The 55,509-nt window shown below is 41.7% G+C and overlaps 3 protein-coding genes across 3 annotated transcripts; 2 read left to right on the top strand and 1 right to left on the bottom strand.

Annotated features, from left to right (window-relative positions):
- Nucleotides 1–4,668: 4,668 nt before the first annotated feature.
- On the top strand, nucleotides 4,669–16,127 carry fam131c (family with sequence similarity 131 member C). The gene is made up of 7 exons (XM_071916653.1): nucleotides 4,669–4,699; nucleotides 7,547–7,611; nucleotides 10,323–10,407; nucleotides 14,423–14,668; nucleotides 14,950–15,039; nucleotides 15,859–15,947; nucleotides 16,020–16,127. Exons 1-7 carry the CDS (start codon nucleotides 4,669–4,671, stop codon nucleotides 16,125–16,127), a joined length of 714 nt encoding a protein of 237 aa, XP_071772754.1.
- A 3,107-nt stretch (nucleotides 16,128–19,234) lies between these two features.
- On the bottom strand, nucleotides 19,235–35,815 carry clcnk (chloride channel K). The gene is made up of 19 exons (XM_071916699.1): nucleotides 35,668–35,815; nucleotides 34,879–35,010; nucleotides 34,636–34,764; nucleotides 32,076–32,215; nucleotides 31,862–31,939; nucleotides 30,664–30,739; nucleotides 29,803–29,928; nucleotides 28,903–28,987; nucleotides 28,476–28,577; nucleotides 27,144–27,228; nucleotides 26,881–27,039; nucleotides 26,377–26,446; nucleotides 26,040–26,135; nucleotides 25,487–25,703; nucleotides 22,071–22,204; nucleotides 21,170–21,240; nucleotides 20,184–20,264; nucleotides 20,010–20,096; nucleotides 19,235–19,273 (listed from the first exon to the last, which is right to left on the bottom strand). Exons 1-19 carry the CDS (start codon nucleotides 35,813–35,815, stop codon nucleotides 19,235–19,237), a joined length of 2,055 nt encoding a protein of 684 aa, XP_071772800.1.
- A 6,914-nt stretch (nucleotides 35,816–42,729) lies between these two features.
- On the top strand, nucleotides 42,730–51,055 carry hspb7 (heat shock protein family, member 7 (cardiovascular)). Its single transcript, XM_071916710.2, has 3 exons — nucleotides 42,730–43,133; nucleotides 49,781–49,905; nucleotides 50,766–51,055. The coding sequence occupies exons 1-3, from the start codon at nucleotides 42,965–42,967 to the stop codon at nucleotides 50,943–50,945; spliced, it is 474 nt and encodes a 157-aa protein (XP_071772811.1). The 5' UTR covers nucleotides 42,730–42,964; the 3' UTR covers nucleotides 50,946–51,055.
- Nucleotides 51,056–55,509: the final 4,454 nt, after the last annotated feature.

The following is a 55,509-nucleotide window of genomic DNA, read 5'->3' as shown; positions in this document are numbered from 1 at the left end:
GGCCTCCCACTCCTGTTCTTCCCTACCAGGACGGCCGAGGTGGTCCACTGAAACTCTGGCGGGGCCTTACAAAAAAAGAAGGGGGTGAATTACTTCAGCCCAGTTCTGGATTAATGCAATTTCCTGTCTGTGTAACCTTGGGGAGACCTTGCCAACTTTGCTGCAGGCTAAGTAACCATTGCCATTACCCACCAAAAATCCTCCCCCATTTTCAAATGCTTTTTTGAGGGGACGAAGCAGCCATTTAGGTTATCAAAACGTGCTTTGCCCACAACTAAAAGCTGCAGCGGCAGAATACAGAAAATGTGAAAAAGAGATCAGAAGTGGCAGGAAAGGGAGGGAGGAGAGTGGCCGATCTGCAGACAGTGGTTTTCAACGTTTTCAGTCCATCATGCGATTCTTGAGCTAATATTATGGTTCCATTGTGCCTAACACAGTGGGAGTCCTGGCACGGCGATGCTGTAACACATGATATACACAACAGCAATTATTTAGCTATTGAGACAAATGGCACTAAGCTCTCCAGTCACCGTCCACATGACGAGGAAAGCCACAAAAAGTCCCTCGCACTTCCTCAGAAAGTCTCATATGGTTAGCCATGTTGGACGACACACTGTCCTCTGTTGTTTCGGCGAGGTATTTCCCAGCATTCATCATGTTGTACTTGGCCTGGGTGCTGGTGAACTCTGCAATGAGAGCAGAAGTGGAAGCCAGCAAAGAACAAGGAGCTCCATACAGGTTTTCTCCGGTGGCTTATGGATTATATGTACAACTGAAATGAGGCCAGAGCACATAAACAAAGGGAAATATATCAAATCATGCAAGTTGAAGGTAAAATCAGGCCTATGCATGAGACGTGCACAGATTACAACCCAAATGGGCCTTGAACCAGCACTTTTGTCCATGTGTTATTGGTGCACTGGTTGCTTAGAAGTGAGAGAAGCAGAATTGTGACCGGAAGGTTCAAATCCCCAGACCATGTCCTTAAGGGGTTGAACCCGTTAGGTGCCTCCTACACCAGGTGACAGCAATTGCTTTTTAACATAATGGCGTCTGATTGGTTGTTGTTGACTACGCACGTGATCCTGTATTGCAGCTGAAACACAGTGTTTTCTAATATTAAAGCTTTTCACCAAGAGCAGCTGAATTCCTTTCAGCTCCCAGTGTCTGACAGCAGAAGGATGTGGTTGTACTGGGCAGCTCCCAGTGTGAATGTGTGGAAATGAATGTCAAGCAGGGTGGGGCTGTAAAGTTGACTTCATCTGAATAAATAAAGGTTTAAAAATATATTCGTACATATTTGCTCACCATCATCTTTTACTTAGAACAAGGCAGGAAACTCCCACATAGAACAAGGCACCTTGCCCTCTAACAAAAAAGGTCTGGGCTCCACTCTGTTTCTTGTAGTCTGTCTCTTTCCTGAATTGCAATTACAGAATCAAAGTGATCACAGCTGTATTCCTTCATGACTTGTCAGCTTAAAATAAAAACGCTATTCCCTGTGTGGCTGCACAGGGGGGAAAAAATGACAATATTTGAAAAGCATCCAGTATTTGAAGGGCTTCCAACTCCCAATCCGACTCGAGGGACCACAAAACTTATTTTTGCTAAATGTCTGCGGTTTCACAATCAGGAGCATCACGATGTATGTATATGCAGACTTTACATTTTCCTCTTGATCCCTGTGCTCTTTTCAACTACCCGGGCAAAAAAACCCACACTCTCATCTAATCAAATCCCGGATTTGCTTTGGGTCAAATGCGGAATTGTTTGCGTCTTGTTCAGTGATGAAAAGTCTAAACAGACAGTAGCAGACGTGGATGAGAACTCGTGCTTGTCTCCGCTCCCTGGGATGAGGTTTACGCATGAAATGGAGTCGAGACAGGTTGAGCGACTGTAGGGCGGAGATGTGGATTGTTGAGAACCAAGGAGTTTACTTTTATGAGAGGCTGTGAAGGATGCTTGTGGGATTAGGCAAGACTTTATCCTGCTGGATTCTCAAAGATGAATTATTGATGAATACTAGGATCCCTTTCCAAAGCACTTTCTCTGGTTCCAATCTGCAGTGACCATGCCACGGCTTTGGTCTTGGGTTTTCCCCTCTTTTGTGTTCCTAATGTGGTTTAACATTACATTTTCAAGCAGTTAACAGAAACTCATCTGTAATGGAGTACATTTTGAATGTAATCCCACTCCTTTCAAAGATATAGAAGGTATATTTGCACAACGTAAATGCTGCACTTTTCCCTTAGTACCACAAGAGGTCAGGCTGCTCCTAACCACCCCATCTTCCCCTCTGTCATTTAGACCAGTGGATCTCAAAGTGGAGTTCAGGGACCTCCAGGGGTCAATGAGGGAATTCAAGGGGAAGCTTAAGGGTTTTCAAGGGGTTCTTGCAGGGGTTGAAATGGTCCTTGAAGGGGTTCCAGGAGTCCCTGTGGGGGTTCCAGAGGTCTTTGAAGGGGTTCCAGGAGTCTTCGAAAGGGTTCCAGGGGTCCCTAAGGGAGTTCCAGAGGTCCTTGAGGGGGTTCCAGAGGTCCTTGAGGTGGTTCAAGGGATACATTTGGGGGTTGAAATGGCCCTTGAAGGGGTTCCAGAGGTCCTTGGAGGGGTTCCAGGGGTCCCTGAGGGGGTTCCAGAGGTCCCTGAGGGGGCCCAGAGGTCCTTCAAGGGGCTCCAGGGGTCCTTGAGGGGGTTTGAAAGGGTCTTTGAAGGGGTTCCAGAGGTCCTTGAGGGGGTTCCAGATGTCCCTGAGGGGCTTCCAGGGGTCATTGAAGGGGTTCCAGAGGTCCTTGAGGGGGTTCCAGGGGTCCGTGAAGGCAGTCCAGGGGTCCTTGAGGGGATTCCAGGGGTCTGTGAAGGCATTCCAGGGGTCCTTCAGGGGGTTCCAGGGATCCTTGAGGGGGTTGAAAGGGTCTTTGAAGGGGTTCCAGAGGTCCTTGAGGGGGTTCCAGAGGTCCCTGAGGGGCTTCCAGGGGTCAATGAGGGGGTTCTAGAGGTCCTTGAGGGGGTTCCAGGGGTCCCTGAGGAGGTTCCAGAGTCCCTTGAGGGGGTTCCAGGGGTCCGTGAAAGCAGTCCAGGGGTCCTTGAGAGGGTTCCAGGGGTCTGTGAAGGCATTCCAGGGGTCCTTGAAGGGGTTCCAGGCGTTCTTGAGGGGGTTCAGGGGGTCTCAAGCAAAACAAGAAGTAGTTTAATTTCATTATCATTTCCCTCCCAGGATAGTGGCCCAATCAGAGAAAGTAGGATTCAGGATTCAGTTTAACACCTTTTTAGCGTGACATAAATCTATATCAGAGTACACATTATAGAAAGTAGTGTCAAACTGATGGAAATTATATGAGGATAGGGTCTTTTAAAGGGAAAACAAGTATAAATCAACACTTCAAAAATCAAATAGATTTTTGTTTATATGGGTGGTTGTTTGCCAACCAATCACCAACTGGAGGTCATAGTTTGATTAAATGGGATTTCTTTAAATGTGTCGGTCAATGTCTAGTGATTTGCCAACTTTATCAGGACCATCCTTCCCTGTCCATCATCCAATACGTTCCCGTCTCTCCTGTCTCGGGCCGATTAGTGCAGGAAAATAAAGCTTCAAAAGTGTGGAGCGGCGTGGTTGCCATGGCAACAGGATTTTCCCGGCAACGGAGGCGGGGCTCTGTTGCCGGGGATGATGTCAGCGGAGCCCCAGTTACATTATCACAACGTTTGCCTCAAGAGGAAAGTGAGACAAACAGAGACAACAGGGCCACAAAAGGAATATTGATAAAAGTCAGACTGTAATTACAGGTGTGAGTGTGTGTGTGTGTGAGAGAGAGAGCTAATGAGGAAGCAGGAGAGAGAGAGGGCTGTGTGTAAAGGTGTGAAAGTGTGTGTGATCGAGTCAGTGTGCCTTGATATAATTGAATCTGAATCAGTGAAGACTAGAAATTCATATGACGAAACTCGAAATTTCAGCCTAGATTAGTGAAATTAACAACAAAATTCATTTCACACATGGAAATAACTGTATGGTAAAACACCACAACAGATCAAAACATACAAACCAGAATCATATTTTTCTTATTTATCTCATCCATGCAGTAAGGCACATTCTTAACCTTGGGATTCTTTCTTGAAAAACCTGAAAAAAGCAGAAATACACTTAAGGGCCATTTGTATTTGTACAATCACCCTGTGACCTTTTCACCATAAAGGTGAACAAGTGTGTTATTGTACACACAGCACAGTCATCAAGCCCTCAACTGACAATAAGGGTCTCCTATATGAGTGAGAGAGAGAGAGAAAGAGAGAGAGAGAGAGAAGAATAGAAGGGGAGGAGAATATAAGGAGTGGAGGGGAGGGGATACACGAAATCGTCAGCAAACAGGCATTCATGCTTTCTCCCCCGTTTTCCTCTCTCTCTCTCTCCCTCTCTCTCTCCCCCTCCCCACACTTTCTCTGTGTCGTTCTCTCACCTCTCTCCTCCTATACAGACAAGTCAGGCAATGCATCAGTGTGGCAAAGGGCTCGTCGGGCATCTTCTCTTACTTTCCCCGCCTCCGCTGACTTCTTCTTCTACTACTACTTCTCCTGCTCGCTCTCTTTCTCCTCCTTCCTCCTTCCCCTCCTCTATCTTTTTGCCATCATGGTGAACAGATAACCTGCCCCGCCGGCCGTCCCGACACCATGGGCGCCTGCCTCTGCAAAGGTCACAAAGGTCAGTGCCTGAGTCAACGTCTGTCCGTCCTTGCCTGTCCCATCCATCCGTCCATCCCTCCTCCATCCTGTTTGTCTATTCATCCATCCATCTGTCTGTCTGTCTGTCTGTGGCATTGGATTACCTGCAGGGAGCGTTGACAGGAGCCGCAATCACCAGGCAGAGATAAGAGTTGCATTGCCAGATGGAAAAAAACTGCTTCGGAAAAGTTGCATCACGCTGTTGAGGGATAATTGCGCGTGTGAGGATCGCTAAATGGAAAACTCATCTTGAGAAAATGATGATAAATGGGTTAAATTATCAATAGCTGACTGCAAATTAAACTCATTAAACTCAGCTGAGCCACCTTTTTTATGTTCAATTCATAGTAGAAAGCATAGGAAAGTGATGTAATTTATATGAGGATTGGCTCTTTTAAGAAGGGAATAGCATAAATGAATGCGTTTCTTGAAATAGAATTGCTTTCTGTTCATATTTGGTAGCTGTTTGCCTTATGCTCACCTTCTGCTTATTTACCATGACATCACCGCTCATCTGATGAGAGTTCAGCTCAGTTTCCTCTCTCATTAAACCAGAGCCACAGATTAAAAGTTATTGTGACCGGAAGGTCAAGTTATTTTTCATCTGCCCTCGGAGCTATCGCTGATCTCTGTGAATCAGTGCGAAGATTGGGTTTTGGAAACAAGGCTGGGGTCGGGGGGGTGGGGGGGGGTGCTTTATGCTTGGAAAACACTGATTTGGTTGTGTCTGAAAAGCTGTCTTTAGTTTGATTGTCTCTGACATTCTGTGTGATACATCAATAATTTCTACTTCATATTTGGCATCATATTACATTATTATAAACTATTTGAGACTAGAATCTTGGATAATGTCTGAGAATATTTTTCAAAACAAAGCCATTTTTTAGTCAGCCCAGCGCTTTCTAGCTGGGAAGAAAGAGGGGAGGTAGCTGAGGCTCCAGACAGAGAGATAAGAGAACAGCGGGAGTGTGTGTGTGTGTGTGTGTGTGTGTGTGTGTGTGGATGTGTGTGTGCGTGTGTGTGTGGAGAAAGGTGAGGACAGACAGTTAGGGGGAGATGGAGGGGGGGAGAGAGACATCAATAAGTGTTTACATACTTCCCACATCTGCCCACAGGGGCTCTCCACTACAAGAGGTGGCGCTGCGTGTGTGTGTGTGTGAGAGAGAGATGTGACCCCACAAGGACAGAGGATTAGCTCAGGAAACACAATATGGCTCCTTGACCTGCTAATAGAACCTGATGAGGACCAGAGACCAGATACAGCCTTGTACATCATACTGTGTGTGTATGCATGTGTGTGTGTGCGCACGTGCGTGAACGAGCGTGACTGAAGTAAATGGAAGGGGATCACTCGCCTTCTGTTGCTCTCACGTTTCCATAGCGACAGCCAATTGTCTTGACGACACCTCCCAGGGGAAACCCCAGCATGTGTTTGTGTTTGTGTTTCTGTGTGTGTGTGTGTGTGTGGCCACTGACCTTTTGGATGATGCTAATTCTCCATTGCAATGACCTGGACTCCATTTCCTCTTGTCAATCATATGAACCTCATCACCATCAATTAAAAAGCAAATAGGGAGTGTGCAGCCTAGAAAGAAAGTGAAATATGCCAAGAGGCTCCAGTTAAATGACTGTATGGGTGTTGCAAGGGGACACCCTTGCCCCCTTCCTCTTCATTATAGTCCTGGACTATGCACTTAGGCAAGCCATCAGTGGACGGGAGCAGGAACTCGGCCTCACTATTACACCTAGACGACTCCCTGCTGTAGTCCTAACAGACCTAGACTATGCGGATGACATCAGCCTGCTATCTGACCGTATGGAGCAGGCATAGGAGCTCTTGACCAGAGTGGAGACAGAGTGTGCCAAGGTTGGACTCAGGCTAAATGCCAAGAAAACCGAGGTTATCACCTACAACATCCTCCCGGACCATCCACCTCTAAAGACAACAGGAGGCACTGCTCTAAAAGAAGTCAATGACTTCAAATACTTGGACTCATGGGTCAAGTCGTCAGCGCAAGACCTTAAAGTGAGGAAGGTGTTCGCATGGAAGGCTCTGAACAGCATGGCCAGTGTGTGGAACTCCAACCTCTCCCGACATATCAAGCTCAGCTTCTTCTCTGCGACTACAGAGTCCGTTCTCCTATATGGCTGTGAATGCTGGACCCTGAAGCCCACCCTGCAGAAGTCCCTGGATGGGTGCTATACCAGAATGCTGCGAGCAGTACTAAACATCGACCAGAACGAGCACGTTACCAACAAGCATCTGTATGGGGGGTTACCAAGGTTGAGTGAGAAGATAGCATCCAGGAGAATGAGGCTAGCCGGTCACTGCCAGAGACACCGGGAGCTCCCAGCCAGCAAACTGGTGCTGTGGGAGCCAACACACGGGCATCGATCACGAGGGCGTCCCACACCAACGTACGTGGACGTACTAAAGAAAGATGCAGGGGCGGAAAGTACTGGTGAGCTAGCCAGATGCATGGAGGATCGAGATGACTGGAAACGCCGCTGGAGGACTCGTCCGAGGACGACCTAGAGAGATGAGGATTCAACACACTCTCTCTCTCTCTCCCTATCTCATCCATTATATATGAGCCTCGCTTGACCCTGGCCTTTAGAGACTGTTTTGGCTTCAGAGACTGGGACCCCTGCCCAGACACACACACACACACACACACACTCTCTCTCTCTCTCTCTCACAAACATGCACATATGCACACAGAAATACAGCGAAAACTTCTCACACATACAGTACACCAGGTATAACATTAGTGTGTGTGTGTGTGTGTGTGTGTGTGTGTGTGTGTGTGTGTGTGGTCCCCCGCAGAGCTCCACCACCCCATGACAGTGCTGCAGGGCCAGGCTGAGGAGGGTCAGCCGCCCGCTGCTAAGGTCAGTAATGGCCCTCACCTTCCTCTTCCTCCTCTTCATCTCTGTCGATACGAGTGTCTCATGATGGTCAAATTGCTGTTTCAGAGGCTTTTACACCCATTACAATTCTGGGGGAAACACTGAATAGGCTACTTGTAATTTTAAAGGATAAGGCTGGTGTTTTTTAATGCATTTCTTACCATCAACAAATCCTAAGAAAATAACAAAATCAGCAATTAATTTGTTTTGCTAACAAGTCTCGTTCATGTAGCCGATGCCCAACAAAGCCATGTCCCAGTAGCCATAGAACTCCACTGTATTAAAAAAAACGATTAAAAACACGTCACAGAGCCATGCCGTTGCTCTGGCAGCATATTTCATCATTGCGATGCACCGGGCCAGCCGACTTTTTCCTCAAACAACTTAATAAGCCGTCTGTAAACACGTTTTCCATCTCAGGAAAGTAGTTCCGTAGCACCGAAAATAGTCCCCGTCGTAATGAAGAATTTGTTCCCATTTGAATTTGATTTGGTAATAACTACAACAGCCTGACTTTTCATGGTAACAGTTAGCGATTTTTAAAATAGAAACTATGTCTTTGTGAGCTGTATTTAAAGGTTTTTAGCTTACAATTGGAGCCAATGACTTCCGGTTTGAAGGCTAAAAAGGGAACGTGGGAAGTCGTAAAGTAACGGGAGTAGAGCAAACGCAGTTGATTTTGTTATTTTCATAGGATCTGTTGATGGTAAGAAATGCATTAAAAAACACTGGCCTTATCCTTTAATAGTCAAATTTTGAAATTTTTGTTGAATATTGGCGCAAAATATTGGCAATTGGCAGTGTTTTTGTGTGTGGAAAAAGCGCTATCACGATAACGTTATTTGGCGTTAGCTGAATAGCTGGCTAGCTCACTAGCTAGCTGGTTAGCACTTCTAGCTGATAATACAGTGTTGAGCAACAAGCAAAGGCTTACCAGATATTACCAATACACCTCTAATATGATCCCACACTGCCTCTTTATGAATGCTGTTGTGGTACTATTTGAAGCTCCAGATATCCACTTACTTCAACGACTAATTTCTCCACTGGCACTTTGACTTTCTCCATCTTTGTTGCTGTTGTGGGAAACCCCGCCTCTCCTTCACCGTGATTGGCTGGCTGAGAAAAAAGCGGTTGACGTCACACACGCTTTTCTGAAAGATTGAACATTTCAAAAATTTTGAAAGCACTCCGCTCTGCCAAAAAAACACCAGGTGCAGCGCTTAGTCTTTTAACGTAAAAAAAAAAAGGCAGTGGCAGTTTTGAAAAAAAGCTATGTGTGAACACAGCCTAACTCTATCCTAGCGCACTGCTTTTCATTGTTTTCAACATAATGTGCCTTTGCTCATGCTTTTCTGTTTGTGCTTGCATCCTAAGTTTTTTTTAATAAAATCTAACAGTGAAATAAGCACAATAGTTCATGTAGGGCACTACTAGCTCACATTACCTGCTCTCTTCAAAACATCTTTTAACATAAGTCATGTGCCATAGAATTTAGCTTGTAAATTAGCTAATTATCTGGCAATGATTTCTTCATGGCACAAGCTAGCGGGATAAGTACAAGCTGCAGACAGGAGGATCTCTTCATCTGTTTCACGGTTAGTGATCCTTCGCAGCTTTTTCCATTAAATGAACACTTAACACATGTTCAGTCTGGTCCTCATCCAGGCTCCATCGCACTAAATCAAAGGTTTCTTGCTCTTAGCGAGATGAAAAATTAGCTGGGAGTGTAGTTTATATTGGTGCATTACGTATTTCACCAGCTGTTGTTACAATGAATGCCAGCACTCACAAATGCTCGAAGTCATGAATTACTCTCATTATTTTGGGTAGAATTTTGTGCATTTGTGCTTTTTTGACTAGTTTTTCAAGTCAGTAATTTTACTTTTACTCTGCTTTGCTACATTCAAAATCTCATCTGCTGTTAGTTTCATGTTTTATTTTTTAGCCCAGCATTTTTTTATAGTCGGGTTAGTAGGTTCGCTCACAGCCTCTGTTCATAATACAAAGGGATCTGTTCTTTGTAGTTTTATGACACTGCTTCCTGTGGAGCCATAAGGAATTCAAAAGTGGTTTTTGCACCAGGTATTTCCCGATGCCAAACAACAAATGGAGGCAGCAGTGATCGTCTCATTTTTTACAAGAATTACATCACCCATCAGTCTGTTGATGTGAAAATCAGAAGCTTAACAGCATTCATTTGACCAGAGGACGCTCAATTTTCACACTTTGCCGACTCTACACACAAATTACATTTATGTTGAATTTTACAGTCTGGGAAACTAACTTGGATTTGGATTATAACTTTAAATACGGAGCCATGTGCTGATTTGTAACGCCATTTTGCTGGCACTATCTTCTAAAAAGGCTGAAAAAGTTGAAGAATACTGAAGTTTATTTGAAATGCAGTTAATCCTTCTGCGTCGATTGTAGCTATTTGGGTTTAAACATCATAAGGGTTTGGGTTTAATATACCTTTCCTCTGATCACAGTTCATTCAGACGGAGTGTGAATGTTGCAGGATTCCCACCGCCTGCTATTGTAATTATCAGCCTTTTTTGAAAGGAGAAAGTGGGAACAATGTGTTGCGTCATCACACGAAGGATGTGATTGCCGGAGGATGTATGCAAGTATGTGTGTGTGTGTGTGTGTGAACAATTTACATTCTAATTCTTATGCATCATATATTGCAGGATGGCCAGAATCCCTCCAACGGCAGCATGGCAGATAAAACCAACCACTATGACATCGGGGAGCTGGCCACCTCCTCCCTGCTGGGTGAGACTGGACACACACACACACCCCCCCAAACACACAAACACAAACAGGCTAAGTTCATGTTGGGTTCCACTGTTACGACTGTGGCCGTACCCCCAGAAGATTCCCTAGTGTTTCCTTGTGTTTCCCCTTCCCTGTGTTCCCAGCAGTGCTCCCCTGTCTGACTCTCTCGCTGTCTATGTTTTGTTTGTGTGTGTATTGGCGTGGGCGTGGTCCCGGCTCTGCTCATCCTGCACACCTGTCTGCAATCGGCTCATCACCTCTCCCAGTCTGCTCACCTGCCTCTCATCAGCTCATCTACCTGCAGTATATCTACCCCGGCTCTTCAACCATTCTTGGCCAGATTGTTGTTTCAACCACAGTGGTAGTCACGCTTTAAGGCCAAATCTAGTGACTTTGTCTCTTTGTGTTTCCTGTTATTAACCAGCCTCTCTTGTACCCCAGGATCATCACCCGCCTGCCTGTCTTCCTGCTTGTCTCCCTGCCTGCCTGCCAGCAACCTCCTAGCCTCCAAGCTACCACTGCCTGCCACGCTTCCCCTCATCCCACGCTCACGCCAAGCCCCGCTCCTCCCTACCATCACTCACCCCTGCTGCCACCGGATTCCCATTCCCTGCCATCTGCCCCTCATCCAGATCCTCCCTTACAATAAAACCTTTTTTCTTACCAACGCCACTCTGTCCGTGTCCTGCATTTGGGTCTCACATGTGTTCATAACACACTGTGTGAGTCATACACACGAGACAGGGAAAAAGCCACGCTGGGAAATTACATTACAAACCATGGGAGGTTAGTAATGTAATTTCCCTCCACCTTGACTCACTCTCTCGAACACACACACGCACTCAATAACAACCCAGACATGGATAAACAAACAGCTACATACACATACGTACCCATTTCCTCCCATTTTATTTTCTTCCCCACCTTTGCCTCCCGCTCCCTCGCTCTTCACTTCCATCTCCCCATCCTGTGTCTGTCTGCCTCATCTCTACAGCTTCCCTCTCTCAGCAGTAGGTTAATTATCTCCGTTAATGTGTTATGCCTTGCTGAACTTTCCCCACTGAAAGCCTCCTTTATTATCCTGACAGTATAATTATGAAGGCCATGAAAAAGCCATGAATACGTTAGACAAATACAGACCTTCAGGCAGACTGCTGAAAGGCTGACACCTGCTTTGGGAGTGACAGAAAAAAAAAGAAGCCTTTTCATATTTACACAGACTTAATCGCATGTCAATCATCAGCTGGTTTGGCGAAGCTAGTTCTAGCAGGACAATCGCACAACCCAGCTGCTCAAATCAGATCAAACTGTGCAATCTCAAATATTATAGTACAAATATAATTACATTTTGGAGACAGACATTATTGCTGCTGTTTTCTTGCTGTAGGCCTATGTTGCGGTTGCTTCTAGGGTTAGACAGATATATCAGACAGATATTGGTCTTTTATTAAAAATCAGATCTGGTCCAGTCAGTGTCGTCCACCTCCGATATGATGCAGTTTGATTGATTACATATTTATTGCATTAATAAGTATGACACTGGTTGTCAATAGGAAGACTTTAACCTGAATTGATTCTAATTTTGATCAGATTCTACCTAGATATGCATGAATGTGTTGTCTCAGAGGCTTTTCCACCCTAATGGTGGAGGAATGTAATTTTCACATCACAATTCGTGTCCACAACTGTGTTTCAGACATTCACAAATTTTTATGAGATGATGTTGGAATAACAAAGCTCTGCGTACTGTTCATAATGCTCTGCATTTGTTTGTTCATACTGTATGTTCCCTCAAAACACGCAGCTGGAAGTAGAGCTGCGCGCTTCACTTTATGTAATAAATGTCTATTCTTATTAAGTGAGTGATTCCTAACTGCTTCTGGTTATTCTATTAAACTTGTAAGGCCGTGATCACATAAGGTGTGTTTTTTGATCGCACCTGCACCTTTTTTCTTGACTTGGTGCATTTTGGGGTAGCTACTGCCCTGGGATCCAAGGTGAACATGTCTCAACTTTAGCTGTGCTGCACACTGCATCAGTGTCAGAGAAAATACTCTGACACAAAACTCAGACTCCCCTTTCCTCTTCTTCAAGCACAAGCAGAACTATTGAGAACTTTCAGTCCTTTTTTATTTTCAATGTTATGCCCTTTTATACTTCAGGTTAGCTAGCTAACACTAAGACAGTTGCATGGTAATGAGAATGATATAATGTCCTTTGAGCTCTTGCTCTCTCTGTTACTAGCAACACTCACAGCTGCGCCTTTGTGTTTGAGCAGGAGAAAAACGCCTCATATGTGATCATGGCCTAACCCCGCGTTCACACTGTAGCAACATGCTCAACAAGTTACCAGAAGTCGCTTCATTTCCTATACAGCTGAGTGAGCAGGGAAACCTGGATGATGTGTGGACGCCTGGGAAGTCCAAAATGGAGGAGAAGTTGATGACAGCCATTCAAAGCTGCTCAGTCCTCTGCAACTTTTATTTGACGGACTACAGTAATAAACATCTCACAAATGATGCTTGGAGAAGCTCTGAAGTCATTTATTTTTGATTAATGCTATGTTCGCGCTTGCTAGCTAACTATGCTAACTCAAAATAATGTAACGTTATGAGAGGCAATACCAAAGCAGTGAAGAATACATGATTTGCCTTTTCAAAACTCTGTAGCTGCAGAAGCCTCTCACACCGCCAACAATCAGTCAGAATAGAAGTGAATAAAGTTGCTTGCAGTGTACATGGAGTGAGGTACCAGTGGGTGTTACAGTGCACCATGTAATACAGATAAGAGTCTCTTGGCGACGAGCTCAAATGATGATAAGACGTGATGTTTTTTTCTCCGTTTCAATTAGCTCAGGCCGCCAACACTCTTGGCTTCCTTCCTTATTTAATTGTATCCGTTTCTCACCTTGATATCTGCTCCCTCCCTCTTCTGCTCCTTGTTTTTCTCATCTCTACACTTTCCACCCTCTCCACTTCTGTCCTTCCTGGCCTTGATATTTTTATGCATTTTTTCTCTCTCCATAATTTCTTTCCTTAACCTTAACCTCAGGTGTTCGTTTTTTTGGTGCGTCGTACCCTTCTATCCTTGCCCTTCATTCTCGCTCCCCATAAACCTTTACCTTTCCAACCTTTCCTTTTCTTCTACATCCTTTCCCTATCTACCCCTGCGGTACAACATAGGTTTGCTGTCTCTTTCACTTCATCACAACTCTTCATTTCTTATGACTGTTATGCTCTTTTCTCTTGTCTTAAAAGGAAATTGTGACCGCCCACTGCGGATTCATACGTTACTTTTCTATTTGTGAACATGAACAACTCTTTCCCAAAGCTAGAAACCTATGGACAGTCAAAAGCATTGACAATAAATGGAAAATTGAATTTGTGAACTCGTACATTCCTCATCCAAGTGAGCTTCATATTATAGAAGTGCCTTCAGTATTGAACAAGGAGCTACATAATTCTCTCCAAAATCACCTAAGGTGCTGTTACACACTCTCATTTTCAATCATCTCCAATTTATTTTCCATGGAGCTGTACATCAGAAGGGGGCTGAAGAAAATTCTTGGTTCTGGTTATGCAAAACCAACCAACAAAGACTGAACTGTGCTAAAACATAGACATAACTCATTTGGAAGCTGAAATTCAGTTATATTACCTTTTAATCACATTATCTCAGTAGCTTTGCTGTTTTTTATCTCTTCATCCCTCATTCGCTGCTTCTCATTTTCTCATCTTTTCTTCTCAAGTATACCAATCTCACAATACTTCTCCCTCTGTCTATCCCTTCTACCCATTTCCACATCCTTGTTTCTTACTGTGGCATTTATACGCCCATCCCTTCCTTCATATCAGTGCCCCTACTGTATACCCTTTCATCTATGCTATCTCTTCATTTTCTCCTCAATTGATCTCCCTCTTTCCTTCTTCCCTTACTGTATATCCCATCTTGTTTTCAGCCTTCATACCCTTTATCTAATCTGCTTTATCCATATATATCCCTCTCCGTTTAGGTCTGGTGGCCACGATAAAGGAGCACATCACCAAGCCAACGGCGATGGCCCAGGGGCGAGTTGCCCACCTGATTGAGTGGAAGGGTTGGGGAGGAGGCGGCGAGGCCGGGGGAGGCGGGGCGGGTTGGACCGGGGCCTGGGGTAAAGGAGGAGGAGGCTGGGGAGGGATGGGGGCAGAACTGCAGGAGGATGAGCAATTCTACTCCCAAATGACCGACGAGATCAAGGAAGCTCGCTTCGCCGCAGGTGAGACAGAAGGATGACCTTAATTCGGGGGAAAAACAACGGGCGGTCCTCAGAGCTGAAGTGACATTTAGCTCCTTCTAGGCATCGTTTTTGTTCGATTGGCTTGTACAAGTCGAAAGAAAATCAATGGCCCTTAAGACGTCCTAAGACGGTGACTCAAATCTAGTGCACTTATTTGATTATCCCTTTGTCTCTGAAGGTGGTAGTCTTGAGAAAACAACAGGTGGTCGACTTCTGAGAAAAGCAGCATAAAATGTGCTCATGTGCCTTTTGTTTCTCAGGAGTGGCAGAGCAGTTTGCCCTCGCTGAGGCAGCCATGAATGTGTGGTCCATGAACGACGGCTTGGAACAGCCCTCCACCAGCTTGCAAGGTTGGTCATGCATAAGGATTACATCTGTGACCAGTGTCACTGCGATGGAGCTTTTGGTCTGAACTCTCTGATTAATTACTGACTTCACTAAGGGTTTTGTTTAAGGCTAAATATCTATAGACAAAGGGTTAAAAACCCTTATGAAAAAACCAACATGTTAATGCTGTAATAGCCTCTGTCAGGTTTTGGGTTTTGCTTACCCCAAAGGCCCTTTTCTGTGTTTTGGACTTCAGCATCACAAAGTGGGGCTGCAACAGAGAAGAGCGTCCGAACTCCCCTTAATGAGATGCCATAGATTCACCTTATTTGCTCAAGTTAAATTCTTGTAAGATAAGATAAGATAGCACTTTATTGATCCCCTTGGGGAAATTCGGGATTGTGTCAGGTATGGTCACATCTCTGTCCACAGTAAGTGAAATATTAAAGTGTCTCCTAAACATCAGCGAGTGAGCGCTCTTTCTCACTAACGTTAGATCTTTTGCCTCTCTTGTCCCTTTGGTATCTTTTGGTATAAAGCATCACAGACCAGGCCGGGTTGGTAAATATGAATAAACTGTGTGCAGTTTACTGATGTCACCTTACAGGATTTCTGGGTATTGATATTAAACCTTTTCAAATCTCTCAGTGTCATTTGGAGCCACCAGTGTTGCCTAGTTTCCTAGTCTAGCTTTAGCATTTCTGATAAATTACTTGTCTTGGCTTCTTAAAAACCTGAAGCAGAGGGAACTCCAGAGGGAATCTTTGTCCAGTTCAAGTTATTGTTTTAGTATTTTCAAGAGACATCCTTTTGACTGATACTCTGTCTTCCCTCCTTAGCAGCACAAAGCCACTTCCTTTCTCACTTCTTGCTGGACGGTGGAAGTGTTGGCGTTCCCCAGCATCTGTACAGCATCCACACCCAGACTTATGTCGATGACAGGACGGCCAACCTGGTTCCTCCGCCGCCGGCCTCCTCCATTTCCCCAACGTCCAACACTCAGCAGGACGGAGGTCATCCCTTAGAGGATGGACGCACTGTGACTGCAGAGACCGCCGTCCGCCACGTGGACAGCAGCTCACTATCTGAGGATGACGTTTTTTATAACTAGGGTTTCGGGAAAAAAACAAGCCAGCAATCTTCATGGCAATCTCTGAAAGGAGACCCAACAAGAGGACTTGGGTCTCATCCACCAGCAATGACTGATACAAAAGAAAAAAAACCCCAGACAATCTGGGAGCCATCTCAAGGGGCAATTCTCAAAATGGCTTCTCTGGAAAGGTTTAACGGCCTCATCTTCAGATACAAAGACTGATAGACTCCAAATTGTCTTTTCTCCTTGGTTGAGGCATATGATCTTGTCAAAGAATGTCGATAGTTCCACTGTTGAGTTACATTTTTTTATTTAATGTACATTCTAAAATTTCATATCATGTGTAGAATTGAACTGTGAGGAGCCAAATGATAATTGTGTAAATATCTTGGCATAAAACATCAATTTTGTTATATGTGCTGTACAAGGTGGTTCCAAAGCTGTCTGAACAGAGAAAATATTACATAGGAAATTGAAAATGTGTCTCCTTTGAGAGTTTTTGTCTGAAACTGGAGAGAGAGAGAGAGGGGAGAAGAAGTCTGGAGGAAAGAAAGCGTGCACCCAATTATCTGTCTGACTCCCAACCATGATTAGCCATTATTCACACTTTTCTGTCTGAGAGCGGCGGGCAGAAGGGAGCGGTGCAGAGAAAAGATGAGAGTAGAAAAAGAGAACGAGATGGAGCATGTCAGCAGGCACATGGTGTGTATGCGGACATGTATGTCAGCGTGCCTGTGCATGTGTATGCATGTATCAGCATGACTGTGTGTTCGAGAGTGAGAGATAATAGAAGAGGGGGGGGTTATCTGTCACAGTGTGCTTTTAATAGAAGTTTACTCAAAGTGAAGCTTCGCCGTGTGGCGCACTGTGGCTCCTTCCCCTATTGTTATCGCAGTGCAACTCTGAATAGTGTTCAATTAAAGCAGATAAGATAGAGAGAGAACAAAAGGCGATGCAGGGCTAATATGATCATATTCATCAAGGAGACAAAACCCCTCAGCAGAACAATCTGCTGATTGGAGTTTTAATTAGTCCTTCGCTGCAACAACAATGGCTGCAGTTGTTCTGCTGCGAGATGGAAATCCGACACAATAGAAGGGTGAGAAATACGGTGTGGCGAATGATAAGATTGTCAAACAAGAGAGCTACACTTTGATGCTGACGAGCTGGAAGTTGTAGTGTTGTGTCTGGGTGGTATTAAGGCTTGAGTTGTCAGAGAAATGGACCCATGAAAGCAGAAGTTCACAGAGAGTTCAGTTTGCATCTGCACACTGGCAGCCGTTCAGGACTTATTGCCTCATCAAAATCATCAAAAGTCTGGAAACACTGGGAAACTGACACCCAAACGAGGATCAAAGCTGCTTTTCATAAGTGGGATTCAAACCCACACATTTGGAGACCAGAAGCCCTGGTGATTCAGACCAATCAGCCATCCTGACAGTTAGGGTGTGTGTGGGGAAAACAAGTGCAACAAAAAATATATGGTGCTACTTAATCCTATCATTCCAGACTTTTCAGACACCCTGTGAATTTACCAATTTCACAATATTCCATCTTTGAAAATGGACTTTAATTTTAGAGAACAACAATATTCAGTTCATAGATACTAGGGTTCGACCGATACATCTAATATATCAGTGGCCTGTTAAATATCAGATATCGTCCACCTCTGATCTGACAGAAGTTCCTCCATGACCACAGCTACAGAGAAACTGTAAAATCTGCATTAAAAGTTGATTAACTTTGCATATTTTATCCATCTATTCTTCATTTAAAAGCAGTAATGTATCCCAGCTGCTAACCCAAAAAGAATTTCAATAGTTTTAGTGTAGAGTTTTAGTATCACATGATGAAGCTTTTCCACTCTGACAAGAATACAATTCTGGGGAAAAACACTGAATCTTGGCATAAAAATGGTCAAATGTAAATATATTGAATATCAGCACAAAATATCAGGTATCAGCAGCTTCAGTCCAAAAAAATCAGTATCGTTATCAAAAACCCATATCGGTGGACCCCTAACAGATACACATGGAGAAATGTGGTTAAAGGAATAGTTCACCCAAAAATTAAAATTTGGTCATTATCTACTCATTCTCATGCCAGTACAAACTCGGGTGAGTGTTTTTTCTTCATACAACTTACCTGGAGTTCTCCAGGCTCGCTGCTGGAGGAGCTTCTTCCAGTGAATGGGGAGCCGGACGTTCTGCTTCAAAAAGGGCAATAAATGTCCATAAAATTACTCCATAAAGCTCGTGAAGTATAATCAAAGTCTTCTGACGCCTGACGATCGCTCTATGAGTCGAAAAAAACGTAATTTGATCCATTATTTCATGAAAATCTAAGTCGATCGCCATTGCATGTACTTCCGCATTACCAAACCTCGCGAAGCCACCGTGGTCGCGCAAGGTTTGTGTGTGCGATAGTGCGCGACCTCCATCTTGTGAGGTATTAGGCTTTTTTGACTCTTAGAGCGATTGTCAGGCGTCAGAAGACTTTGATTATACTACACAAGCTTTGGAGTAATTTTATGGATATTTATTGCCCTTTTTGACACAGAACGTCCGGCTCCCCATTCACTTCCCATTCACTGGAAGAAGCTCCTCCAGCAGCGAGCCTGGAGAACTCCAGGTAAGTTGTATGAAGAAAAAACACTCACCCGAGTTTGTACTGGCATGAGAATGAGTAGATAATGACCGAATTTTAATTTTTGGGTGGGAAAATTCACGGCGGGGTTAGATTGTGTCAATTGGTCTGAATGCTGTTTCAGAAGCTTTTCTTTTCATCTTTCCTAGATATTATTTAGAGGAAAAACACTGGCACACAATAATGACTTTTAATATTGCTGTGTCATAAACTCCGGGTCAGCAAATGAGATGATGTTCTGCCTCCTCAGAGGATGAGATCCTGCTAATTACAATAATGGCCGAGCCAACGAGCTCTGATAGATGTTTATCAAAGGAGCCGCCGGCTAATGACAATGTTGTTTGTGCAGCAAACACGGTTATGGCTAGGGAATGAAGAAGTGATATCATTATTAGAGTCTGCCTGGTATTACACACTAATCAAGACAGAGATGCATTCATGTTTGGTTAAAAAAAGAAAGAAAAAGAAGGCCCGAGGGATTAGATTTCTTTGGCCAGGTCTTCTAATATTCTCTTCATCTGTAGGAGAAAAAGAGAAGAAGGGAAAGGAAGGACAGATGACTGCTTTGTATTCATAGGCAGCCATTTTGCCACCTCCACCCAACACAATGTTAATCCATAGAGTGTGAGGGGTGTTTACACTGCGCATATGGAGGAGGCAAACATGCCCGCAGACGAATATAACAGGACTATGCAGTGTCTCTCATGGGGCAGATATCAGAATCCCATTAAAGGGATAGTTCTCCCAAAAATTGAAATGATCATTAACCTCATGCCAGTACAAAATCTGACAAAAAACAAAATTTTATCAATTATTTAATGCAAATTGAGTCTTCCTCCATTGTATTCCGCTTGACTTCCGTGGCCGCGTGATCTTGTGCGGTTTGGTAATGCGGAAGCTGAATACAATGGAGGAAACAATTTCTGTTTTTTTTTTTCCACTCATAGAGCAATCGCATGGGGTCAGAAGACTTGGATTATGCTGCATAAACTGTATGAAGTACATTTATGGATTTATTTTTTTGCCCTTTTTGAAGTCTAAAGGACTGGCTTCCATTTACTGCAATTGTTTGGAAGACAGCTTCTCCGGCAGCGAGGCTGGAGAACCCCTGGTAAGTTGTATGAAGAAAAAACACTCATCCGAGAATCTTTATTTTTGGGTGAACTATTCCTTTAAGAACATATGAAAGTGTCTTTTTTTATTTGTATTTGTGAGTGTTGGCGAGTATATTCATACATCGGGAAGTTTCGTTACCTGCGGCCATGTGATGCGCCCGACTAGCCTCCCTCTGTCCGTCACGAACACAGTCTCGGCTCCCAGCAGGCCGAGGACGGCGTGGGCCTGAGAGGAAACACAGGATTTGAACCGACTGATCTGAAATGCACGGACACGTCTTATACTGATGAGATTTTCCAAAGTCTCTCTGACCTCCTGAACGGTGTTGTGAGCTGATAACAGGACAGATGTCGGACGGATACGGCAAGCCTCGTCCAAATGTTTGTCCGGAGCCTGAAGGAGCACACAAACAAATTTAGATTTGTGTTCGTATTTGTGATTGATAGGGGAAAAAATCCATCTATGGGAACACGGCATTCAGTTTACTTTGGGAAATTATCCTCTGCTGTTGTTTATTGTTGTGCATTATTGATATGATATCATGTGAGTAATAGACAATGTTAAAGGAATAGTTCACCCAAAAATGAAAATTCAGTCATTATCTACTCACCCGCATGCGGGTAGAAAATCGGGTGAAGTTTGTTAGTCCATACAACAGTCCCGGAGATCCCCGGAAAGAAGTACATTGAAGTACATTCTCCAAAACAACAACACTTCAGTCTTCAAAAAATAACGTAAAAAATAACCATAAAATGGCTCCATGCAGCTCTTACAGTATAATCCAAGTCTCTTGAAGGCAACAGATCCAAAAGTGACTTGAAAAGACATTTACATTTTATTTAGCTGAAATCGCCACTCTAGCTGTTGTATGGACTGTTGTATGGACTGACAAACTTTACCCGATTTTCTACTGCCATGGGGGTGAGTAGATGATGACTGAATTTTCATTTTTGGGTGAACTATTCCTTTAAACTGCAAAGATAGATAATCAAATCCCCCCCAAAACAGACTTCATCTTTTATATAATCTAACCTTGGAAGGATTTTCTCTTTCCCTGTTCCCTTTAAGCCTGGAATATGCTTTTAGATGGACAAGGAAAGTTGTCATGAATGGGCTTTCGAATCGGCCTGGAAACCCGAGTATGAGAGCTGCTACTCTCATACTCTGCTTTGCATCAACTTCAGTCAATATGAAATGGCTCGTAAGCACATGATCTGCCTTCCAAGCAGCACCGCACAGTTCAGTTATTGACCTTTTCCTGAACCCGCTCAACTCTCTGTCCGCATCAATCCCTTTACCTCGTTTTTACTGCGGCGCAGGAACGCAAGCAGGTCCGGCCGGCGCACGCGGCCCAGTAAAATCCTCGACTCTTAAAAAAAGAAGAGGAGAGCAGGTGATGGAAAGAGGGAGTCAATTTTCTTTTTTTGCCACAGTCCGTGCTACAGTTCAGAGTGTCTGCATCTCTCTGGTGGTCTGGTCACACCTCTCGGTCGCAAATGTACAAATTCATCCATGGGATTGTGCTGCTGCCGAAAGCCTCAGCTGGCTGGTGGACTATTTTCCTCACATTTCTCAGCTCCCCTTTAGCTCCTTTTTAATTTCCAGCTACGATACGGGCTACAGCTTTTTAAACAGTTAAAACACATATATATATTTTAAATTTTCTTACATTTTCTTAAATTTCCTCTTTCCTTTTCAGGGGCTCTATGTGGTGTCTAGGTCTTGACCAATATGGGTTTTTGAAGGCTGTTACAGATACAGATATTTTTGGATGAAAGCTATATTCAGTATCTTTAAATTTGACCATTTTCGTACCAAAACGTTACAAAGTTATTCAGTGTTTCCCCCAGATTTTCGTTCTTCTCAGGGTGGAAAAGCCTCTGAAACAGCATTTAGACCATCATGGGACACTAAAACTCTCCACTGAAAGCCAGACTAATGGAATTCTTTTAGGGTTAGCAGCTCTTTAAGGCAGGGTGAGGCAGGTTTCACTGCAGGTTTTACAGACTGCTGAGTAAAATCCTCCCACACCCACCACACTGGAATGATTTCTCCGGTCTGCTTGTGCTGAGAGTGCGAGTCAGTGTGTGCGGTAGGTCGGATGGTTTCCTGCTGTTTTGTGAGAAGACTGGGATGAAATGTGATTGTTGAGTCAGAAGACTGCGGTTAAAAAAATAAATCAAATATCCATCTACCCACCAAGTGAGTCCACCACAGGGATTTCTGCCTCAGTGCTGGTGTTGACAACATGCTGAACCTCCGCCGGCCCGCCAGCTGTGTGAAGCAGTGCTGCTTTCGCTCCTAGAAGCTTTCCTATTGGTGTAGAGGAAAGCCTGTAGGAAACATGGAGCATGTCACACCTGCACCAGAAGTAGCTGTGATTAAATTAAGTTATAAATATCAACTCAGATTTAGTGTGACCACAGTTGAAACACTCTATTTCATTTGATATTGATTCAATATTCAAATACCCCTCTCTTTGGACATCTCAAGGCATTTTCAAAGCAGTTGAAAAAATGTATATTAAAAAAAATAATAATAATCTGCTATTTCACAAAAAGGAGTTTCTTATATTTCTTGACAAATAATTAGAAAAAGCAGTCTATGGAGCATCTGTATCCAATACAGTCAATTGAGATGAAATTGAAATACCTTTTGAAATATAAATGAAATCTATTTTTTACAGAAGATAGCTGAGCTATTTCAAGAATAATTTATTTATAGTGAAGGGTGGTTGCAAAGCTGTATTCATCCTAGGTCTGGCTACACTGGGCACAATATTTCCCATTTATTTTCAAATTGACCTGCAAAAACATTTATTTGAATGTGGTTAATTTCAACAGTTTAACAGCCTCAAAAGTGGACACATCACCTGCAATAGATAAATCAAGTGGGTTTTGTTTTAGTATTCAGTGTCTCCAACTGAAAACCCTTTGATAGTAAAAAAAAATAAAAAATAAAAATGTTGGCGAAAAAGTGTGCTTGAAAGCTCACTCTTTTGAAGTTAAAGACTCTTCTGTCACTTCTTTGAGGTATTAAAACATAGAGGCATGGAAAGAAAGAAAGGAAATATTATCACAACAAATGTGTTCTTGGCATGAAAAATCTAAGTCCAAATCCAAGGCACTCGTGAGTTTTTAAAGTTAAAGTGGTAATCCGTGAGTTCCTAGTTTTTTTTTTTTTTTCTCGTCTCCATTTTTGGTGCTCATTGCTGTGGTGTTTCTGCACTAGATCACCTGTCAATCAAACATTGTGTCCAGTACTGTGACGTCTTTTTCCTTTTCTCACATGCAAACTACCAGGTTCTTCTTCTATTTATTCCAAGCAAACCAGAAACGTGAAACACATCACTTCCTGTTTGCCACAAATTTTTTTTTTCCAGTAAAGAGCTACCAGACACCAGGTGTTAAGAACAGCAAATGGAAAAGCTTTCATGAACTGGATATAGGTTGAATCACTATTGTGTTATATCAATCGACACTGAGTAGCAAAATAGACATTTATTTATATGAAAATGAAAATTATTACTTTTTAAAAAAGCCTTTAATTAGAGGGCTAAGACATTAAAAACATGTACACGCATCAGTGAGTGCCTTCATCAGGGTGTTTGCAATACACGGCATAGCTTGTCACTCTTAAACCTGCAATAAGCGATTTCAGACCCTATAACCAATGCTGAAACTAATGTGTGCTTTGTGGAGATTTCAATCCTGAGACGTAATTATATAAATAAATAGCCACACAGCAGCCAGCTGTGAAGCTCCTCCCAACCCATTCAGTAGCTTTTCATTTTTTTAAAACTAGCTTGTCTCCTCCCTCGCTGTTTGAAAGCAGCGCTCTCCCCCTCCCATCCCTGAAAAAAATTCTCGTAATGGCAGAATCGATGAAGCAAGTGAGTAAACTTGTTAAGCTAGTAAACTTGCTACCTACCTCTTCACTTGTCATTGTGGGACGTGTAACCTTCAGCGGGAGAAAGCCATTAGCCTTTATGCACGGTTTGTCCTTAAGGGCTTCCGTCACCCAGTAGTTTTGCTGTGTGTATTTACACGTGTTGCGGTTTCTGTCACCCTCTAGTGGTCGGAAAATTGCTTAGTGTAGCTTAAACATTGTAATGTAGCAAAAAGAATATACAGACATCAAATGGTTGGATATTATTATTAATGGTTATTAGAGAACAATATACAGGCTACTGTATGGCCATAGTGTTGCCAACATAGTGTGTGCCTGTTTATTTGCAGCCAGAAAATGACTGATGGGCTTACGTGTCCATGCCAGGCACAAATAGGAACAATGATGGGAACAAGTAACAGTAACAATGCAGTCCTCAGGTTGCTACAATATGTTATGTAGCCTAATACAAGTTACAGGCTCAGACAGTATTGTTCCTGTTCCTCAACACTATATTCAGGAGAGGGCCTTGCTTGTTGTTATTGCATCAAAGGAGCAGTGAAACTAGTTTTTTTCCAAGGAGACAGAGAAAACATTTTCAAGTCGTTTTTTAGGGGTGTCTGATTGACGATCAATTGCTCCACTGAGGAGTCTGAGTTTGCCAGAGGAATATTTGATGCTGTTTCAGTCTGGATGCTGTATAGGGAGCAGCTGAGGGTTGTGCCAATTTGATTTCTATCTCACAACAGCTCATTTGCATTGAAAGATAGTCTAGTGTGGTTTGACATAGGCGAGAAAACTCAATTACACAGGTAGGCTTTGCTAATAATCCACTATCACCAAAGGAGTAACAGCTTGAGGGACGTGTGTTTCTGTTCAAAATATTCAATTCATTTCATTCGAGGGGCACCTTGACATTTTGATTCTTGGTCTGTTATTTTTTTCACCAGGCACCTGTCACACTGCAAGAAGTCTCTAAATTGAACTGAAAACAGCTTTGTAACCATTCAACCCCAGTGGGAACTTCACTGTCAGCCATCACTGGTTTCAATATTTACTCATAATATGGCAAGTGCCCACCACCTAAAATAGTGTCTGCTAGTTCAAAACAGTACGCTATTTTTCTGACATATTTTGTGTAAATTTTACCATTCTGCTACACAAAACTGCCAGACTTAGTAATCATTTATGATTACTTACCATTTAACTTTAGACCTGCTACAAGTTCTAATTTTCTCACTTTTGAGATAATGCTTGTGGCCAGAAGACAGAACATTCCGCACTTGTTATTTCGGTGTCTTCCTCTGAACTTCAACTAGGATAATGCAGTGTCAATCCCTTCGCCTTTAGAATGGCTACCTGTGCCACCATTATTGACGTGAGCAGAGTCTTCAAGATGAAAGTTTTTGCCATTTTTACCGTTAGCGTAGCTAAACTAATAAAGGAAAATTGTTTCTACCTGGACAGAAAACAAAGCCAATCGAATGGCTGCCTCTGTCTCCGCAATGTCTTGTTATCCAACATTTTCTGACAAGAAGTTATCCTGTTAGTTTCACATGGAGGTCTGGCTACACAAGATTAGCTTGGAGCCTACTATCATTCAACATAGTGAATGCTAAAGTGTTAGCATGGAGACTAGTATGGAAGTTAACCAACAAGACAATCTCCCAAAAATTTGATGTATTCAGTTGTAAAAGTGTGACCCCCCCTAGCTTGTGTTTGTTTACCGAGGGCAGGCCTTCAGCAGAGAGGGTAGGTGTGGGAGCCTCTTACTGATGGACAGGGCATCGTAGAAGGACGGGCGATTCCCAGAGCGAGCCAGGGCGTTGGCCAGCAGGGTGGCGAGGAGGACGGGTGCTGCGTGGCCAAACTGGCCAGTTAACTCTAGAGCCAGGAGTGCTGGGGACAAGGTGTGTGTTACCGCCCCAGAGAACGCTGCTGCACCTACAGGACAGAACGGGAGGTCATGGTAAGGTACTGTAGCTAATTAAGTAATATAGACAAGTTGTGTTTGGTACTTAGGTACCTTGGTATTTATCAAACATCAGATATGGGCCAGCCAGTGTCGTCCACCTCTGTTATGATGGATATGATGCAGTTTATCTATGGTCTAAATGCTGCTTAAGAGACTTTTCCACTAGAGTCGAACCCTAGCTGGTACAACATTCAAAACAGGTTCAGGTACATGCAAGTAGGATATCAACATTGTAGATAAACAGGTTTGAGACTACATGTCATCACTATCTCAGCAACAAAAAGCTATTAACTAGGTTTATCTACCAGCCAGTGCGTAGCCCCCAGGATTTACAGAAGCCCACTGCTGGCCTGAATTCACATAAGCTAGTCCTTCCCCTACCAAACGGCCCATAGCTGCTCCTGGAAAACAGAAAGAAATACAGAACCAATACCAGGAAAAACCTCCAAGCAACATGGCCTCTTGTTTTTCACATTCTGGGGAGAGGAGATAGCATGAAAAAACTTGAACTTGTATTATAACTTGCATTTGTGCGATTTAAGGAATTATGCATGTCCACTGTGTAGTATAATGGAAAAAATGAACTGTATATCCAACCAAAGTGCTTTGTATTGTGGCACTGTGCCCTCTCCTCTCACTCACCATAGATAAAGACGGGCATGAAGTAGCCGGCCGGCAGAGGCAGAGTGCAGGCTAGGACCATCATCCACAGCTCAATATGAACAATGGAGACACAGACAGTCAAATGCTTATCTCTATTCAACACTACTAGTACATCTAGCACAGTAGTATGTGATAGCGGAAGAGTCATTGACAATCTGCAGTGCTCTCAAATCAATTTTTTGCACAAATGAATCTTGAAACAGGCCCACTTACATTTCACATTTGCTTGTGTTTGTGCGACAAAACTAATATAAGTGATTGCTATGGAAGGTCTGTTGAGCGGGCCCTGAAATCGTGAATTTGTCACACAGCTAATGCATTATAGCTGCTTTTTGATGGGTGTCAGAAACTATTCCTCATGCAGAAATGTCTTCATTAATGCACAGATACTATGCATGGATTCATTTTCTTGTTGATCCTACCCACTAAATAGTAAGTAAGGTTTTCCTGCATCAGAGGTCAAAGATTCCTTAATATCTGCACCTTCATAAGCAGAAAGAAGGCCAATGAGAGGTAGACAGGACTCCCTGATGAGCCCCACTCCAACCAAGGCTCTGGCTCCAGTCCCACAGAGGCATTGTGGGATTGAGAGCCCCACTGCCTGCTGTCCAATAGGGAGGTGAGGAGCTGCTTCATGGTGTGCTGTGGAAATATAACTAATAGATTACTGTCTGAATGCGAGAGAAGCTAGTATGCTGGGCAACAATGAAAACAAATGGTAGACGTTATACACTGCTCATTCCCACCTTAGAAGCCATATATTGACCAGCAGAGTGGGGAAATGTCAGAGATGCAAGGAGGAAGGCCACCATGCCTGAGTATAGAGCCTTCCTGGTGAGAGGCATTCACATGTTGATATATACAGGGGGTATTCTTATAATGTCACTTTCATTCAATTCATTTCAGCTGAAATTGAAAAAACTTTGAAAGGTCAGTTCTCATAGGTTATCTGCTTTCTGTGATCTCATCAGAATAAACATTAACACTAGACCTGCCCAGGTCGTTTCCCCTTTTTGTGTTGTCAAAGGTATATTATGTTGTTCAAATTAAGCCCCACTGCACAGATCGTCTATAAAAGTCAAAGAAATGTTGAGTAACTACACCTATTTTAGCCAAAATGTCTTACCCTCACCATAATTGGCATTTGAAAAACACTGATTAACCTTATGAATCTAAATTAAAAAAAAACTAAAACAAAACTCAACTTTATCTTACAAGATACAAACTAGAAACCAAATTTATGATGTTTTGGGGATTATAGATTAAATTACTGTCTAGAGAATTTTTTTGGGCCCAATGAAATTGGCCTCCTCTAGGCCCTGCACAATGATTTATCAAGTTGGTGAATAGTTTTTGTGCTATACATGATTCATAAATCAATAAAGGGGGATGATAGAGTCTGGGCTGTTCTAGTGTAAAGTGGATTATCCTTAAAGGAATACACCAAGTTTTGGGGAGATCGGCACGTTGTTCTACTTAGCCATGCATCTCCCTTCTTTGTCATGGCTCACGAGCCGGGTCATGACACCATTAAGTGATGAGAACACAGAATCACCCAAGTGTTCCTGGTAGATTGTTGGGTCTGGGGCTCCATGCTAACACTTTAGCATGATGACAGTAGGCAACTAGCATTATCTAAAAAGTGAGAAAATAAAATTGTAGCAGCTCTTAAGCTAAATGGTAAGTACTGTTATATGCCACAAATTCTAGCAGTTGTGTGGGAGAATGGTAAATTTTACAAATTTGTTCACCCGAAATAGTTCCAAAAATAAACCGGCTTCATCAGCCATATTGATTAAATGACATTTAATCAACTTTTCATTACTAAAAGGTCACTCTTTTTACTTTGGATAATGCTAGTGGCCTACTATCACTCAACATATTGAAATAAAGTGTTAGCATGGAGCATTGACCTAATGATCTACTGAGGACACATGGACGATTTCGGTGTCCAGGTTGACCAACAGACCAATCTCCCAAAAACTTGGTGCATTCATTTAAAGAAGCTGTTTTGCAATGCAGGTGACTCCTCACTGCATCCAAATTGGCATTTCAGAGTGTAAAGATTGAGCTCTCACTCTGTCGTCAACATCTTGATGAGGATTGGGTTTGTTTTGGTGAAGCGCAGGAACCACCGATGGCAGAAGAGGTAGGAGCAGCTAACGGCTCCACACAGCAGCCTATTTTCGGAGAAAAATCAAACCCAATCCACAGTCAGACACTACAGGCTTATTTATAACCCAGGCAGCAATAGGCTATCGGAAGTCATTAGATTGGGAGTGATGGAGTGATGGATGGAGGGGGCAAGGAAATGATTGGTATGAAAAAAACCCTCTGAATGCTAATTATCACAGAAGGAAAAACAGAAGTGGTGAAAGACTTTCTCCTGCCACTGATGTGAATATGAATAACTGCACAAATGTCAGTATGAATTAACAGGTTTACAGGTAAGATACAACCAAATAACTTGTTCAACGATGCAGATGTTGTCAAAAATAAACTTACCCCAGTGACGCAAATACCAGAATCTCCAGTGGGTAGAAAGGTAAGGCGTCGGAGAAACTGGTTTTGAACAACGGCTGAAGAGTCTCTGTGGACACAAAACTAATTGGAGTCGTCCTTCCAATTTCTCCCACGACCTTTCAGAATCAAATCATCTCCTATTTTATTGCATTGAGATTTTATTGCACTTTACAGTCTGTCCGCTTAGACGTCTCTGTTAATTTTCCCAAAACTTATGTCCCAAGTAATTGTCATGACAGATAATTAGATAGCTGTCAACATCGCTGACAGGCCGCGAAATGACCAAAGTATTAGATTTACGTTTACGTTTACTTAGCCAGAAAAGAAGCATATTTTCAGTCAGCCCCGATGTGTGATGTTCTCTCTGTTCCACCAAATTCCATTTAAAAATCTGGGATTTTACCTTGCTTATTGGCAAACATGCATACCTAATACAACATGACTGAAGACCTTTTACAGATTGTTAGGGTCTTCTGGTAAATTCAGCATATAGTTTCAATAAAATCTCAACTATTAGAATTGGTTCACACTGCTTGCTACCGCCATCCACATGTATTTTGGTCTAAGAAATTGCGGAAATAACAGGCAAACCAATTATAAAAGTTTAAACTATTTATTGAAATAAGTGCTGCTTTGTATATTGAATGTATGCTGAATTGAAGAATGGATCCTAGCAATTCATAAAAGATCTTAAGCCATGTTCTAACAGTTGTGTAGCTTTGCCGATAGGCAAGGTAACATTATGGAGCTTGGCTTGACTTGCTCTCCATACAAGAGCGAACTACATGTACGGGGTCTAGGTGTCAGCGGGTCTGAGCTGGGATGTTTGAACCTTCCCCTTGACAGCCATGAGGGGGCGAGTGTCGATCAGACGTCTTTTACCTCCGTCTCCGCTCCACACGGAGAACAGGCGGAAGGTCAGCGCCCCACAGGCCGCTGAGAAGAAACACGGGCAGTAATCCCTCAGGGCAAAGTGAGAACACATCACCTCCACGCTGAACAACACACCTACAGGAGAGGAGGAGGGGATGAAGGAATGGTAGAAATAAATAGAGGGGTGGGAAGTTGCTTAGACCTAGGTATTCTCAATTACAGGGAGCAGAACTCTTGGGACAAATGTCAAAAACGATGATTTCTACTGTCTAATGTCATGTAAACTGGAAAACACTGACTTGTCAGATTGTGTACACACAAATGGGTGTAATTACTGGAAAAAGATACATAACTTATGGAAAACAGCCGTCCTTTCTTTATGTTTTATTTTGACATTAATTATATCGTTATCGTATAAGTTATATCGTTATATCGATTCTCTTTACAAGAGCCCTTCCCATGTTTGTGTGATGCCTTTGTGCTTATTTATGCATAGTATAAGGATTGGTCCTCTGATATGTGTACCTATCATTCCAGCATGTGTATATTCAAAGTGGTAATCATAGGGGGGAGGAAAATGTCATGTAGAGAGGAGGTGATCAAAGGAGGAGGGGGTGAGGGAAAAGGATAAACATGATGGGGGAGAAAGAGTCGTTTCGGAGGTGTGAGGGAGGATGAAAGGGAAGAAGTGAAGATGTGAAGCTTGGAGGAAGAAAATGGAAGACAGAGAGGCATCAACCAGAATGGGCCAGCGCAAGCTCAATTTCACAAGTGTGAGATCGAGTCACCAGATACATAGAAATCAGGATTCTGAAATGGTGAAGCACTATGTTAGATGTGGTTTGTTGGTTTGTGGCTGGGCTCTCTCACCGCTGATTGGAGCTCCGAAGCAGCTGGCTACCCCCACTGCAGCAGCTACGACCAGCATTTCTCCAGCAGCTTTCTCCTAAAACAGAGATATGCCCTGCTTCATATTCATACTGTTCCACACATTCACAGTGGGAGCTGCCCAGTACAACCACGGTCTGCTACTGGTGGCCACTGAGCAGCTCCACTGGTGCAGTTGGGGGTTCAGTGCCTTGCTCAAGGGGACTATCACAGTAGCTTTTGAGGCAGGGGAGAGTGTCACTCTTTCACTTTCTACACCCACATTTTCAAGCCTGCCTGTGTAATCTCTAGGCTACCATCAGCTTTTCTGACTAAAACAACTGAAATGTGCTGTAGACTTCATAGCAGAGGTGTGACCAAGTCAACTTTGCTTGAGTCCCAAGTCAGTCTGAAGTCTTGAGCCACAAGTCTCAAGTCTAAATGTAGATTACCAAGTGAAGTCCATGTCATTAATATCATGTCTAAATGTAGAACCGCAAGTCAGAACAAATCAAGAGTATAGTATCAATTTAATATCTTAAAGAAAACTAAATATCTAGGACTTTTCAATGCAATATGATTTTAGGATAAAAACTTGGTAAGAACATCATGAGTTTGATTTCTATAAACAGTTTCAAGAATTTAAATTCAGTCGTCTGCTGGAACAAATCTCATCACTTTCAATCTAAGTCATTTACACAAACACAAGATCTCAAGTCCCTCTCACGTCAAGACTTTAGAAACCTTTTCAAGTCAAGGTACAAGTCAAGTCTCAAGTCTTCGCTTCATGCATCAAGTCAAGTCTCAAGCAGTTAAAATTGTGACTTGAGTCTGACTCGAGTCCAAGTTATGTGACTGTGAGTGAGTGAGTTGCCACCTCTGCTTCATAAGGACGTCACACAATAATACAAGGTTAATGAATTATTATGCTTAATTATCAGGAAATGATCATTGAGTTATTTCAATAACATGCGCAAATTTTCCGACATGCCTTCAACAACCACCAACAAACAACCACCAATATTTCCTTAAAAGACCCTATATTACATCAGTTTGACACCACTTACAATGATGCATGCTATGAATTTGCCTCATTAAGATGTATGTCAGACTAAAAAGGTGGTAAACTCTATTCTACAAATAAAAAGGTGGGTAAACTGAGGTTAGGTGGGTTTACCCTCTACTTCTTCCCTGCTTTTACCTCCTTGTTGCCTTGTATGAGAGCGCAGAGATGGCTCAGGTAGGTTCCCACCATGGTGGAGAGGTGCACAAACGGACCCTGGAATTGAGATAAAATCATAGAAAACTCGAAAAGAAACAGACAACAACATTGCCTACACATAATCTGAAAGCATAGTTGCCAATTGTGTATGGTAGGGAGGTATACAGAGATGTTGAGAGATGAAGTCTGGTACCACTTTGCCCAGGAAAACAGTGCTGCCGGCAGCCAACGTACAGATGAGGCCCAGGAACTTGGCAAACATGTTGGTAAGGGACAGGTAGTGAGGCATTTCAATACCGGCAAGCATGGTCCTCACCTCTGGTACCCCAGAGCCTGAAGAAGAACGAAACAAGGTGAGATGTTGAAACTGAAAAACACTGATGGGATGGGAGGGAGGGCAAGGGGGTGGCCAGGACCTCTGTGGGGGATCCAAGGACCATCAGCGCAAAACAGAGATTGAACGTTAAAAGTGAACCATAATGCAGTTAGGGCCTATATCTTATGATTGTTAAAGCTAAGTGAGTAAAGTAAATTCAAAGAATGCAAAGACCTCATAGTTAGATAATCCAGTCTGGTGATGTTTAATATGTTCCAACTTTCTTTGAACATTAAGAATTTTGACAAAATATCAAAAATGACTACCTTAAAGCCGCACTGTGTTAAAAATAACTCACAGAGCAATCATTTGAAAAAATCTTCGAATTCCTCTATCTCAGGTCATCACAAATAAAAAATAAATCTACTTGAGGCAATGGACACCAACTTTTAAACTTGAAGATGCTTCTTTGGGCAAACTGGTAACATAAAACAAACACATTTTCAATTTTAGCCAGTGTTTAGTTAGAGTTGAACAGCCAATGACAGGCAAGAAAATTTGGGGTGGCATCTAAGGCGGCCAATCAGATTTCAAGTGTAGCCAGTGCTTCTCTGCCCCTGAACAGGAAAACAGAAAAATAATCATGAGAGAGGTGACTTTAAGGTATAGGCCGGACACATATGATTGCATTAATAACACTAAATATTTGTATTGTGCTTTTCTAAAACAAAGGTCATAAATTGCCAATCAAAACAAATTGTTTGACATATTCCATACTCACCGTAAGGCTTTTTTTTTTTTTTGAGACTGATAAGATCACATTTGACTTTCTCATACCAGCTAGCTCTCACTTTAAATGCCACTCTGAAAGATAATATCACACTTGACTTTTTCTATATGCCATGAACTTTGGATAGGGAAGAATTTTTCCACAAGATCCTGAGGAAAAATCAAAATATCTTTCTCTGTTTTTCATCTTCTACAAATATTTATGTGGGACTGAAGGAGGAAAACCTCTTAAATCTGTTTGCAGGTTGGAGTTTTAATTCTACAAACATTTCTCAGAGGCAGAGCTGCTTTAGAGCCAGACATCATTTCAGTGGTTGAGTTCAACCTCAAAGGGCGGAGCCAAAGTCGATTATAGATTAAATCATAGGAAGCAACATTTGAGACTGCTGTGTATATGGCACAATGGTAAATCTAATGTGAGGAAGCCTAATATACCAGGGAAAGACAACAACCAACTATAACTTTTGTTTTCTACAGCAGCTACAAACAGTACTGACCTCCACCATGTTCTTGTCCTGAGAAAGTTGTTGTCCAATGATATCCTTTAATGTCCTTCCACATTGTATAAGTACTTTTATTGTACTTAAAGCAATATTCCAATATAAACTAATCACCAAGATCGGATGCAGCTGGACGAGTTTGTAGCGTTCAGATTTTTACTTCCCATTCACTTGAATGAGGCCACAAAAACAGACTGAAAACTGACATTTAACACGTTGGTGAACAGATTCAACAACAGATCCTGCTGCTGTGATTTTCAATTGACTGTGGGTCCAACATTTTAGAACATAATTTTGCCAAATAGCATTTCTATTAATAGAAGAGAACATAGCAGAGGAATACCATTTGGGAGAGATAGTTCCTGTTTGGGAGATCGGATCTACTTTTATTTTTAAATACTAATTTTAGTGTAAAGCAAGAACAGAAATGCAAAATGACGAAAGACCAAAGATTGCTTTATTGTCTTAAAAGCAGGATCTGTTGTTGAATTTGTTCACCAACGTGTTAAATGTCAGTTTTCAGTCTACTTTGTGGCCTCATTCAAATGAATGGGAAGTAAAAATCTGAACACTACAAACTCGTCCAGCTGCATCTGATCTCGGTGATTAGTTTATATTCTGGTTTTCATGGCAGTCAAGAGCCGAATAATCCCCATGTTAAAACTAAGTGGAATATTGCTTTAAGCCTTCTCTTGTATATTTTACAAATAGCATAACTTTGTCATCTTGTCATGTTATCTATGTTAGCTAGTTAGCCTAGCTGACCTTCCATGTTCAAACAGTCCATGTTTTACAGTCTATGGTTCAAGCTAGTCATACTAGCCTATAGCTAGCTAGCCTGCTGACCTTCCACCACCATGAATGCCATGGTCATGAATGAATGAAAAAAGTCAATGCCATTTATATTTTTTATTTCGATTTTGACCAGAGCTCCCTCTTTACCTTCATGCTTACCAATTACCTAACTTGCGCTCTGAGGTTTAACTCAATCATTAACATTATTTCTGTCGAAACGGCAGCTATACCTCTGAGAAATATTTGTATACCTAAAATTCAAAATTGGCATGATATATTACTGTTGCTGGGCAGATTGGTGATGTTCTATGAAATTCTCTGAAAGGCCGGTTTGATGCCGGCTCCCCACTGACCTGTGGAGAATGGACAGACATTGTGGGAGAAAGACGATGCGAGAGCACAAAGGGAGGCTGGGTAAAGAGTCCAGCAGAGGAACTGCAGCAGACAGTTGCCCTCCAGCCTCATGTAGAGCCATTGGTGAGCTACAAGTGGAGCGAGAGAGAATCATTAATCGTCTGTGTCCTTCGCTCACTCTTTTTGTATTGTGTAAATGTGTGTGTGTGAGCATGTGTGTGTGTGTGTGTGTGTGTGTTTACCTCTCAGCAGCTTTGTTACACTCAGGTCCATGAAGAAGCTGAGGATGGCGGTCAGGATGCCTAGAGCAGCGTAGCCGTACCACTCCATCCCACACACTGCTCCCAAAACACACCTCAGCTTCAGCAGACACTCTGCAGACAGAAAAGCATGGGTCACTCTTCCTTACGGATCAGTTGTACTCCAGACCCTTAAAGTAACTTATGGCAGAAAATAACTTTAATGATCGCCCTTTGGAAAGTGGGTGGTGGCAGAAGCAAAATAGTAATACGATTCAGCAAATAACAATAGGATAAGTAAATGGGGGGTATTTAAACATACCACAACCAGCGATTACAACAGTAAAATGTCCTATTAATTCTAAATATAACAATGAAAAGTATGAGATATATGAATTATCGCATGTGTGCAAAATAACAGTAGTACATCATACTGTGATAGGGTTACAGTAGGGTTAGGGTTAGGGAACTTAAACAAGTATTCGGTCTTGAGTGAATCATTCAAAATCTGACTCCCAGTCAGTGTTTAAGTAAAAGTACAGATTTTGACAGCATTACCGATTAAAGTCTTAGTGGGTGTCTCGCTTCAGCTTTGTGCATATTGATCAGGCTGTCCTAGACGACAAGCATAATCTATGATTTCTTCAATTGAATGGCACTCCCCATTAAGGAAAAATAAAACTCAAATACTCGAAGATATAATAGTGATGAAGATCGCCTCCAAAATAACTAGTCTTGTATCGATCGGCTCAGTATCGATCAGATTCTAATGATTTTCCACTTCAGCCTGACCTTTGACAAATGCACGGGACCGTTGGCATGGTTTCCATGGATCATCAAGGAGAGGGCTCTCATTATGGGATGTCTCCCATTGATTTTCTTGCTCCCGGTTCTTCACACCAATGGTTTCGCTCCCAGGAACCTCGTCCAGACTCTTCATTTTGCCTTGAAATGTTTGTGTTACCGTGTGATTAATAAAGTCTCAAACATTGTATGTGAAGAAAATAGCCAACGAAAAAGCCTGTTTGTCAATTCATCATAGATCACTGTGCATTACTAAACTATATCTCTTTAATTCAGAATGATGATTAACTTGATAATACAAGTAGGCTATTATTAATTCTATAATACAGCAGTTGTTGCTGTAACCATTATAAATAGGGCAGGTAGACTTACCTACCAGTTGCTTGCGGAGCGTGTCAGATCTCTCTGTATGGTTGCATGTGTGTGTGTGAGTGTGTGTAGGTGGGTTGGTAGCAGAACTGACCTCTAAAAAGGAATTAGCATGGAAGTTATGGACCGGTGATGGTTGGGAGGGGAGGTCATGTTAACTCTTTGAAGGAACATTAAATGCCCTTCATCTGCCTTTACTGCAGATATGGATCCATGTGAGAGAACAGTTTTCATGCTACTCAACATTTTAATAAATTGTTGGTGACATTATCAACCTAGCAATCCAACTATAGTGGAGAAAAATAGAAGAAATCACATGTTCTTCTGTGGCCTTTTTTCCCTGTAATTAACTTTTTTGGCATACCCACTTTCCCTCAACCTGCCTCATCTACTTCTACTTCAGTTTGTGACTTCCTACGTTTCCCAGAATGCCTTTCAGTGTCTGGGATCGTGGCATGTCTTGTGGCTGCATTGCAATTCTGGTTTAATGAGGCTACTGTTGGTCTCTCTGCCTCTTCTACGATGGATTGTTGAATGTCTCTGCAAAACAGCAGCTCTAGAAATAAACCCTTCCTCTTTGACTCTGAGGCACTGACACCAAAACCTGGTGTTTTAGATACTGTTAGTTGTTTTTTAACAGTGTTGTGCTTTGAGTGATTTTTCCCTTAAAAAAAAAAAGAAAGCCAGCGTCCAGTCTCTTTCTCTCTGTGTTTAAAGCAACTTAGAATTTGTTAGTGTGTAATTACACAATTCTAAAATAATTATGAAATCATGGAGTAATTATACAGTTTGTAGAAAAGAGGTTGTGAATTAAGTCTTATCATTATCTATCCTTCTCCATTATTACCATGGGGGCAGTGTACAGTGTGATCAGAATGTTGAGTCTATGGACATGAATAGATGTCATTGCTGTGACCTTCCGTAGGTCACTGATTCACTTCAAAGGCCGTCAAAAGCCTTGAAAAGCCCCTCAGAGCCACCAAAGGACATTCAACATGAAACAACACTCATGAATACCGTGAAAGTAGAGCACTTTGTAGAAAAATGAAGGTGTAGTTTCTGGTTTCCAGCTTTGAAAATCAGGATATATTATAATGGTAACCTCCTCAAGGTGAAGGTAATCATTGTTCTAATACATGAGCCCTCACACACACACACACACACACACACACACACACTTAAGAGTTAGTTAATGTTTATTTTCCTCATTCCACACTCAGTTACACCTCCCCCTTTAGGCTTTCAATTAGCACTTGTGTTATTTTAGGTTTTAAATCTGGCTGCTATGAGTGTCAACCACACACACACACACACACACTCTCACACACACACATATGCACGTACCCACGCACACATCTTCTGGTTTTCTCAATATAAAAACTTGTTTCCATGGAAACAGCACAACGAAATGAATAGAAACCTAGAGAGCAGGTTACTTTACTTCACTCTCATAAACAATCATCATTGTGTGCAGAGGACCTGAGAAATTTCTCTTCAAGTAAACAGAGCAAATCATGAATGCACTGAATGTAGAATGAGTTTCCAAGCCCAAAACTGAAGACGAATGTAGCAAGTAAATAAGCTTTATCTGAGAGAAGAAAGTTACTGTAGTCAAATGTCCTCTGGTTTTATTCAATGGATTCTATATGAGAAAACTATCTTCTCTGAACAAAATTTCAGTATACTGAGAATAAGCAATAATATAATTTCATGAGTTGTACTTTATCATTATATTCATTTGCCATTTTCAATAATCTTATGGCTTCTTCAAACAAACTGTGAGATTTACTTGAATTAATGGTTGCAACACAAAAAGTCTTCATCAATTGGCAGCAAGTAGGTAAAGCATGTGTTGCTCTGTTTTGTACTAAATTTCTAAATTTACTCTTGTAATATGTGTAAATGTATTGATAGTAGTAGTAGTAATTGCATAACTAGTAGTAGTAGTATCATTATACTACTACTACTTTACTAATTACTCAACAGGAGCAAAAATTTGTTATATTATTCGTTACATTACCTTTTGTTTTGTTGGCAGTAGAAGCTCCTTGTTTTTCCCTTAGTTTCACATTGCTGTGTTGTTTATTAGATGCTTTGATAAATTGGGTGTTGTGTTTTTTTGCTGTGGAAAGCATTTTGTTGCCACACAAAGTTTACAATGAACAATAATGTCCTTTGCATCCTTGACTGAGATCAATTCAAAGTAATGGGAAAACTTCCAGCTGCTGAAAGTCTCACTCTCACCGTCCATCTTTTGTTTTGCTTTTTTAGCTAATAGCCGATGTAAACCTGCCCGTGCATGTCCTTAAGATGCCTATGACAAAAGAAACAAGCAGGGATTTGGAAAAAAAAACGTTGAAAATTTCAAAATAGATAAAAGAAAACGTTGAAGGGGGGGTTAAGGTTGAAGTAACACAGTAACGAACTGTTACTGGGATTAGTAATTGTAATGTAATTACTGGATTTGAAATTGTAATCCCTTACACTACTCATTGATGAAAAAAGTAATCACATTAGCCCAACTGCTCACAGGTTTTGGTATATTGCTGAAGGAGTTTTATTCTGAAGGGCTACATAAACTGTGCATGCAGCAGCTTAGAATCAATGTCATCAGCGAGCTAGCATTAGCTTTAGCATTAGCTTCAGCAAGCTAGCATTATCTTTAGCACCATCTAGCGTCCCTTGGGCTAGACTTACAGTACAAAACCATTCACGACTTGCACTATAATCCCTTTCCACCTTGTAAAACATGATTGCCATGTGTGACACCTTCCCTCATAACCTTTAAAATACATTACATGCAAGCAGTGCGAGTGCAGCGTCTCTCTGAGTGCTATTTGTTTTGATTTTGTACCCTTATAATTGTATTATAATTTTTAGTAATTCATTAACCAATATACAGTATATAGGGAATCTTAGGGATTTTATATGCATGTCGTAAGTCCAAAGAAAGTAAAGGATTTTTTTTCCATGCAGCTCCCCAATGCCTAGGACTAAGGTTTATCCATGTTAGTGAAACCTGTCCTCAGCATAATGTTTGCACCTCCATAGTTCAGGAGCAGTCAATCCACGAAAATTGACACAGAATGAAACTAGGGTATATCCCCGAAATTCCCCAATCCTCGAAGGCCCCATTAAGTCAGCCAGAGCTGAAACGTGGAAGTTTGCATTAAGATTACTGTCAGTTTTGTCATATTAGGCTATTGAGCCATCAGGCCCCAAGCTATCAGCTAACAGCAAGTTAAAAGGTGTCAATATGCAACTTCGTATTTGCTTTATGTGTTTAGCTGTACACTCAAAATGCTGCTGTTGGGCAAAATCTGGTCGGATCTGTATGGAAATTGGTGTGCATGTTCCACATAAAGGTTGGAACATGATTGCCAAGTTTCATAGCGATTGGTGAAATTCTGTTTGAGTTATAAGCCAAAATGTCATAGGCCACGCCCACTTTCACTAATGACACCAAACTTCAGATTTTGACTAGGACATGATCCTAGAGCATGTGTAGCGAATTTCGTGCAATTTCACCTATTAGATTAGGAGATACAGTTTTCTGGCCTTTGTGGCGCCCCCTATTTGTAAATATTTGAATGGCTTTGCACACATGTTCATTCATTATATTTGAACATGTTGTCTAAGTTTCATGATGATTGGACCATCTATCACAAAGTTATAACAATTTAGCTAATTTGTCATACAATTGAAATGCATAAACCTTTCAAAATAGACCAAAATATTTTTTTGGGGGTGGAGAAGTACCACTTTTTACAGGAGGATTTCCATATGAAGGTCAGTGAATGGAGGTGTCTTCAGCTTGCAATATTGGTGGTGGACCACTCATCAATTCCTATAAAAACATATTTACATTAAAAGCAAGCTGCAAACATGAATCTACTTAAAAAAAAGTTGAGACAGGGAGTGTTTTGACCTTCCAACTCAGCCTCAGCCCTATCACGGTGGGATTTGCCCCTCTGTCTGGCAACATTATGTAACACACAGCAGCTGAGACGAACCCCCCCCCCCCCCCCACACACACACACACACACACACACACACACTGGGGTGACTCAATGTCACTGGTGAGACAACAGTGATTACCGACAACTTGATCAGATTCACTTTTAATGTTTGTTCCTCCCTCTCTGTTGCTGTTCTTATAATTCATGTATTCCTGTCCTGCTCCCTAATTCCCTTACATTATTATTAGCATTTAATTACATTTATTTATTTACAGTGGTAATCCTTATTGAGTTTCTCGTGTTTTTGATTGGTGCATAAGCGCTCATTGCTGTGGTGTTTCTGCACTGCGCTTCCCAGAGATCACCTGTCAATCAAACAGTGTGTCCAGTACTGTGAGTATCTTCTCATGACAGTGGGCATTCAGTGGGCTGTGTGCTTGTAGCAGAACTGTAACCACAGAAAGGTAAACAAATCCCGTAAGATTGCTATTCAACCTCTAACCAGCAATCAAAAGTTTCATGTTCTCCAAATAAATGTATTCAAATATAAATAAATAAATAAAATAGTAATATTGCAAACATTTTTCATGTTTCTGACCTTGGTTAACCGCGTGTTTGTCTGCAGTAACCAAAGATTAACTTAATTTTGCGACAAGGTGTAGCTAGTTCATTTGATTAGAAATCAACAAAATGGACCAGCCTTCTTGACTGTAGAGTGATATGATCAGAGGTGAAAAAGCAGTCTCTTATATGAGACAGCAGATTTTATTCTGAAATAACAGACCTCCGAACGCCTTCATTGGCCAATCAGAATTGGGTATTCAACAAAGCCATGTGTGTTATATCAATCAGCAAAAGAGAGTAGCAAAATAGACGTTAAATCCCGCCCCTCTGCCCCTCCCATCAAATAAAACTGCCTTTCTGCCTAACTGATATCCCATCATTGGTTTACACTTTTGAATGATCCCTCTGTGCATTATGTCCCGCCCCAACATCCTGTTTCGACAGGAAATACATCACATTAAGGAAGCAAGATGCTCTCAAAATGCAGTTTCATCATGCCAAAACAAAAATAAAAATTCAAATATTCAGTATATAGTATAATTGTATTCTTGTCAGGGTGGAAAAGCCAATGAAACAACATTTAGACCATCAAGGGACACTAACACTCTCCACTGACACACAGACTAATGATTATTTTAGGGTTAGCAGCTCTTTCAGATGACTGACTTTAGTAATAATAAAAACTACAGGGAGGAACCTCCATCTTAGAGGTGGACAACACTGGCTGGTCGATAATCCAATTTTTTAATGAAAGGCCAATAGCGACCTGGGGGAGGGGAGGGGAGGGGAGGGGGGGTCCTCTGTGCTCCTTGGCACTCCGTGGTGAGTTGCTGGGCTGGATTTAGACCATCAGCAGGGAGCTCGGAGGTTTACACTGATAGGACTGGAAGCACGTGTCCCTGTGTGCTGTCAGTTATAAAATTGGGCATCCTTTTATGCGTGGCTTCAAAGGAAATGATAGAAACTGCAGGGTCTTCTTATATAAAGAGTGGACTGCACTTAATTCAAATTGCAGGTTCTGTGATTGCAGATAGTGGATGTCTATACATTGTGTATGGGATTGAGGTTGTGGTGTCTGTAATTGATAGGCAACCTACTCTTTTGATTGACAACTGCCATTTAAAAAAAGAACAAGTCAATTTCCTAATTTTGTAATGGATAGATACTGACTGAGTCCATACATGGATTTGATTGGATTAGTCGTCAGCAACACCAACTAAAGAGGAGACCGGTGAGTGTTTTCTAATCATGATGTGTTGTGTTCCCTTTACAGATATTAATAGCCACAATATCCTCTCAAAGCAATGTCACTAAGTCCCCTAGTCCAGCCACACTGCTCTGACGGCTTGTTTTCAAGCACATTCTTTCCATCTTTGTTTTGCCCTCGACTTATCCCCTAGATAAGAAGTAACATTCCTCTTTCACTTTGTAATCCACTCTCCCGTCTTGATCAAACTCCAAGGGAGAAAACTGCATTTTCCAGCCAATTATTTGGTCTTGCTGTTGTGATTTGAATGTTCTACAAAAGCGCCTAGATCGAATTCAATAACTGAATAAACAGACAAATTCAATTGGGATTTTAGTCGAAAACGGGGCCTAAAACACTCCACTCTCGCAAATTAACCTTACAACATATGGATTTTCATCGCAATGCTGAAAATATTGGACGCGATGCCATTTAATCGCAGAGCCACACGAGGATCCAATTTCAGCGCGAAGGCATAGTGGCGAATGTTAAGAAAGGAGAGGAAACAGAGGGAGAGATGGAGCGCAGGGGGAATTAAAGAGAAGAGAGGAAAGCTATTTCAGGGCTGGTGTGTCTGGAATGACAACTGTTAACCCCCCCTCCACCCCGCCCCCCTTCTTTCTCTACCTCTCTCTATCAAATCCCCTCTCTCTCTCCCTCTCTTAACCTCAAGCCCTTCATCGGCCAGAACTTTTCCGACCACAGACCATCTCTCTCTCTCTCTCTGTATGTGTCTCGTGATAAATATAGCTCACTATTACCCTTTCCCAAATGCAATGAGCTGTGCGCACACATGCCCACCAACAACACACTCACCAAACACACACACACACACACACACACACACACACACACACTACAATATATAAGAGCAGTGGGTGAGTGGCTGCAGACACACACACATAGAGAAGTCAGTGGGAATAGGTAATAGGGAAAGCATCTCACATAATCAGGCATAACCAAACACACTTAGCCGAAAGAAGAGGGTGAACAAAAAGGTCGAGCCATTACTTCTACAGCTAAGCCTCACAGTAAACTAAGTGAGACTGCCGGAGCCGTTCCCTCCGCCTCCCTCTCTTCCTCCCTCGTCTCTCCTTTCACTCTCCTCCTCTGCCTTCCCACCTTACCCGGCGCTCTCGGGCCATCCATGAGTCTGACCAACTCTTCTGCCTACCGATCGGAGCGCAGTTTCCACCAGACGTCTTCATCCTCATCCTCATCCTCCGGTAACCCATACATGGAGAAGAGCCGCGGACTGTTCGCTGAGGATTTTGGCTCCTTCATGAGGCCTGGGAGCGACGCCTTGGGATTCTCCAGTAAGTCAGCAGCACATTTTTTGGACATAAAGTGGTGATAAAAGTGACAGACGCTGCAGATTGAAGTGACAGCTTTGACTGTACAGTAGATGGATGTCTCTGCTTGGCAGCGATTCCGGTTCAGTGTGACACTTTTGTCCATAAAGTGGTGATAAAACTGTAGAAACTGTAGTTTGAAGTGACAAATTTGCTTAAACAGTAGATTTGTCATTCAACTACTATGAAAATGAAAGACATTTCAGCTAGGCAGACATGAGTATATAAAAGGCAAGTGTGTGTGTGAGCAGGAATGTAAACAAGATGCGCTTTGATGGGGCAACAAAAATGTGAAAAAGGTGGAAAAGGTATGGTGAGGCTGGACTTTTCTAGAAATCAAGGTACTGTTTTTTGTTTTCTTGTTTTTTTTTAGACGTGTGTTTACAGCACATATTGAGTTATATAAAGATCAGCAAACATTTCACTTTATAGTGCTCATCCTGTGGCTCAGTAATGTGTGGAGCTGGTGTGAAGCATTCTGCAGGTTCACTATTGGTGCACACTAATGTGTGAATGCATGTGTGACACCTGAACTTTCAATAGGACACAGAGTCCATGTACCTCCACGTGTCAGGAGGGCAGAGATTATTTTGGTGTCACGGTTGGAATGCCCATAGGTGTATAGGAGAGGAACCTGGAGGGTGGGTGTAGCTCGAGGAAAAGCTACACACACACACACACACACACACGCACACACAAGAATGCCGGACTCACTGCCAGCAGTGTGACTTCACACATTGGGAATGACTGCAATGACGCCTGCATAAGGAATGACCAGATGGTTGCTCGGTGACCGGGGTACACACACACACACACGCACACACAGTGGGGATGACGTCATGTAACCAAAGTAGCCTGCATATGTTAAGTAAGAGTCGATGCCACACACACACAGTCATTTCCAATTTGGTGGCATGCGTCTTAAGTCATATGTTGTCACGTTTTTTCCTGAGCTCAGCTGCTGGTAACTGACAGTTGTCACTGGCCAGACAATACATTGGATTGTGTAAGAATATTGTATTCTATTTTTCTCCGCTGTATCCTACGGTGGCCCTGAGGGTCAAAACACAACAACATTTCACAAAACACAACGACATTTCACAAAACACAACAACATTTCACAAAACACAACAATATTTCAGAAAACACAACAACATTTCACAAAACACAACAACATTTCACAAAACAAATTAACATTTCACAAAACAACATTTCACAAAACACAACATTTCACAAAACACAACATTTCAGAAAACACAACAATATTTCAGAAAACACGACATTTCACAAAACACAACAACATTTCACAAAACAAATTAACATTTCACAAAACACAACATTTCACAAAACACAACAACATTTCACAAAACACAACATTTCACAAAACACAACATTTCACAAAACACAACATTTCAAAAAACAAATTAACATTTCACAAAACAAATTAACATTTCACAAAACAACAACATTTCACAAAACACAACGGCAAAAGAGAAAACATTTCAACATTTCACAGAAAACAGAAAAGGTAGGTCCTTTCTTTGTTGGTACTGATTGGATGTATTCGTTGTCACTCAAGGTAACAGGAAGTGGGACCAGAGCAATGGTTCTGAGAGATGCATTCCGCTGGTTCAAATCACATTACGTAACAGAAAATAACGCTTCCGGCGTTTAGCCTTCAAAATAAAAGCACGATATTTTAAACATGTATAAATACTGTTTTAAACCAATTACTTTGTATTTAATCGTCAAATTCAATAAGTGAACACCCATATTAATGTTTGATGTCAAAATAATAATGAAAAATGCCATATTATGTGCCATTGTTAACTACAAATGCTGCATGTATTACACTTTTTGATATTTCTGACTGGACATTGTACAGTTTAGAGTAACTGCACAAGTTCTATGTCAAAACACTCCTGCAGATGTGTACTTTCACTACACACCAACATTTAGGCCCAAGCTGTTACAGAAAAGTCATGACAGGCCCTCAAAGTCAGCCATACTGTAATAATGTGACATTTGTAGAATAAAGTGGACACTGTACAGTTTACCTTTCATTGTAACTGCACAAGTTCTATGTCAAAACACTCTAACAGACCTGTACTTTCTCTACACACTATCATTTAGGTCCAAGCTGTGTATTTATTATTTATGTATTTATATCTAATTTGTCCCATTTCTTTTTTTCAGTCACACCTGCCATTGAAACCAGTAAAATTAAAAACTGGAAAAAGACTTGAGATGATTGTGTGTGTTTCAAATGTGTGTCTTAGATACTTTTTTCTACAAATGTCACAGTGTTAGAGTATGGCTGACTTTGAGGGCCTGTCATGACTTTTCTTAAACCATTTGGGCCTAAATATTAGTGTGTGTGAAAGTTCAGGTCTGCAGGAGTGTTTTGACATAGAACTTGTGCAGTTACACTAAAAGGTAAACTGTACAGTGTCCAATTTAGTAAAAAATGTAAGAAAGTGTAATATATGCAGCATTTATAGTTAAAAATGGCACATATTATAGCATTTTTCATTATTATTTTGACATCAAACATTAATATGGGTGTTCACTTTTTGAATTTGACGATTAAATACAAAGTAATTGGTTTAAAACAGTATTTATACATGTTTAAAATATCGCGCTTTTATTTTGAAGGCTAAACGCCGGAAGCATTATTTTCTGTTAGAGTAATTTGAACCAGCGGAATGCATCTCTCAGAACCATTGCTCTGGTCCCACTTCCTGTTACCTTGAGTGACAATGAATACATCCAATCAGTACCAACAAAGAAAGGACCTACCTTTTCTGTTTTCTGTGAAATGTTGAAATGTTTTCTCTTTTGCCGTTGTGTTTTGTGAAATGTTGTTGTGTTTTGTGAAATGTTAATTTGTTTTGTGAAATGTTGTTGTGTTTTGTGAAATGTTGTTGTGTTTTGTGAAATGTTAATTTGTTTTGTGAAATGACATTTTGTGAAATGTTGTGTTTTGTGAAATGTTAATTTGTTTTGTGAAATGACATTTTGTGAAATGTCGTGAAATATTGTTGTGTTTTGTGAAATGTCGTGTTTTGTGAAATGTCGTTGTCTTTTGTGAATTGTTGTGGTGTTTTGACCCTCAGGGCCACCGTAGTGTCCTATTACTATTTACTGCTACAAATTTCCCCATAGAGATCATTCAAGTTTCACTGTATCTCATCTTGTTGTGAGATAACATAAAGGCATAAAGGTTTCATATAACAAAAGTAACAAGAAAGCAGAAAGAGAAATTCTTGGTAGTTTATCTTGCTTAAAATATAATACTGTAAAGGAATAGGGCAAGCTTTTGGGAGATGAGAACATAGACACCAAAATCATCCATTTGTCCCCGGTAGATTGTTGGCTCCTCTGCTCCATGCTAACACTTTAGCATAAACTATGTTGAGTGATAGTAGGCTCCATGCTAACACTTTAGCATACACTATGTTGAGTGATAGTAGGCTCCATGCTAACACTTTAGCATAAACTATGTTGAGTGATAGTAGGCTCCATGCTAACACTTTAGCATACACTATGTTGAGTGATAGTAGGCTCCATGCTAACACTTTAGCATAAACTAGAAAAGGCTAAATTTTCTAAAGAAAATTTAAGTGTGCTTGCCGCCCTTGCAATGCCCCTGCCCTTAGACTTGGCGTTCACTAGCTTTGCTAAGCGGTGCAGCATTGCAGTTGTTAGCATTTTGACAGACTAGACTCAGTAAACAGAGCCAGTTGCATTCAAAGGCACTGGGAAACTTTTCTCATCACTGCACAGCAACATGTTTGGTATCGAACGAAACTACAGATTCCCAGCTTTCCAAGGATCCTAAACGCATCACAAAGTCGGCGCCGAGGCTGACAGAAAGCCCATGTGCGGAACTCATGGTCTCTGTCGCCATCTGCTGGCTGTGTCGAAGCACTGTCATGAATGAGCTCGACCATTTCATTTCATGTCATTTTATACAGTAAGGTCAAGTTTTAAAAAATGCTGTCATCACATTGAAATGGTTACTAGGAGGCCATATTTAATCACACATGAATGCAATTGGGCTCTTTGGATTCACAAGAGTCTCAGCTTTGTAGCCATGCCCAATTTCTACAATTCCATGACTGTTTAGGTACCACAGTGTGCAGAAATAGGGAAAGAAAAAAAGGCGAGAATAACATCTTTTCACTGCATGCAGAACACTGTGTCTTTAGTACCCTGGAGCTCATATACCCTATGTAGCTGACATATGTCAGATATGGCTGTAAAGCTAAGACTCTTGCGGTTATAATGAGCCATTCAGATATCTTGATGTGAGAGGTCAAGGGACCCGTTTGAAAATAGTCATGCCCATTTACCTTTGTCAAAAACTTCGCCGACTTTGGAGCTATGTTACATAACATGGCTGGTAGCTACGTATTCGTCTGGATGTCTAGTTTCCGCTAATAAAAAAAGCTCCGCTCTAGCTTAAACACTGAGCTCGTGAGAAGCTCCGTTAAGCGTCGGCCGACACGCAGAAACCACCATACTCTGTGTGTGTACCGTAGCTTCAGTTAGCTTCAGCTACTGTGTGTGAGAAACCAGCTAACGTACCTCCCGATCCGTCCGTCTGTCCCAAATGCATCAAGCCAGCCATTAAAAACTCTGCACTAGACTTTTAATATACAGAATAAAAGTCCAAATACATCCATACTGATCTGATTTTACCTTAGCTTCAGCTACTGTGTGGGAGCCTCCCGATCTCCGCGGAGAAACAAGGACAAAACCAAACTTCAATTCCTGGCTCTGTGATCCTGTGATTGAGTCCACACGGTTCTCAGGTTCTCATCCTTTTACAATGTCCCAAATGCATCAAGCCAGCCCATGTGGGGAACTCATGGTCTCTGTCGCCATCTGCTGGCTGTGTCGAAGCACTGACATGAATGAGCTCGACCATTTCATTTGTATAGCCTAGTAAGCTCATGCTACTGTTGCTTGCTAGTTAGCTTCAGCTACTGCGTGCTAACGTACATCCCGATCTCCGCAGCGCGATTCCCTCTGTCCCAAATGCATCAAGCCAGCCGGTAAACGGCCCCTCTGTCCTAAATGCATCAAGCCAGCCGGTAAAAAACTCTGCAGTAGACTTTTAATATACAGAATAAAAGTCCAAATACATCCATACTGATCTGATTCTACCTTAGCTTCAGTTAGCTTCAGCTACTGTGCGGAGAAACAAGATGGCGGACAAAACGAAACTTAAATATCTGGCTCTGTGATCCTGTGGAAAACGAAACTTAAATTTCTGGCTCTGTGATCCTATAATTGAGTCCACATGGTTCTCACTTTACAATGTGTGTGTATTGCTTCCAAAATGGCATTTAATCCTTAATATCTCAAAAACCTTATGATGCATCTCTTAGAAAAGTAATAGCACACGATTCCTCAATGGGCCGCACGTTTTGATGTCTCACATGTGTATGTACTGTAAAAACTGTAGGAGGAGTAGCGTGCCAAACTTTTTGGCGGAAAAATAATAATAAAAATGGCCGACAGTAACAATAAGAGTGTGCTTTGCTTGCAGCAAGCACACTAATAATAAGTATGTGAGATAATAAGAGTGTGCTCTGCCTACGGCAAGCACACTAATAATAAGTATGCAAGATAGTAAGAGTGTGCTCTGCCTACGGCAAGCACACTAACTATGTTGAGTGATAGTAGGCTCCATGCTAACACTTTAGCATACACTATGTTGAGTGATAGTAGGCTCCATGCTAACACTTTAGCATAAACTATGTTGAGTGATAGTAGGCTCCATGCTAACACTTTAGCATACACTATGTTGAGTGATAGTAGGTAACTAGCATTTTCTCATGTGAGAAAATGAGAATTTGTAGCGGCTCTAAAACTGAAGGGTAGTTACAGTAATCTTAATCTGCCAAGTCTGGCAGTTTTGTGTAGAAGTTTGGTAAAAATTTACATGGAATATGATGTAAAAATAACCTGTTTTGAACTACAAGTTTCCATAGGAGGTGAAGGTGGTGGGTGATGGGAGACTTTGTACAGCTAAAATCACTGCGCAGCTGATGAATACGTGGTTGTTCACATGAAATCCTTCCAAAAATACACCTAGCTACATCAGCTATATTGCGTTAATAATATTTAAATTTTTAATAATAATGAATCTACAGGCCATAAAATTAAAACCGCTACAACGCTTATTACTAGAAGGTCAGTCTTCTGACTTTGGATAATGCTAGTTGCCTACTATCATCACCATAGTGTATGCTAATGTGTTAGCATAGAGCCTACTCTCATCAGCATAGTATATACTAAAGTGTTAGCATGGAGCACCAGAGCCATGATCTACCGGGGACATATAGATGATTTTGTTGTCTATGTTCTCATCAGCTAATGACTATGTTGACTAAAAGGCCAATCTCCCAAAAACTTTGTGTATTCCTTTAAAGCAGTGTGTGGCAGGAACGAGATTGTAACCAATCCGAAATAAATCAACACTCGCAGGTATTGAAATTTCTGCCTGCCCACAAGTAATCAGTGAATGAATCCTCACTAGCCAGTATGTGAATGGTTCCTCCTCTGGTCTGAGATCTGTCCTCATCTTGTGGTGGTTTCAGGTGCAGCTGGAAATATCAAGACTCTGGGGGATTCTTACCAGTTCACGGTGGATGTCCGAGACTTCTCCCCTGAGGATGTCATCGTCACCACCTCCAACAACCAGATTGAAGTCCGTGCAGAAAAGGTGAATAGAAGACAGAATAGAATACAACTTAATTGGCCAAACCAAGGCTGCAAATTTGTCCAGTTTCACCCCAGACACAGTAAAAACAAAAACATCAATCAGTGGGCAGCCTTCCCTTTGATTTTGAATAATTACGTAAGCAGAGGGCTCCATAAGTGGTGAAAATAACATGTAGTTGAATTGGGAGGCCCCCATCAAATGTCTGGCCTTTCTTGTGACTGAACTCCTGATTTTACAAATGAAAGACTCCACTGTTAAATTGTTTTCTGTCAAAGCTAGGATTCATTGGGATTCTGTAGGCTTATGGATACACTTTCTTCTTCTCTGATTTTAAACATTCTCTTGTCAAAATTGTGACTTTATCACGGGAATACTTAAGAAAAATCTGTATTTTCTGTGTTCAAATTCAGAAGTTCAGAAAATTCTGTCCAGCCCAGTTCAGTCTGGGCCAATGGTTCTCAAAGTGGGGTCTGGGGTCCTTGAGGGGGCTCCAAGGGGTTCCAGGGGTTCCCCAGCAAAATGAGGCATAGTTAAATTTCAGTATAATTTAATTCACAAGAAATTATCCCAATTAGAGAATGTCTTAAAATGACTATTCTCACCATGGGTTTCACTCTCACCACTATCATCTCCCCACATACAGTGTAGACAGTTCTACAATTCAATACTAAATTAACAACTAAAATTCTCCCATATGGGTCCCTGGGATTAAATCTTATCAAATAGGAGTCTGTTGCCTAATGTGTGTCTATTTGGGAGTCTGTGACATTTGATGTTTGAGAACCTCTGATCTATGCATCTGCTCCTTCTGTCTTTAGTAATACATCAAGCCCTTTATCATATAATATCCTCTCTGACAGCTGGCCCAGGACGGTACGGTGATGAACACGTTCACCCACAAGTGCCAACTACCTGAGGACGTGGACCCCACCTCAGTGACGTCATCACTGGGCGCCGAGGGGACCCTGACAGTCCGGGCGCGCCGGCACCCGGCCAAACACGAGCACGTACAGACCTTCCGCACCGAGATCAAGATCTAGAGAGGGAACCTGACGTCCCCGCCATAAGCCCCCCATTCCCTCACTTCCTGTGTTTTCTATGCTACTTCCTGTATTTCCTGTCTTCAGCGACACTTCTCGACATTCTGCACTCTGAGGGGCGAATTCACAAAAGGATTGCGCGGCTTTTGCTGACGCTAAACCTGTGCAAATAAGACAAAAAGAAACCGTGTAATTCACAAAGCACTCGCAAAGGGTGAAATGCACCGCTAACTGCGCTGCCACGCAAATAGCGTCTCGGTGCTCCTGTGCTATTTGCACGTATTTAAATTAGGTAATATGCATACATTTGGCGCAAAATTGGCCCCTTTCTATGCAAATGAGCCTCATTGCAAAAACAGTCCAATTCACAAAGGTCGGCGCTAATTGCCACACGCAGTTAAAGTGAAATTATTAGCGTCTTCAGAGAGTTGGTGGTAACTGAAGCGCATTTATAAGGGGTGTCACGCCCAGACTTTATCACTTGTTGATTTAACTGAGAATTGAATTGAATTGACCTTGCAAATGTCTCTGCAACAATTCCACCTTTGTGTGACCTAAAATATAAAATTGTCTGTAAATACAGTCTGTAAATAATATTTTGACATCATTATTATTATAGAACTTTAACACAGATTGCTTCACAAACAAAAGCAAATAAATCAGTACAACCAAACAATCAATACAACTCAATTTCTCACTCTGAAAATATTTTCACTTATCTCACTAGTCAGCACAGTGGGCTTTATTTTGGCCTAAAGATCCAGCACGATGGACAGCCCCGCTCAAACTCATTTATTACCTCCGCCAAGGAGGTTATGTTTTCGGTGCGTTTGTTTGTGTGTTTGTTTGTCTGTCTGTCAGCAGGATTACGGAAAAACTACCGGCCCGATTTTCATGAAACTTGGTGGAAGGGTGTACCATGGGCCAAGGAAGAACCCATTAAATTTTGGAGTGGATCTGTATATTGGTTGCACTTGCACATTTGCATATCATAGAAGACTGAATTGGCCTAGAAGGGCACTCTCCGAGTGCCCTTCTAGTTTATTTTGGGATGCAGTGAGATGCAATGACAAACAAAGGATGCAGTGACAGGATGCAATTGTGCCATGAAAAATAAATGAATAAAGCTCCCCTACATTCTCCTTTGTTTTCCGCTTCAAATGATGCCATCTTCTTTTGCAGTCTGAAGGTGGGATATTACTGACAGACTGGGATATTAAATCCCAAATATGGTATCTCGCAGTCCCGGTTAAATTTCTTGCCTGAAGTTTTGAGGAATGCCTCTGCACCTCGTCCGTCAGGACTTGCAGCTCGCGGTCTAAAAAATTCATTTTTCTCTAAGGCAACATTTATACTTTGCCACATTGATACTTGCAATCAGACGCAAAACAGGGGCAAATTGCACTCAGTTGCAACAGGTTATGGGCGTGTTTGCGCTGGCATATCATTAGTGCAATATCTTTTGTGAATCGGTCCTTGAGACGGAGCAAATAGCGGTTGCAAATGATACGCAATTCATGGTGCTATTAGCGGCCGCAATCCATTCTTTGTGAATTTGCCCCTGAGTGTTGGCCTTGTGCTGTATGAAACATGTTGTGTCTTTCTTATATGGCTGCAACAATGTGTGTTTCTGGTCATTTCTACTCTGAGGTCACCATACAAAGCAGCAATAGGCCATACATGCACATTATATATGCAACAGGGTGAGACATATAGGCTTTTACATGCATATGCACAGGGACACACACTTTCTCTCTCTTAGACACACACACACACACACACACACACACAGCAATTAACTGATCAGTTCACTACGTCATGACTGCACCCCTGCCCATTAATATCCAACTCAATTCTGAAACTCACCTCTGAAATTCATGAATGCTCGATAATAATAATAATTTATTGTATATTATTGTTTTGTGTGAATAAAAGTTTCCTGCTTTGAGAATAAACACCCTCCTCTGAGTTTGATTGACAGCTGGCAAATTGCACACACAGTATCTGGTATTGGACGACTAATAGAAATTATTATAACTAAGGATGGGCTCATAACTTGGGGAGCGAGTTGCATCAAATCAGTTGAAAATGGAAATATTAACTGAAAGGTCAGAGAATTTTCCTCTTCAAACTGAGAAACAAAAATGAGAAAATTGGAGAAAAAAAGGGGCAACAAATTTTAGAATATTGTACTAAAGTTTCCATTTTTCTATTTTAGATTTTGAATTAGAATATTAAACTGATAAGTGTCACATGGAGCCTGAACAATCTTACAGTTCTATTTTATCTATTTCATTTTTAAACATGACCCAAATTTTCTCCAAGCTTTATTGTCTGAATACGCTGTAGAAAACATACTTTCAGAAAGTTGACCACACCACTTTTTCTTTTTCAGTCCTCTATATCCAGTGACTGAGTGGTAAATGAAAAGGAGGCTGAACTATGACTTCCAGTCGGTGAACATCATAAGGCAAAGCACCAGCAATATAAACAGCACAATTTAAAAAGACAGACAGATAGACAAAACATTACAGACAGTATACAGACAGACACACAGACTGTTAGTTATGACAAATTTTGTGTTGGCCTGTGACCTCTGTCAAATTTATCATTGCAACCACATTGTTGAAGTTATTCACAGTGGCCAAACTTTCTATTAGAAAACATGGCCCTTGTTCTTGCCAACTAATGGCACCAGAAAGGACAAGCCTGGACTTGAACCTACAACCTTCCAGATGAAAGGCTGATACTTTACCTACTGAGCCAAACACCTGCTACAGTTTTACTGAGGAGAAACTAAGTAAAGGGAGAAGTATTGTGATACTGCAGCCGATGATTGACAGTGTTAACCACTTTATAGAACATTGTAGAGCTCTCCATTAACTAATAAATCAATACCAAACCACAAGCCAGGAAACTGCTGCTGCACTGCTCTCTATGGGTTGAAACTTTTGGCCTCACCCCAATCAGTGATGCCAAATCAGGTATTTTGCCATTGGCAGATGACGTCAAACACCTGCTTTGAGTTTTATGTGATTTAGTGTTGATTCATGAAACTTCAAAAGGATCACAACATGTCAGGAACTTGAACTCACAATCTCATGCTCTAAAGCCCTGAGGACAACCACAAACAAAACAAAGGGACAAGTGATAGGTCATAGGTGATAGTCCAACCCATATTGAAAGCCTCAGAAAGAATATTATAACTGTATTAGTGCCCCACAATTTACACATGGCTTTACAGACATCATCTTGAGAGTCCAGACATCAATTGTCTTTAGTTTGATGAACATTGATCAAACTATCTTGAACATATGACATTGTAAATTTATCAAATTATTTGCATCTGCACATCTACCATAGCTCAGTTTTCAATATATCACTACAATTTTGTGATGATTTCCCACTCTTTTCCCCTCAGATATGATAGCAGCTAAGATTAGAGTGAGCTAACTTGTGGCTTAAAACAGCAAAATGCAATAGGAATGAGCAATTAAATAGTCAAAGATGTTTCCCGCATAAAAAAATAGGGTATCTTTTTTTTACAACTACCGTGTAAATACTTAGGTACCAGGGACATCAAATACAAGGCGGGACCCAAAACAAAATAAAACATAAAACACATAACAAATAACCCCACCCGCCCACCCCAGAGACCAAGGGACATCAGTAAAGTACAATTGGAATAGCAGACACTCAACTCAAAAGGTTTTCAAGATCAACAGAGATGGAAATCCATGAATTAACATTAGCCTCCTTAGCACCGTGAATACGGGCCGTAGAGAGTTCCAAATAGACAACGTCCAAAAAACTTAAAACCCATTGCCTAAATGAAAGTGAATGTGGTGGCTTCCAGCGTGTGGCAATCATTTTCTTAGCTGCCGTCAGGCCAGCAAACAAAATGTGTTTCTTAGTTTGTGGGAGGTGTAGTAGGGAAAGATCATTGAGGATCAAGACAGAAGGAGAGGGGGGTGTAGTCACAGACAACAGCGTAGAGAGTTTGGAAGCGACCATCTCCCAAAATTCAGCAACCTCTGGACACTCCCAAATCATATGGAAGAATGTGCCCACAGCCCTCAATGGACACAGAGTACAGTTAGGATCATTTATAATTTTCATACTGCACATCTTCCGAGGAGTCATATAAGTCCTATGAATAAAATTGTGATGAATCTGTTGGTGATCAGGGTTCCTTGACGCTTGTAGGACGTCTGACCAAACCCTATCCCAGTCAAATTCTAGGTCCAAATCCGGAATGTCCCCCCTCCAAACTGATCCCAGAGCCAATGGTAGGTATGTCTTTTCCAATAAGTACCCATATAGTATGGAAACTAAGCCCCTTGTACCACCCACACTGTCCAGAACCTTAAGTACCAGGTGCCTATGAAGCGCCTCTTTCCACGGGACCCCATATATTTTCCTGGCGGTTCTTAATTGTAAGTAAAAGAAAAAAGAAGAGCATGGCAAATTAAACTGTATCAATAACTCATCAAATGAACGAAGACCATCATCTCCAAAGACATCGCCCAATGAATGGATACCTCTGTCAGACCACTGACGGAAT

Source organism: Centroberyx gerrardi, chromosome 14 (assembly GCF_048128805.1).
Source record: "Centroberyx gerrardi isolate f3 chromosome 14, fCenGer3.hap1.cur.20231027, whole genome shotgun sequence".
Classification (NCBI taxonomy): Eukaryota; Metazoa; Chordata; class Actinopteri; order Beryciformes; family Berycidae; genus Centroberyx; species Centroberyx gerrardi.
This window is presented reverse-complemented; position numbering and strand designations above follow the sequence as displayed.

What these genes read in the sequence shown, in the direction of transcription:
- fam131c (XM_071916653.1), top strand. Translation starts at nt 4,669, where the DNA reads ATGGGCGCCTGCCTCTGCAAAGGTCACAAAG. An exon ending in GTCAGCCGCCCGCTGCTAAG is followed by an intron (nt 7,612 to 10,322) that starts GTCAGTAATGGC and finishes CATATATTGCAG; the next exon opens with GATGGCCAGAATCCCTCCAA. An exon ending in GCCCTCCACCAGCTTGCAAG is followed by an intron (nt 15,040 to 15,858) that starts GTTGGTCATGCA and finishes CCTCCTTAGCAG; the next exon opens with CACAAAGCCACTTCCTTTCT.
- clcnk (XM_071916699.1), bottom strand. Translation starts at nt 35,815, where the DNA reads ATGAAGAGTCTGGACGAGGTTCCTGGGAGCGAAACCATTGGTGTGAAG. An exon ending in CCTTCTTTCTGCTTATGAAG is followed by an intron (nt 26,447 to 26,880) that starts GTGCAGATATTA and finishes GTTCATATTGAG; the next exon opens with CTGTGGATGATGGTCCTAGC. An exon ending in TGGGGGCTACGCACTGGCTG is followed by an intron (nt 25,704 to 26,039) that starts GTAGATAAACCT and finishes TCTGTCCTGTAG; the next exon opens with GTGCAGCAGCGTTCTCTGGG.
- hspb7 (XM_071916710.2), top strand. Translation starts at nt 42,965, where the DNA reads ATGAGTCTGACCAACTCTTCTGCCTACCGATCGGAGCGCAGTTTCCAC. An exon ending in CGACGCCTTGGGATTCTCCA is followed by an intron (nt 43,134 to 49,780) that starts GTAAGTCAGCAG and finishes TGGTGGTTTCAG; the next exon opens with GTGCAGCTGGAAATATCAAG. An exon ending in TTGAAGTCCGTGCAGAAAAG is followed by an intron (nt 49,906 to 50,765) that starts GTGAATAGAAGA and finishes CCTCTCTGACAG; the next exon opens with CTGGCCCAGGACGGTACGGT.